Raw genomic sequence first — 72,089 nt, 5'->3', positions numbered from 1 at the left:
TACCACAGGGCTCTGTCCTGGGACCTGTATTGTTCAACATCTTTATCAATGATTTAGATGAAGGAATTGAGGGTAAACAGATTAAATTTGCTGATGACACAAAGCTAGGAGGGATAGCTAATACTAGAGAAGAGCGAGAGAGGATTCAAAAAGACCTAAATAAACTGGAGCAGTGGGCAGTTACTAACAGAATGGTTTTTAACAGGGAAAAATGCAAAATACTACATCTGGGCAATAAAAATAAAAAAAGCATATACAAAATGGGAGGAATAGAGCTAAGCTACAGTACATGTGAAAAAGACTTAGGTATACTAATAGATCATAGATTGAACATGAGTCAACAGTGTGATGCAGCAGCAAAAAAGGCAAATACAATTCTGGGATGCATTAACAGAAGCATACAGTCTAGATCACGTGAAGTCATTATCGGACTTTACTCCTCTTTGGTCAGACCTCATCTGGAATACTGCGTTCAGTTTTGGGCACCACATTTTAAAAAAGACATCGACAAACTGGAGCAAGTTCAGAGAAGAGCGACCAGAATGGTGACTGGTCTGCAAACCATGTACTATGAGGAACGGTTACAGGATTTGGGAATGTTTAGCTTGCAAAAAAGAAGACTGAGAGGAGACTTAATAGCTGTCTACAAATATCTCAAGGGCTGTCACATTGTAGAAGGATCATCTTTATTCTCATTTGCACAAGGAAAGACCAGAAGCAATGGGATGAAACTGAATGGGAGGAGACACAGATTAGATATTAGAAAAAACGTTTTGACAGTTAGGGTGATCAATGAGTGGAACAGGCTGCCACGAGAGGTGGTGAGCTCCCCTTCAATGGACGTCTTCAAACAGAGGCTGGACAGATATCTGTCTGAGATGATTTAGTGAATCCTGCTTTGAGCAGGGGGTTGGACCAGATGACCCAGGAGGTCCCCTCCAACTCTACAATTCTATGATTCTATGAACCTCCTGCTCTGTGGCCTCCCTTCTTACACTCTCACACCCCTCCAATCTATCCTAAACTCTGCTGCCCGGCTAATCCACCTGTCCCCCCGCCTCTCCTCGCTGTCAATCCCTTCACTGCCTCCCCATTGCCCAGAGACTCAAGTTGAAGACCCTAACCTTGACATACAAAGCCATCCACAACCTGTCTCCTCCATACATCTGTGACCTAGTCTCCCGGTACTTACCTGCACGCAACCTCCGATCCTCACAAGATGTCCTTCTCTACCGCCCTCTTATCTCCTCTTCCCACAATCGCATACAAGACTTCTCCCGTGCATCCCCCCTACTCTGGAACTCTCTACCCCAACATATCAGACTCTCGCCTCCCATGGAAACCTTCAAAAGGAACCTGAAAACCCACCTCTTCCGACAAGCGTACAACCTGCAGTAACCACCGCTCCACCATACCGCTGCATGACCAACTCTACCCCCACCTACTGTATCCTCACCCATCCTTTGTAGATTGTGAGCCCTCGTGGGCAGGGTCCTCTCTCCTCCTGTACCAGTGCCTGACTCGTCTTGTTCAAGATTATTGTAAGTGCATTTGCAATGTATACCCCTTTTCACATGTAAAGCGCCATGGAATAAATGGCACTATAATAATAAATAATAATAATAATAAAAGGAAGCTGAAGACCCACTTCTTCTGACAAGTGTACAATCTGCGATAAGCCTCGCTCCACCATATCGCTGCACGAATAGCTGTACCCTGACCTACTGTACCCTCACCCATCCCTTGTAGATTGTTTGTGAGCCCTCGCGGGAAGGGTCATCTATCCTCTTGTACCAGTTGGTGACCATTTTTGACAAGTAAAGCGCCACTGAATAAATGTGGCTGTAATAGTAATAATAATTATAGTACTTGTGCTCTGGGTCAATTGATGGCATTTTCCAAGTGTCTACCTCTAATTTGATGTGTTTTGGCAGCTTTTGGGCCAGTTTGAAAGTGTTGTCTATGCGTTTTTTTTTGTCCCCCATTGAATCCTATGGCGTTCGGTAACGTTCGACGAACATTCGACGAATAAATCGGCGAATATTGCAAATTCGGCGATAGTAATCCGAATCGAATATTTGAAACATTCGCTCATCTCTACTCATCTACTGCAGAATATTATAATATACAGCTCACCTGTTGCAGAATATTATAATATACAGTTCATCTACTGCAGAATATTATAATATTCAGATCATCTACTGCAGAATATTATAATATACAGCTCATCTGCTGCAGAATATTATAATATACAGTTCATCTACTGCAGAATATTATAATATACAGCTCATCTACTGCAGAATATTATAATATACAGCTCATCCGCTGCAGAATATAATATACAGCTCACCTGCTGCAGAATATTATAATATACAGCTCACCTGCTGCAGAATATTATAATATACAGCTCACCTACTGCAGAATATTATAATATACAGCTCACCTACTGCAGAATATTATAATATACAGCTCATCTACTGCAGAATATTATAATATACAGCTCATCTTCTGCAGAATATTATAATATAGAGCTCACCTGCTGCAGAATATTATAATATAGAGCTCACCTGCTGCAGGATATTATAATATACAGCTCACCTGCTGCAGAATATTATAATATACAGCTCACCTGCTGCAGAATATTATAATATACAGCTCACCTACTGCTGAATATTATAATATACACCTCACCTGCTGCAGAATATTATAATATACAGCTCATCTACTGCAGAATATTATAATATACAGCTCATCTGCTGCAGAATATTATAATATACAGCTCACCTGCTGCAGAATATTATAATATACAGCTCACCTACTGCAGAATATTATAATATACAGCTCACCTACTGCAGAATATTATAATATACAGCTCACCTGCTGCAGAATATTATAATATACAGCTCACCTACTGCAGAATATTATAATATACAGCTCACCTATTGCAGATTATTATAATATACAACTCACCTACTGCTGAATATTATAATATACACCTCACCTGCTGCAGAATATTATAATATACAGCTCATCTACTGCAGAATATTATAATATACAGCTCATCTGCTGCAGAATATTATAATATACAGCTCACCAGCTGCAGAATATTATAATATACAGCTCATCTACTGCAGAATATTATAATATACAGCTCATGTACTACAAAATATTATAATTTACAGCTCACCTACTGCAGAATATTATAATATACAGCTCAAATGCTGCAGAATATTATAATATACAGCTGATCTACTGCAGAAAATTATAATATACACCTCACCTGCTGCAGAATATTATAATATACAGTTCATCTACTGCAGAATATTATAATATACAGCTTACCTGCTGCTAAATATTATAATATACAGCTCATTTACTGCAGAATATTGTAATTGACAGCTCATCTACTGCAGAATATTATAATATACAGCTCATCTACTGCAGAATATTATAATTTACAGCTCACCTGCTGCAGAATATTATAATATACAGGTTACCTACTGCAGAATATTGTAGTATACAGCTCATCTATTGCAGAATATTATAATATACAGCTCACCTACTGCAGACAGGGCTGGCTCCAAATTTTTCTGGGCCCCTGGCGAAAGAGTCTCAGTGGGCCCCTTTAACACTTAGCACGATTCATGATGTACAGATACCGCAGAGAAATATATATATAGTACAAGGTTAAAGATTTCACTTCTTACATTACATGAGTGATATCTATTGTAAATTCTACAATAGCTCAGAAACCGGCGAATCGCTCCACACAGTATACTGGCCCCCATATAACGCTCCATACAGGATACTGGCCCTCATATAACGCTTCATACAGGATACTGGCCCCCATATAACGCTCCATACAGGATACTCGCCCCCATATAACGCTCCATGCAGGCTGTTTCCCTCACATAATGCCTCATGCAGGCTGCTCCCCCCTTATAATGCCCCATGCAGGATGTCACCCCCCTCCCTTTTAATGCCCCATGCAGGATGTCACACCCCCCCTCCCTTATAATGCCCCATGCAGGATGTCACCCCCCCTTATAGTGCCCCATGCAGGATATCACACCCCCCTCCCTTATGATGCCCCATGCAGGATGTCACACACCCCCTCGCTTATAATGCCCCATGCAGGATGTCACACTCCCCCACCCCACCATATAATGCCCCATGCCCCATGCCTTCATACAATAAAAAAAAAAAATCAAATACTCACCTCAATTTTCACCTGCTGCCGCTGCTCGGGACCCCTCACCCGCGCCGGCGTCTTCCCGCTCTGCGCTGCCTGTGACCGCTCAGGAGAGAGCACGGTGTAAAAATGTCACCGCACCCTCCGACCTGAGACGTCATAGTGCGGCAGCCGCGGAAGAGACCGGACCTGCAGCGGAGGCACGGGGAGAGGCAAGTATTGCGCCGGGTGTCGGAGCACTGAGCAAGCGTGGGGAGCAGGCGCTGGGCCCGGGCACTTGCCCGGGTGCTGACGCCGGCCCTTACTGTGGAGTATTATAATATACACCTCATCTGCTGCAGAATATTATAATATACAGCTCACCTGCTGCAGGATATTATAATATACAGCTCTTCTAATGCAGAATATTATAATATACAGCTCACCTGCTGCAGAATATTATAATATACAGACCAAGTGCTGCAGAATATTATAATATAAAGCTCACCCGCTGCAGAACATTATAATATACAGCTCACCTGCTGCAGAATATTATAATATACAGCTCATCTACTGCAGAATATTATAATATACAGCTCACATGCTGCAGAATATTATAATATACAGCTCACCTACTGCAGAATATTATAATATACAGCTCACCTGCTGCAGAATATTATAACATACACCTCATCTACTGCAGAATATTATAATATACAGCTCACCTGCTGCAGAATATTATAATATACAGCTTACTTACTGCAGAATATTATAATATACAGCTCACCTGCTGAAGAATATTATAATATACAGCTCATCTACTGCAGAATATTATATTATACAGCTCTTCTGCTGCAGAATATTATAATATAGAGCTCATCTACTGCAGAATATTATAACATACAGCTAACGTACTGCAGAATATTATTATATACAGCTCATGTACTGCAGAATATTATAATATACAGCTCACCTGCTGCAGAATATTATACTATACAGTACAGACCAAGTGCTGCAGAATATTATAATATAAAGCTCACCTGCTGCAGAATATTATAACATACAGCTCATCTACTGCAGAATATTATAATATACAGCTCACCTACTGCAGAATATTATAATATACAGCTCATCTACTGCAGAATATTATTATGTACAGCTCATGTACTGCAGAATATTATAATATACAGCTCACCTGCTGCAGAATATTATACTATACAGACCAAGTGCTGCAGAATATTATAATATAAAGCTCACCTGCTGCAGAACATTATAATATACAGCTCACCTGCTGCAGAATATTATAATATACAGCTCACCTACTGCAGAATATTATAATATACAGCTCACATGCTGCAGAATATTATAATATACAGCTCACCTACTGCAGAATATTATAATATACAGCTCACCTGCTGCAGAATATTATAATATACAGCTTAACTACTGCAGAATATTATAATATACAGCTCATCTACTGCAGAATATTATATTATACAGCTCTTCTGCTGCAGAATATTATTATATACAGCTCATGTACTGCAGAATATTATAATATACAGCTCACCTGCTGCAGAATATTATATTACACAGCTCGTCTGCTGCAGAATATTATAATATAGAGCTCATCTACTGCAGAATATTATAACATACAGCTAACCTATTGCAGAATATTATAATATACAGCTCACCTGCTGCAGAATATTATAATATACATCTCACCTGCTGCAGAATATTATAATATAAAGCTCATCAACTGCAGAATATTATTATATACGGCTCACCTGCTGCAGAATATTATAATAAACAGCTCACCTGCTGCAGAATATTTAAATATACAGCTCACCTGCTGCAGAATATTATAATATACAGCTCACCTGCTGCAGAATGTTATAATATACAGCTCACCCACTGTAGAATATTATAATATACAGCTCACCTGCTGCAGAATATTATAATATACAGCTCACCCGCAGCAGAATATTATAATATACAGCTTACACGCTGCAGAATATTATAATATACAACTCAACTACTATAAATTATTATAATATACAGCTCACCTACTGCAGAATATTATAATATACAGCTCATCTACTGCAGAATATTATAATATACAGCTCACCTGCTGTAGAATATTATAATATACAGCTCACCTGCTGTAGAATATTATAATATACAGCTCACCTGCTGCAGAATATTATAATATACAGCTCACCTGCTGCAGAATATTACTGTATAATATACAGCTCACCTGCTGCCGAATATTATAATATACAGCCCACCTACTGCAGAATATTATAATATACAGCTCATCTACTGCAGAATATTATAATATACAGCTCACCTGCTGTAGAATATTATAATATACAGCTCACCTGCTCCAGAATATTATAATATACAGCCCACCTACTGCAGAATATTATAATATACTGCTCATCTACTGCAGAATATTATAATATACAACTCACCTGCTGTAGAATATTATAATATACAGCTCACCTACTGCAGAATATTATAATATACAACTCACCTGCTGTAGAATATTATAATATACAGCTCATCTACTGCAGAATATTATAATATACGGCTCATCTACTGCAGAATATTATAATATACAGCTCACCCGCTGCAGAATATTATAATATACAGCTCACCTACTGCAGAATATTATAATATAGAATTCACCTGATTTAGAATATTATAATTTACAGCTCATCTACTGCAGAATATTATAATATACATCTCATCTACTGCAGAATAGTATAATATACAGCTCACCTACTGCAGAATATTATAATATACAACTCACCTGATGTAGAATATTATAATTTACAGCTCATCTACTGCAGAATATTATAATATACATCTCATCTACTGCAGAATAGTATAATATACAGCTCACCTGCTGCAGAATATTAAAATATACAGCTCATCTACTGCAGAATATTATAATATACAGCTCACCTGCTTCAGAATATTATAATATACAGCTCACATGCTGCAGAATATTATAATAAACAGCTCAGCTCCTGCTGAATTTTATAATATACAGCTCACCTACTGCAGAATATTATAATATACAGCTCACCTGCTGCAGAATATTATAATATACAGCTCACCTGCTGCAGAATATTAAAAAATACAGCTCACCTGCTGCAGAATATTATATTATACAGCTGATCTACTGCAGAAAATTATAATATACAGCTCATCTACTGCAGAATATTATAATATACAGCTTACCTGCTGCTAAATATTATAATATACAGCTCATTTACTGCAGAATATTGTAATTGACAGCTCATCTACTGCAGAATATTATAATATACAGCTCATCTACTGCAGAATATTATAATTTACAGCTCACCTGCTGCAGAATATTATAATATACAGGTTACCTACTGCAGAATATTGTAGTATACAGCTCATCTATTGCAGAATATTATAATATACAGCTCACCTACTGCAGACAGGGCTGGCTCCAAATTTTTCTGGGCCCCTGGCGAAAGAGTCTCAGTGGGCCCCTTTAACACTTAGCACGATTCATGATGTACAGATACCGCAGAGAAATATATATATAGTACAAGGTTAAAGATTTCACTTCTTACATTACATGAGTGATATCTATTGTAAATTCTACAATAGCTCAGAAACCGGCGAATCGCTCCACACAGTATACTGGCCCCCATATAACGCTCCATACAGGATACTGGCCCCCATATAACGCTTCATACAGGATACTGGCCCCCATATAACGCTCCATACAGGATACTCGCCCCCATATAACGCTCCATGCAGGCTGTTTCCCTCACATAATGCCTCATGCAGGCTGCTCCCCCCACATAATGCCCCACGCAGGCTGTTCCCCCCACATAATGCTCCACGCAGGCTGTTCCCCCCATATAATGCACCATGTAGGATGTCACCCCCCCTTATAATGCCCCATGCAGGATGTCACCCCTCCTCCCTTTTAATGCCCCATGCAGGATGTCACACCCCCCCTCCCTTATAATGCCCCATGCAGGATGTCACCCCCCCCTTATAGTGCCCCATGCAGGATGTCACACCCCCCTCCCTTATGATGCCCCATGCAGGATGTCACACACCCCCTCGCTTATAATGCCCCATGCAGGATGTCACACTCCCCCACCCCACCATATAATGCCCCATGCCCCATGCCTTCATACAATAAAAAAAAAAAATCAAATACTCACCTCAATTTTCACCTGCTGCCGCTGCTCGGGACCCCTCACCCGCGCCGGCGTCTTCCCGCTCTGCGCTGCCTGTGACCGCTCAGGAGAGAGCACGGTGTAAAAATGTCACCGCACTCTCCGACCTGAGACGTCATAGTGCGGCAGCCGCGGAAGAGACCGGACCTGCAGCGGAGGCACGGGGAGAGGCAAGTATTGCGCCGGGTGTCGGAGCACTGAGCAAGCGTGGGGAGCAGGCGCTGGGCCCGGGCACTTGCCCGGGTGCTGACGCCGGCCCTTACTGTGGAGTATTATAATATACACCTCATCTGCTGCAGAATATTATAATATACAGCTCACCTGCTGCAGGATATTATAATATACAGCTCTTCTAATGCAGAATATTATAATATACAGCTCACCTGCTGCAGAATATTATAATATACAGACCAAGTGCTGCAGAATATTATAATATAAAGCTCACCCGCTGCAGAACATTATAATATACAGCTCACCTGCTGCAGAATATTATAATATACAGCTCATCTACTGCAGAATATTATAATATACAGCTCACATGCTGCAGAATATTATAATATACAGCTCACCTACTGCAGAATATTATAATATACAGCTCATCTACTGCAGAATATTATATATACAGCTTATCTACTGCAGAATATTATAATATACAGCTCACCTACTGCAGGATATTATAATATACAGCTCATCTACTGTAGAATATTATATTATACAGCTCTTCTGCTGCAGAATATTATAATATAGAGCTCATCTACTGCAGAATATTATAACATACAAACTGCAGAATATTATTATATACAGCTCATGTACTGCAGAATATTATAATATACAGCTCACCTGCTGCAGAATATTATACTATACAGTACAGACCAAGTGCTGCAGAATATTATAATATAAAGCTCACCTGCTGCAGAATATTATAACATACAGCTAACGTACTGCAGAATATTATTATGTACAGCTCATGTACTGCAGAATATTATAATATACAGCTCACCTGCTGCAGAATATTATACTATACAGACCAAGTGCTGCAGAATATTATAATATAAAGCTCACCTGCTGCAGAACATTATAATATACAGCTCACCTGCTGCAGAATATTATAATATACAGCTCACCTACTGCAGAATATTATAATATACAGCTCACATGCTGCAGAATATTATAATATACAGCTCACCTACTGCAGAATATTATAATATACAGCTCACCTGCTGCAGAATATTATAATATACAGCTTAACTACTGCAGAATATTATAATATACAGCTCATCTACTGCAGAATATTATATTATACAGCTCTTCTGCTGCAGAATATTATTATATACAGCTCATGTACTGCAGAATATTATAATATACAGCTCACCTGCTGCAGAATATTATATTACACAGCTCGTCTGCTGCAGAATATTATAATATAGAGCTCATCTACTGCAGAATATTATAACATACAGCTAACCTATTGCAGAATATTATAATATACAGCTCACCTGCTGCAGAATATTATAATATACATCTCACCTGCTGCAGAATATTATAATATAAAGCTCATCAACTGCAGAATATTATTATATACGGCTCACCTGCTGCAGAATATTATAATAAACAGCTCACCTGCTGCAGAATATTAAAATATACAGCTCACCTGCTGCAGAATATTATAATATACAGCTCACCTGCTGCAGAATGTTATAATATACAGCTCACCCAGTGTAGAATATTATAATATACAGCTCACCTGCTGCAGAATATTATAATATACAGCTCACCCGCAGCAGAATATTATAATATACAGCTTACACGCTGCAGAATATTATAATATACAACTCAACTACTATAAATTATTATAATATACAGCTCACCTACTGCAGAATATTATAATATACAGCTCATCTACTGCAGAATATTATAATATACAGCTCACCTGCTGTAGAATATTATAATATACAACTCACCTGCTGTAGAATATTATAATATACAGCTCACCTGCTGCAGAATATTATAATATACAGCTCACCTGCTGCGGAATATTACTGTATAATATACAGCTCACCTGCTGCCGAATATTATAATATACAGCCCACCTACTGCAGAATATTATAATATACAGCTCATCTACTGCAGAATATTATGATATATAGCTCACCTGCTGTAGAATATTATAATATACAGCTCACCTGCTCCAGAATATTATAATATACAGCCCACCTACTGCAGAATATTATAATATACTGCTCATCTACTGCAGAATATTATAATATACAACTCACCTGCTGTAGAATATTATAATATACAGCTCACCTACTGCAGAATATTATAATATACAACTCACCTGCTGTAGAATATTATAATATACAGCTCATCTACTGCAGAATATTATAATATACGGCTCATCTACTGCAGAATATTATAATATACAGCTCACCCGCTGCAGAATATTATAATATACAGCTCACCTACTGCAGAATATTATAATATACAACTCACCTGATTTAGAATATTATAATTTACAGCTCATCTACTGCAGAATATTATAATATACATCTCATCTACTGCAGAATAGTATAATATACAGCTCACCTACTGCAGAATATTATAATATACAACTCACCTGATGTAGAATATTATAATTTACAGCTCATCTACTGCAGAATATTATAATATACATCTCATCTACTGCAGAATAGTATAATATACAGCTCACCTGCTGCAGAATATTAAAATATACAGCTCATCTACTGCAGAATATTATAATATACAGCTCACCTGCTTCAGAATATTATAATATACAGCTCACATGCTGCAGAATATTATAATAAACAGCTCAGCTCCTGCTGAATTTTATAATATACAGCTCATCTACTGCAGAATATTATAATATACAGCTCACCTGCTGCAGAATATTATAATATACAGCTCACCTGCTGCAGAATATTAAAAAATACAGCTCACCTGCTGCAGAATATTATAATATACAGCCCACCTACTGCAGCATATTATAATATACAGCTCATCTACTGCATAATATAATATACAGCTCACATTCTACAGAATATTATAATATACACCTCACCTGCTGCAGAACATTATAATATACAGCTCACCTGCTGCAGAATATTATAATATACTGCTCATCTACTACAGAATTTTATAATATACAGCTCACCTGCTGCAGAATATTATAATATACAGCTCATCTACTGCAGAATATTATAATATACAGCTCACCTGCTGCAGAATATTATAATATACAGCTCACCTGCTGCAGAATATTATAAAATACAGTTCATCTACTGCAGAATATTATAATATACAGCTCATCTACTGCAGAATATTATAATATACATCTCATCTACTGCAGAATAGTATAATATACAGCTCACCTGCTGCAGAATATTAAAATATACAGCTCATCTACTGCAGAATATTATAATATACAGCTCACCTGCTTCAGAATATTATAATATACAGCTCACATGCTGCAGAATATTACAATAAACAGCTCAGCTCCTGCTGAATTTTATAATATACAGCTCACCTACTGCAGAATATTATAATATACAGCTCACCTGCTGCAGAATATTATAATATACAGCTCACCTGCTGCAGAATATTAAAAAATACAGCTCACCTGCTGCAGAATATTATAATATACAGCCCACCTACTGCAGCATATTATAATATACAGCTCATCTACTGCATAATATAATATACAGCTCACATTCTACAGAATATTATAATATACACCTCACCTGCTGCAGAACATTATAATATACAGCTCACCTGCTGCAGAATATTATAATATACTGCTCATCTACTACAGAATTTTATAATATACAGCTCACCTGCTGCAGAATATTATAATATACAGCTCATCTACTGCAGAATATTATAATATACAGCTCACCTGCTGCAGAATATTATAATATACAGCTCACCTGCTGCAGAATATTATAATATACAGCTCATCTACTGCAGAATATTATAATATACAGCTCACCTGCTGCAGAATATTATAATATACAGCTCATCTACTGCAGAATATTATAATATACAGCTCACCTACTGCAGAATATTATTATATACAGCTCATCTACTGCAGAATATTATAATATACAGCTCACATGCTGCTGAATATTATAATAAACAGCTCAGCTACTGCAGAAAATTATAATACACAGCTCACCTACTGCATAATATTATAATATACCGCTCAACTACTGCAGAATATTATAATATACAGCTCACCTGCTGCAGAATATTTTAATATACAGCTCACCCGCTGCAGAATATTAAAATATACAGCTCACATGCTGCAGAATATTATAATAAACAGTTCTGCTACTGCAGAATATTATAATATACAGCTCACCTACTGCAGAATATTATAATATACCGCTCATCTACTGCAGAATATTATAATATACAGCTCACCTGCAGCAGAATATTATAATATACAGCTCATCCGTTGCAGAATATTATAATATACAGCTCACCTGCTGCAGAATATTGTAATATACAGCTCACCTACTGCAGAATATTATAATATACAGCTCACCCGCTGCAGAATATTATAATATACAGCTCACCTGCTGCAGAATATTATAATATACAGCTCACCCGCTGCAGAATATTATAATATACAGCTCACCCGCTGCAGAATATTATAATATACAGCTCACCTACTGCAGAATATTATAATATACAGCTCACCTGCTGCAGGATATTTTAATATACAGCTCATCTATGGCAGAATATCATAATATACAGCTCATCTACAGCAGAATATTATTATATACACGTCATCTACTGCAGAATATTATAATATACAGCTCATCTACTGCAGAATATTATTATATACAGCTCATCTACTGCAGAATATTATAATATACAGCTCACCTGCTGCAGAATATTATAATATACAGCTCACCTACTGCAGAATATCATAATATACAGCTCACATGCTGCAGAATATTATAATATACAGCTCATCTACTGCAGAATATTATAATATACAGCTCACCTGCTGCAGAATATTTTAATATACAGCTCACATGCTGCAGAATATTATTATAAACAGCTCACCTACTGCAGCATATTATAATATACAACTCATCTACTGCAGAATTTTATAATATACAGCTCACCTACTGCAGAATATTATAATATACAACTCACCTGCTGCTGAATATTATAATATACAGCTCACCTGCTGCAGAATATTAAAAAATACAGCTCACCTGCTGCAGAATATCATAATATACAGCCCACCTACTGCAGAATATTATAATATACAGCTCACCTGCTGCAGAACATTATAATATACAGCTCACCTGCTGCAGAATATTATAATATACTGCTCATCTACTACAGAATTTTATAATATACAGCTCACCTGCTGCAGAATATTATAATATACAGCTCATCTACTGCAGAATATTATAATATACAGCTCACCTGCTGCAGAATATTATAATATACAGCTCATCTACTGCAGAATATTATAATATACAGCTCACCTACTGCAGAATATTATAATATACAGCTCACCTGCTGCAGAATATTATAATATACAGCTCACATGCTGCTGAATATTATAATAAACAGCTCAGCTACTGCAGAATAATATAATATACAGCTCACCTACTGCATAATATTATAATATACCGCTCATCTACTGCAGAATATTATAATATACAGCTCACCCGCTGCAGAATATTATAATATACAGCTCACCTGCTGCAGAATATTTTAATATACAGCTCACCCGCTGCAGAATATTAAAATATACAGTGCGTCTACTGCAGAATATTATAATATACAGCTCACATGCTGCAGAATATTATAATAAACAGTTCTGCTACTGCAGAATATTATAATATACAGCTCACCTACTGCAGAATATTATAATATACAGCTCACCTGCTGCAGAATATTGTAATATACAGCTCACCTGCTGCAGAATATTATAAAATACAGCTCACCCGCTGCAGAATATTATAATATATAGCTCATCTACTGCAGAATATTATAATATACAACGCACCTGCTGTAGAATATGATAATATACAGCTCATCTACTGCAGAAAATTATAATATACAGCTCATCTACTGCAGGATATTATAATATACAGCTCATCTGCTGCAGAATAGTATAATATAGACCTCATCTAGTGCAGAATATTATAATATACAGCTTATCTATTGCAGAATATTATAATATACAGCTCACCTGCTGCAGAATATTATAATATACAGCTCACCTGCTGCAGAATAGTATAATATACAGCTCACCTGCTGCAGAGTTTTATAATATACAGCTCATCTGCTGCAGAATATTATAATATACAGCTCATCTGCTGCAGAATATTACAATATACAGCTCACATACTGCAAAATATTATATTTAGTGTTGAGCGAGCATGCTTGACACTGCTTGGTACTCGCCCGAGCATCACGCTACTCGCGATGTTCGGCGAGCACCGAGCATTTCCGGGTTACTCGGGCGGGAGCTCGGGTCTCCGCCCTACATGTTTCGCGCTCTTTACAGAGCCAATGAACATGCAGGGATTGCCAGCCAGTCACTGTAATGCCGCAGCCATGTTGTTTGTGGGTATTACAGTGATTGGCTGGCCGCAGAGCGTCGCCTCGAGTATTTAAAACCGGGCGCCGCCATCTTGGACACAGACTCTCCGGATCAGACAGTGTAGGGACAGCGCTGCTGAGCTAGGGAGAGATTTTTCCTGCGAAATAGTTAGTGTAGGGTCTGTAAATGCTGCCGGAACAAACAAACAGTCCTTCTCAGGACTAATATCCATCCCAGATATCAGGCAGGCAGGCTGTATAGGAGACGCAGTGGTTATACTAGCAAGCGCTGCATTACTGTCCTGTGTGCTCCTGTTTCTGAAATTGCTGGACTTAGCTGCAGGTCTCGGGGGCCAGTAAAATTCCTTTTTTTTCATCTAAATCCTCTTTTTTTTTTCCTCCTACACACTGTACAAATACCCGTCTTATTAACCTATTGGTGTCCCCCCCCCCCCTCAAAAATAAAGTGTGTCTCTGATTTTTCAGACATAAATATATCTGTTGAAAAGAGTCTGGTATAGGCCACAGAAACAGAAGTGTGGTTTTGCAGTTCCACGGGTAAAATCTCTGTATTACCCAGTTTTGGGCCTTGCTATCTAAAAAAAAACTGTTTGAGTGTGTCGCTCACTGTTCAGCCACAAATCTATATTTTTAAAAAAGTCTGGTATATACACCAGTAATTTAAAACTGTGGTTTTGCTGTTCCACGGTAAAAAAATCTCTATTATCCTGCTTTTCGCATTTTTTTGCAGTAAAAAAACCCAGTAGTGTCTCCTGAGTGTTCTGACACAAAAATATATCAGTTGAAAATAGTCTAGTGTACGCCTGACAAATCCCAGTGTGGTTTTGCAGTTCTACGGGTAAAATCTCTGTAGTATCCAGTTTTGGGCGTTTGGTATCTAAAAAAAAAACAGTTTGAGTGTGTCGCTCACTGTTCAGCCTTAAATCTATATATTTTAAAAAGTGTGGTATACACCAGTAAATTAAAACTGTGGTTTTGCTGTTCCACGGTAAAAAATCTCTATTATCCTGCTTTTCGCATTTTTTGCAGTAAAAAAACGCAGTAGTGTCTCCGGAGTGTTCTGACACAAAAATATATCTGTTGAAAATAGTCTGGTGTACTCCTGACAAATCCCAGTGTGTTTTGCAGTTCTACGGGTAAAATCTCTGTAGTATCCAGTTTTGGGCCTTTGGTATCTAAAAAAAAACAGTTTGAGTGTGTCGCTCACTGTTCAGCCGCAAATCTATATATTTTAAAAAGTGTGGTATACACCAGTAAACAATAACTGTGGTTTTGCCATTCCACGGTAAAAAAATCTCTATTATTCAGGTTTTGGTATTTTTTCCGTAAGGAAAAACAGTAATAGTTTCTCCCTAATTGTTCTGATTGTTTAAAAGAGTTGGGTGTAGGCCAGAGAAATAGAACTGTGGTTTTCCTCTTCCACTGTTCTAATCTACTTTTTATTACCCTTTTTCCATTGACAGGGCGAGTGTAAGCTATTTTACTTCCTTTACAATGGGCAATGCGCGTGGCAAGGGACGTGGAACTGGACGTTCTGGTGATGGTGCGTGCAGAGGACGGGGCCGTGGCCAAGGTGAAAATGTGCCACAACCAACAGCCACATCTTCTCACTCCCACTTCTTGACCGAATTACTATGGAAGCACAGAACAACACCATTATTACTAACTGATCAGTGTGAACAGGTTATTAATTGGATAGCAGATAATACTTCCAGTTACCTGGGCACCACCACCTCCGGTCTGTCTTCCACACGGTCAACTCTTAGTAGCCGTGAGTCTCGACTGCATACTCCTCCTCACCCTGATGCTCCTTCCTCCCACCATGCCGAGTGTCATCAGACAGCAATTGATCCTACACTTGGACACTCTGAAGTGCTGTTCACTGGTCCATTTCCATATTTGTGCCCCTCACCTGCTACGCTTAAAGTGGTGGAAGAGGAGATCCCATGTAGCTATGCCCAAATATTTGAACAGCCACGGCCACAGGAAGTCGACGCTGGCAATTTGTCACAAGAGGTGGACGATGACGAGACACAATTGCCAGGAAGTGAGAAGGAGCATCGTGGTGCGCAAGTGAAAGTGGAGGAGGTGGTGGATGATCTAGTAACTGACCCAACGTGGCAGGAGGACATGCAGAGTGAGGCCAGCAACACACAGGGGGAGGGAGGCAGAGTACCCCAACAGGCAGGAATAAGCAGTGTGGTGGCCGCAGACAGAAGGCGGGCAACCGTTCCCCATAACACCAACACGAGGGACGTTGCCAGTACAAGCGGTAGGTCTTCCAGAGTCTGGAATTTTTTTAAAGACTCTGCTGATAACCCCAAAAAGGCCATTTGTACCACCTGCCATGCCAGCATCAGCAGGGGTGACAAAACTACCAGCCTGACCACCACCAGCATGATCAGGCACATGACAGCAAAGCACCTGACTTTGTGGGGCAAAACCCAGGGTCCACGACCAGTGTCAGCGGGTGTCACCACTGCTTCTTCCGCTGTTGTGCGTGCAATAGAACCCCCTGTTGGGTGTGCATGGCAATCCCCTGTCCATACTGCATGTAAAGATGCTCTCAGTCTTCACTTGTTATGGCAGTTTCTCAAGAAACAGCATCAACATCCACGTCCACATCCCACCGCAGCGTTCAATTGTCCATATCCCAGACCTTTGAACGAAATCGGAAATTCGCAGCTAACGCCTCACAAGCCACAGTCCTAAATTCGCACATTTCATGACTGCTTGCGTTGGAAATGCTGCCTTTTAGGCTGGTGGAGACGGAATCCTTATGCAACCTTATGGCGGTGGCCGTCCCTCGGTACTCGGTCCCCAGCCGACACTATTTTGCCCGGTGTGCCATCCCCGCACTACACAAGCACGTGTCCCAAAACATCAGCCGTGCCCTCAACAACGCAGTTACTGGGAGAGTCCACCTGACAACGGACACGTGGACAAGTGCTTGTGGCCAGGGACGGTACATCTCCCTGACGGCACACTGGGTAAACATAGTGGAAGCCGGGACCCAGTCGGACCTTGGGACGGAACACATCCTCCCCACACCGAGGATTGCTGGCCCTATGTCAGTCAGAGTTGCCCCCACAGTGTACAGCTCCTGTGCATCATCCTCCTCCTCCTCCTCATGTTCAGCCTCCATCTCAGATATCACAACATCAGTTACAAGCTGGAAGCACTGCAGTACTGCCTCCGCCAAGCGGCAACAGGCTGTGCTGAAACTCATAATCTTAGGTGATAAACCTCACACTGCTTGTGAGTTGTGGACAGCTGTGAAAGAGCAGGCAGATCTGTGGCTGAGACCGCTGAACCTACATCCAGGCATGGTCGTGTGTAACAATGGCCGTAACCTGGTGGCGGCTCTGAGGCGAGGCGAGATCACACACGTACCATGCCTGGCTCATGTGCTTAACATCGTGGTTCAGTGGTTTCTTAAATCGTACCCCGAGTTGCCAGATCTGCTCGTGAAAGTTCGTCGCCTGTCAGCTCATTTTCGCAAGTCGGCTACAGCTTCCGCCGCCCTTGCTGTGTTGCAGCAGCATTTGCAGCTTCCGGCACACCGACTGGTGTGTGATGTCCCCACACGTTGGAACTCTACCCTCCACATGTTGCAAAGGATTTGTGAGCAGAAGAGAGCAGTTGTGGAGTACCAGCTGCAACAAGACCGTCGATATTCAGGTCAGACTCCACACATAAGACCTCATGAGTGGAACTGGATGTCTGACATATGTACCATCCTGACAAACTTTGAGGAGGCCACCAAGATGGTGAGTGGCGATAACGCCATCATTAGTGTCAGCATCCCACTTGTCTGTCTTTTGCAACGCTCTCTGCAGAGAATTAAGGAGGAGGCATTGCAGCCAGAGTATGATGAGATGGATCAAGAAGCCGTAGTGGGCGATTACACACAGCCCAGCCTCATCTCATCCCAGCGTGCATTGGGGGACAATGAGGGAGAGGAGGAGGAAGAACAGAAGCTGTTATCATGCGCTGTAGACGGTAGTACCTGTACAAGTGTCATACCGTCGGTTCAGCGTGGGTGGCCTGAGGACAGGGGGGAGGAGGAGGAGAAGGAGGAGAGCATGGTCAGTCGTCATCTTGGTGAGGACACGGAAATCTTGCCCGTTACCAGTCTGGCACGCATGGCTGACTTTATGTTACGCTGCCTTAACCGTGACCCTCACGTTGTCAAAATGTTGGGTGACAGTCATTACTGGTTGGTGACACTTTTAGACCCCCGCTACAAGGAGAACTTTCACTCTCTTATTCCTGAGGTGGAGACGTCTACAAAAATGGGCCAGTGCCAGAAGGCCCTTGCTGCAGAACTTCAGCGGCAGAGGTCACAGTTCGTTGACCAACCAAAGCGTACAAGCGAGAGAGAGGCAACTCCAATCCAGCAGAGGCAGGGGAACACTGTCAACGTTCTGGGACAGTTTTCTCAGACCCTCCCTTCGGACAGACCCTGAGGCACGGGGTACTCTCACAAGGAGTGGAAAGTTTCAAAAGATGGTGAGGGAGTACCTTGCCGACCGTACCAGCATCCTCCGTGATTCCTCTGTGACTTTTAATTATTGGGTATCCAAGCTGGACACTTGGAAAGAACTCGCTCTGTATGCCTTGGAGGTCCTGGCCTGCCCTGCCGCTAGCTTGTTATCGGAGCGTGTTTTTAGTGCCGCTGGGGGAATTATAACTGATAAGCGCACTCGCCTGTCAACTGACAATGCTGACAAGCTGACCCTTATCAAAATGAACAAGGGCTGGATTGGGCCAGACTTCTGATCACCACCAAATGACAGCAGAGTAACATAAAGTCAAATCCACTGTGTTATTTCGGGAGGTGTATTCACATGCACCGCTTCACACCCACACATGGGTATACACTAGTGTTGAGCCACCCCCGTAGTGTTCGGGTTCGGTTCGGTTCGTCGAACACCGGGATGTTCGAGGAACTGTTCGTCAAACTGTTCGTCGAACACCTTAGAACACCGTCGAACACCGTTAAAACCAATGGCAGGCAAACAAAAACACATAGAAACACATAGAAAACACCTGCAAAGGTGTCCAAAAGCTGACAAACTGCTCAGAAGACACTCTCTTTAAAAAAGCCGGCCGGCAAATTCAGCAGCGGCATACACCGGTACCCGACAATTTAGACAAGAAGGAATAGAGCATCACACATAGATTAGATAGATAGAAACATGTCAGTCACACATATAAGAAGCACAGTGACAGTGTTGGTTACTGCACTTGTCATTTAGTGTAAAGGATTTATTAAAAAAAATATTAGTGTTTTCATGCACCGTCTCTTTAAAAAAGCCGGCCGGCAATTCAGCATCTGTACCCGACAATTTAGAACAGAAAGAATAGAGCTTCACACATAGATTAGATAGATAGAAACATGTCAGTCACATATATAATAAGTACAGTGATAGTGTTGCTTACTGTACTTGTCATTTAGTGTAAAGGATTTATTTAAAAAAATAATAGTGTTTTCATGCACTGTCTCTTTAAAAAAGCCGGCCGGCAATTCAGCAGCGGTACCCGACAATTTAGAACAGAAAGATAGAGCATCACACATAGATTAGATAGATAGAAACATGTCAGTCACATATATATGAAGTACAGTGATAGTGTTGGTTACTGTACTTGTCATTTAGTATTAAAATAAAGGATTTATTATTAAAAAAAATTGGCGTGGGGTTCCCCTTAATTTTAGGCTCTAGCGGAGGTTAAGCAGACGGCTGGGGCAGATGTTTGAAGCCTGGGAAGGGGGTAATACCCACGGAGCTTCCCAGGCTACTAATATCAGCCCCCAGCTGAATACATAGCCTTTACTAGCTATTAAAATGGGGGACCCCCCAAAAAAAATGACGTGGGGTCCCCCCTAATTTAATAGCTAGCAAAGGCTAGGCAGACAGCTGGGGGCTGATATTAATAGCCCAGGAAGGGAGCCATGAACATTGGCCCCCTCCCAGGCTAGAAACACCAGCCGTCAGCTGCTAACAAATTGTCGGCTCAAATTGTTAGCGGATATCATGTTGCATTTGGAGAGTCCCTGTGTGCCCAAACTTTGGAGCTCCCCCACAAGTGACCCCATTTTGGAAACTAGACCCCCCAAGGCACCTATCTAGATGCATAGTGAGCACTTGGAACCCCAGGTGCTTCACAAATTGATTCATAAAAATGAAAAAGTGTTTTTTTTTTTCACTTTTTCATTATTACGAATAAATTTGTGAAGCACCTGGGGGTTCCAAGTGCTCACTATGCATCTAGAAAGGTGCCTTGGGGGGTCTAGTTTCCAAAATGGGGTCACTTGTGGGGGAGCTCCAAAGTTTGGGCACAGAGGGGCTCTCCAAACGCAATGTGGCGTCCGCTAACAATTTGAGCCGATTTTCCATTCAATTTGTTAGCGGATACCATGTTGCATTTAGAGAGTCCCTGTGTGCCCAAACATTGGAGCTCCCCCACAAGTGACCCCATTTTGGAAACTAGACCCCCCAAGGCACCTATCTAGATGCATAGTGAGCACTTGGAACCCCTAGGTGCTTCACAAATTGATTCGTAAAAATGAAAAAGTGTTTTTTTTTTCACTTTTTCATTATTACGAATCAATTTGTGAAGCATCTGGGGGTTCCAAGTGCTCACTATGCATCTAGAAAGGTGCCTTGGGGGGTCTAGTTTCCAAAATGGGGTCACTTGTGGGGGAGCTCCAATGTTTGGGCACACAGCAGCTCTCCAAACGCAACATGGTGTCGCTAACAATTTGAGACAATTTTGCGTTAAATTTGTTAGCGGACACCATGTTGCATTTAGAGAGCCGCTGTGTGCCCAAATATTGGAGCTCCCCCACAAGTGACCCCATTTTGGAAACTAGACCACCCAAGGCACCTATCTAGATGCATAGTGAGCACTTGGAACCCTCAGGTGCTTCACAAATTGATTCATACAAATGAAAAAGTGTTTTTTTTTTCACTTTTTCATTGTTACGAATCAATTTGTGAAGCACCTGGGGGTTCCAAGTGCTCACTATGCATCTAGATAGGTGCCTTGGGGGGTCTAGTTTCCAAAATGGGGTCACTTGTGGGGGAGCTCCAATGTTTGGGCACACAGGGACTCTCTAAATGCAACATGGTGTCCTCTAACAAATTTAACGGAAAATCGGCTCAAATTGTTAGCGACACCATGTTGCGTTTGGAGAGCCGCTGTGTGCCCAAACATTGGAGCTCCCCCACAAGTGACCCCATTTTGGAAACTAGACCCCCCAAGGCACCTATCTAGATGCATTGTGAGCACTTGGAACCCTCAGGTGCTTCACAAATTGATTCATAAAAATGAAAAAGTGGTTTTTTTTTTCACTTTTTCATTGTTACGAATCAATTTGTGAAGCACCTGGGGGTTCCAAGTGCTCACTATGCATCTAGAAAGGTGCCTTGGGGGGTCTAGTTTCCAAAATGGGGTCACTTGTGGGGGAGCTCCAAAGTTTGGGCACACATGGGCTCTCCAAACACAACATGGCGTCCGCTAATTATTCAAGCAAATTTTACAATCAAAAAGTCAAATGGCGCTCCTCCCTTCCGAGCCCTGCCGTGCGCCCAAACAGTATTTTTTCCCCAAATATTGGGTATCTGCGTGCCCAGGGGAAATTGCACAACAAATTTTGGGGTCCATTTTTTCTTGTTACCCCTGTGAAAATAAAAAAAATTGGGTCTAAAGTAACATTTTTGTGAAAAAAGTTAAATGTTCATTTTTTTCTTCCACATTCAAAAAATTCCTGTGAAGCACCTGAAGGGTTAATAAAGTTCTTGAATGTGGTTTTGAGCACCATGAGGGGTGCAGTTTTTAGAATGATGTCACTTTTGGGTATTTTCTGTCATAAAGACCTCTCAAAGTGACTTCAAATGTGATGTGGTCCCTAAAAAAATGGTTTTGTAAATTTTGTTGGAAAAATGAGAAATCGCTGGTCAACTTTTAACCCTTATAGCTCCCTAACAAAAAAAAATTTTGGTTCCAAAATTGTGCTGATGTAAAGTAGACATGTGGGAAATGTTATTTATTAACTCTTTTGTGTGACATATCTCTCTGATTTCAGGGCTTAAAAATTCAAATTTTGAAAATTGCAAAATTTTCAAAATTTTCGCCAAATTTCCATTTTTTTCACAAATAAACGCAAGTGATATCGAAGAAATTTTTCCACAATCATGAAGTACAATATGTCACGAAAAAATAATCTCAGAATCAGGGGGATCCCTTGAAGCGTTCCAGAGTAATTACCTCATAAAGTGACAGTGGTCAGAATTGTAAAAATTGGCCCGGTCATTAACGTGCAAACCACCCGCGGGGCTTAAGGGGTTAAATACTTTACTAGAAATTCATGGCGGTCATGTCTAATACTGGCGTGACCCCATGAATTTTGGGCTTGGGGCCAGCTGATAATACCAAGCTGGCCCTAACCCCTTTATTACCCAGTGAGCCACCGCACCAGGGCCCTGGATGAGTTGGGTACAGCGCCAGAAGATGGCGCTTCTATGAACGCGCCATTTTCCGGGGTGGCTGCGGACTGCAATTTGTAGCGGGGGGGGGCCCAGAAAGCTTGGGCCTCCCTGCGCTGCAGATTCCAGCCCCCAGCTGCCTAGTTGTACCTGGCTGGACACAAAAATAGGGCGAAGCCCCACGTACTTTTTTTTTAATTAGGCTTCCCTATATTGTTGTGTCCGGCCAGGTACAAATAGGCAGCTGGTGGATGGGGGCAGCCCGTTCCTGCCTGCTGTACCTGGCTGGACACAAATATAGTGCGAAGCCCCACTTCAATTTTTTTAAATTATTTCAGGAAATTCATGAAATAATTTAAAAAAAATTAAGGGAAGCCCTTTTTTTCTTAATTATTTCATGAAATAATTTAAAGAAAATTGACGTGGGGCTTCGCCCTGTTTTTGTGTCCAGCCAGGTACAACTAGGCAGCTGGGGGCTGGAATCCGCAGCGCAGGGAGGCCCAAGCTTTCTGGGCCACCCCCGCTGCAAATTGCAGTCCGCAGCCACCCCGGAAAATGGCGCGTTCATAGAAGCGCCATCTTCTGGCGCTGTACCCAACTCATCCAGGGCCCTGATGCGGTGGCTCACTGGGTAATAAAGGGGTTAGGGCCAGCTTGGCATTATCAGCTGGCCCTAAGCCCGAAATTCATGGGGTCACGCCAATATTAGACATGACCACCATGAATTTCTAGTAAAGTATTTAAAAAAAACACAACACCCAGAAAAAAGTCCTTTAATTGAAATAAACACACAATTCTTTATTGTTCTAAATTAAACCATACTTACCATCACGCCCATTCCAGCTGAAGCCAACGATCTCCTGAAATAAAAGAAAAATAATAAAGCAACATCATCCTTACCTTTCCATGGTTCCCATGACAGCTTCAGCTCTGCTACATCGAGATGACAGGCTGGACCGCAGCAGAACGCTGCCATCCAGCCTGTCATCCCGCAGACACTGAGAAGCGCAGGCTTGCTTGCGCTCCACAGTGTCTCTCTGTGAGGGCATCCAGATGAGCCGAGTTAATGTCCAATGAACTCGGCTCACCTCATGCACGTCACTGACAGCGTGGGAAAATTCTCCTGCACTCAGCGCTTCAGCGTGTGAGAATTCTCACACTGAAGAGCTGAGTGCAGGAGAATTCTCCCACGCTGTCAGTGACGTGCAGGAGGTGAGCTGAGTTCATTGGACATGAGCTCACCTTATGCACGTCACTGACAGCGTGGGAAAATTCTCCTGCACTCAGCGCTTCAGCGTGGGAGAATTCTCACGCTGAAGCGCTGAGTGCAGGAGAATTCTCCCACGCTGTCAGTGACGTGCAGGAGGTGAGCTGAGTTCATTGGACATGAGCTCACCTTATGCACGTCACTGACAGCGTGGGAGAATTCTCCTGCACTCACCGCTTCAGCGTGAGAATTTTCCCACGCTGTCAGTGACGTGCATGAGGTGAGCCGAGTTCATTGGACATGAACTCGGCTCATCTGGATGTCGTCACAGAGAGACGCTGAGCAGCGCAAGCAAGCCTGCGCTTCTCAGTGTCTGCGGGATGACAGGCTGGATGGCAGCGTTCTGCTGCGGTCCAGCCTGTCATCTCGATGTAGCAGAGCTGAAGCTGTCGTGGGAACCATGGAAAGGTAAGGATGAGGTTGCTTTATTATTTTTCTTTTATTGCAGGAGATCGTTGGCTTCAGCTGGAATGGGCGTGACGGTAAGTATGGTTTAATTTAGAACAATAAAGGATTGTGTCTTTATTTCAATTAAAGGACTTTATTCTGGGTGTTTGTGTTTTTTTTAACTTTGACTATGGGGTTAGTAATGGGGGTGTCTTATAGACGCCTCTCCATTACTAACCTGGGCTTGATGTCAGCTGCCATTATAAGCTGACATCAACCCCAACCCTATTACCCCCTGCCACCGCACCAGGGCAGCGTGGAAGAGCGAGGCTAAGTGCCAGAATTGGCGCATCCTATGAATGCGCCATTTCTGGGGCGGCTTACGGCTGGTGTTTCTAGCCTGGGAGGGGGCCAATATTCATGGCTCCCTTCCTGGGCTATTAATATCAGCCCCCAGCTGTCTGCCTAGCCTTTGCTAGCTATTAAATTAGGGGGGACCCCACGTCATTTTTTTTGGGGGGTCCCCCATTTTAATAGCTAGTAAAGGCTATGTATTCAGCTGGGGGCTGATATTAGTAGCCTGGGAAGCTCCGTGGGTATTACCCCCTTCCCAGGCTTCAAACATCTGCCCCAGCCGTCTGCTTAACCTCCGCTAGAGCCTAAAATTAAGGGGAACCCCACGCCAATTTTTTTAATAATAAATCCTTTATTTTAATACTAAATGACAAGTACAGTAACCAACACTATCACTGTACTTCATATATATGTGACTGACATGTTTCTATCTATCTAATCTATGTGTGAAGCTCTATTCTGTCTGTTATAAATTGTCGGGTACCGCTGCTGAATTGCCGGCCGGCTTTTTTAAAGAGACAGTGCATGAAAACACTATTATTTTTTTTGATAAATCCTTTACGCTAAATGACAAGTACAGTAAGCAACACTGTCACTGTACTTCGTATATATGTGGCTGACATGTTTCTATCTATCTAATCTATGTGTGAAGCTCTATTCTGTCTGTTATAAATTGTCGGGTACCGCTGCTGAATTGCCGGCCGGCTTTTTTAAAGAGACGGTGCACGAAAACACTATTATTTTTTTTGATAAATCCTTTACGCTAAATGACAAGTACAGTAAGCAGCACTTTCACTGTACTTCGTATATATGTGGCTGACATGTTTATATCTATCTAATCTATGTGTGAAGCTCTATTCTTTCGGTTCTAAATTGTCGGGTACAGGTGTATGCCGCTGCTGAATTGCCGGCTTTTCATGTTTCACTGTTGGCACTGTTCCCATCGATTTGGGCAATCACTGTAATGCCACAACCACCATGGCTGTGGCATTACAGTGAGTGGCAGACAATCCCTGCATGATTGGTGCTCTAAATAGCGCCAGACATGCAGGACACGCTTTTGGTGCACGAACAGTTATCGAACATAACCTCGAACAGCCGAATTTTTTGCAAATCGTTCGGGTTCGTCGAACTACTCGAACACCGCCCAAAACAGCTCGAATTTGAGATTGGCGAACAGTTCTAGTCGAACACCGCTCATCTCTAGTATACACTTCCTCATTTCGGCTGTTTTATGTTCTTCTCCTTATCCTCAGCCTCCACCACCACTATACCACCAGGGTGACCGTGGTCCGTGTTGCCACTATTGAAAGTTCCTCCGTCCTTATTTTTGTCAGCTTTTGCTTGGAAGGCATAAGCAAAGACTGTGAGAGACCCACTCCCCAATAATGGGAATAATATTTTTAAGGTGCTGTACTGTATGGCTCTTGTAAGGGGCATTAAAAGCGTCTTGTTATACTACTCTGACCTCCACGTCTCTTGTAAGGGGCATTAAAAGCGTCTTGTTATACCAATCTGACCTCCACGTCTCATGTAAGGGGCATTAAAAGTGTCTTCTTATACCACTGTGACCTCCACGTCTCTTGTAAGGGGCATTAAAAGCGTCTTGTTATACCACTCTGACCTCCACGTCTCTTGTAAGGGGCATTAAAAGCGTCTTGTTATACCACTCTGACTTCCACGTCTCTTGTAAGGGGCATTAAAAGCGTCTTGTTATACCACTCTGACCTCCACGTCTCTTGTAAGGGGCATTAAAAGCGTCTTGTTATACCACTCTGACCTCCACGTCTCTTGTAAGTGGCATTAAAACCATCTTGTTAAGCTACTGGGACCTCCACGATTCTTCGAACGGGCATTGCATTTCCTCCTAATTTTTGGAAGCTTTTGCTTGGAAGTCATAAGCAAATACTATGGGAGACCCACTCCCTAATAATGGGACTTATGTTTGTAATATGCTGTACTGCATGGCTCTTGTAAGGGGCATTGCAAGTTGCTCCGTCCTAATTTTTGGAAGCTTTTGCTTGGAAGGCATAAGCAAATACTATGGGAGACCCACTCCCCAATAATGGGAATAATGTTTGTAATATGCTGTACTGTATGGCTCTTGTAAGGGGCATTGCAAGTTGCTCCGTCCTAATTTTTGGAAGCTTTTGTTTGGAAGGCATAAGCAAATACTATGGGAGACCCACTCCCTAATAATAGGACTTATGTTTGTAATATGCTGTACTGCATGGCTCTTGTAAGGGGCATTGCAAGTTGCTCTGTCCTAATTTTTGGAAGCTTTTGCTTTGAAGGCATAAGCAAATACTATAGGAGACCCACTCCCCAATAATGGGAATAATGTGTGTAATATGCTGTACTGCATGGCTCTTGTAAGGGGCATTGCAAGTTGCTCCATCCTAATTTTTGGAAGCTTTTGCTTGGAAAGCATAAGCAAATACTATGGGAGACCCACTGCCCAATAATGGGACTAATGTTTGTAATATGCTGTACTGCATGGCTCTTGTAAGGGGCATTGCAAGTTGCTCCATTCTAATTTTTGGAAGCTTTTGCTTGGAAGGCATAAGCAAATACTATGGGAGACCCACTCCCCAATAATGGGAATAATATTTATAAGATGCTGTACTGTATGGCTCTTGTAAGGGGCATTAAAACCATCTTGTTATACCACTCTGACCTCCATGTCTCTTGTAAGGGGCATTAATAGCGTCTTATTATACCACTCTGACCTCCACGTCTCTTGTAAGGGGCATTAAAAGCGTCTTGTTATACCACTCTGACCTCCACGTCTCTTGTAAGGGGCATTAAAAGCGTCTTGCTATACCACTCTGACCTCCACGTCTCTTGTAAGGGGCATTAAAACCATCTTGTTAAGCTACTGAGACCTCCACGAGTCTTCAAACGGGCATTGCATTTCCTCCTAATTTTTGGAAGCTTTTGCTTGGAAGGCATAAGCAAATACTATGGGAGACCCACTCCCCAATAATGGGACTTATGTTTGTAATATGCTGTAATGCATGGCTCTTGTAAGTGGCATTGCAAGTTGCTACGTCCTAATTTTTGGAAGCTTTTGCTTGGAAGGCATAAGCAAATACTATGGGAGACCCACTCCCCAATAATGGGAATAGTATTTATAAGATGCTGTACTGTATGACTCTTGTAAGGGGCATTAAAAGCGTCTTGTTAAGCTACTGTGACCTCCACGTCTGTTCCAAGGGGCATTCAAACCGTGTTGTTAAGCTACTGGGACCTCCACGTTGTAACGGGTCTGGGAGGTGGAACCACAGAGCAACTATACAAAGGGGCAGTCCTTGTAAGGAAGCGGGTGACACCCAGGGAAGGCGGGCAGGCAGTCACGGCTAGTGACGTGGACAGTCTCTGGGTAAGAGGGCAGGAGATCACGGCAAGTGACGGGGACAGTCTCTGGGTAAGAGGGCAGGAGGTCACGGCAAGTGACGGGGGCAGTCTCTTGACAGGCGGGTGGTCACGGCAAGTGATGGCTAAGCCTCCAGGTAGGCTAGCAGGCAGGTAGCGGGTGGATGCTCCCAGGTGAGCGGGCGAGAGTCTCTGGACAAGCGGGTGGTCACAGCAAGTGACGGTTGAGCCTCCAGGTAGGCAAGCAGGCAGGTAGCGGGTGGACGCTCCCAGGTGAGCGGGCGAGAGTCTCTGGACAAGCGGGTGGTCACAGCAAGTGACGGCAGAGCCTCCAGGTAGGCTAGTGGGCAGGTAGCCGGTGAGCGCTCCCAGGTGAGCGGGTAAGATTCTCTGGACAGGCAGGTGGTCACAGCACGTGACGGCAGAGCCTCCAGGTAGGCTAGCAGGCAGGTAGCAGGTGAGCGCTCCCAGGTGAGCGAGCAGCCGGATCCATAGACAGACTGGCAGGGCTGGTAGGCAGACTGTCGGACCGCAGGAATAACAGCAGATAGACACGAGTCAGGTAGGTATCAGACAGGAAACTGGCAGGAAACTGGCAGGTAACTGGAGACGGGACCTGAGGGCTGAAGCAGAGTGATGAACTATGCTACAACATTGCTCGGGCACCTCCATTTTGGAGGAGGTGCCTTATATATGGTGAGGTCCTCCGGCCATTGGCCGGGGACTCCTTAGGACGGCGCGCGCGGCCCCTTTAAGAGAGGGGAAGCGCGCGCGCGCCCTAAGCACAGTGGCCGGGAAGCAGCGCGCGCTGCCAGCAGAGCGGGAGGAGGACGCCGGGCACGGAGCGGAGAGGTGAGGGGAACAGCGTCCCTGCCTAGCAGGAGGCAGGGATGCCGACGCTATAGTACCCCCCCCTTTAGGCCCCCCCTATTTTAGGCCAGACAGAAATTTATCAAGGATGAGAGGGACATGGATGTTCTCCCGGGGCTCCCAAGTTCTCTCCTCAGGACCAAACCCCTTCCAATGCACTAGAAAAAAGGTCTTTCCTCTTACCCTTACCTGTAGACTTGGAAAAAGAGTTAAGTACCACGGGTTTGAGGAGAGATACATGGAAGGAGTTAGGGATCCGCAAGTTGGCCGGGAGTTTCAATTTATAGGCCACTGGGTTGATTTGTTTGATAACTTCCAGTGGGCCGATGAACCGAGGCCCTAACTTGTAGGAAGGAATCTTGAGCCGGACATACTTGGACGAGAGCCAGACTTTATCTCCAGGACGGAATTGTGGAGGATCCAGGCGTTTTTTGTCAGTGTGTTTTTTCATCCGCTCGGATGACTGAAGGAGTGCGGATCGGGTACTCTCCCAAATGGAGGAGAATTCGCTAACGAGAGATTCCGCAGCCGGATTGTCCACTGAGGTGGAGACGGGAAATGGGATCCGAGGATGCTGACCGAAGACTACAAAAAACGGGGATTTGGAGGAAGATTCGCTCTCGTGATTATTGTAAGAGAACTCGGCCCATGGTAGGAGATCCACCCAGTCCGAATGGTGGGCATTAACGAAGTGCCGGAGGTAACTGGTCAGAATCTGATTGATCCGCTCCACTTGACCATTGGACTGTGGGTGGTAAGCGGAGGAGAAGTCCAGGGTGACGTCCAGCAGTTTACATGTGGCTCTCCAGAAGCGTGAGGTGAACTGAACCCCACGATCTGACACGATGTGGAGGGGCAGGCCATGGAGACGGAAGATGTGGCGGATAAAGTCTTTAGCCAGCTCGGGTGTAGACGGGAGGCCCGGCAGGGGAATGAAGTGAGCCATCTTGGAAAAGCGGTCAGCGACCACCCAAATGACCGTACAACTGGCAGAGACAGGGAGATCCGTTATAAAGTCCATAGCTATATGCTGCCACGGGGCAGCAGGTACTGGAAGAGGAAGGAGGCGACCGGCTGGCAGATGTCTCGGAACCTTGTTGCGGGCGCAGGACACACAGGCTGAAACAAAGTCTATTACGTCCTTGTGCAGGGTAGGCCACCAGTAATGCTGGGTAATAAGCTGGAGGGTCTTTTTCTGACCGGCGTGGCCAGCTAGCTTAGATGAGTGACCCCAGTGTAGGATCTTCTTCCGATCAGGTACTGTTACGAACGTCTTACCGGGAGGGAGACGATTTAGATTCACGGGGGCCACCTGCATTACTCTGGCGGGATCAATGATGTGCTTAGGCTCCTCCTCTAGATCAGACACCAGGAAGGATCGGGACAAGGCATCAGCTTTGATGTTTTTGTCTGCCGGGCGAAAATGAAGAACGAAATCAAAGCGGGCAAAAAACAAGGACCACCGGGCTTGGCGCGGGTTAAGTCTCTGGGCGCTCTGGAGGTAAGCCAAGTTCTTGTGGTCCGTGTAAATAATTACCGGGTGAAGAGCCCCCTCGAGCAGGTAACGCCACTCCTCCAGTGCCAGCTTAATGGCCAATAACTCTCGGTCTCCTATAGAATAATTGCGCTCAGAAGGGGAGAAGAGTTTGGAGAAGAAGCCGCAAGTTACCATTCTTCCGGAAGACGACTTTTGGCTAAGTACCGCTCCGGCTCCAGAGGAGGAGGCGTCCACTTCCAGGAAGAATTGTTTGTTGCCGTCCGGACGATGCAGCACCGGGGCGGAAGAGAAAGCTTGTTTTAAGGAAAGAAAGGCTTCCTCTGCTTCGGGCGGCCATTCTCTGGGATTAGCGCCCTTACGGGTGAGCGCAGAGATTGGGGCAGTCCGGGAAGAGAAGTGCGGTATGAAGAGGCGGTAGTAGTTGGCGAAGCCCAGGAACCGCTGAATAGCGTTCAACCCCTCTGGTCTGGGCCACTTCTGGATGGCAGACAGTTTCTCAGGATCCATTCGTAGGCCGGTCTGAGAGATTATGTAGCCCAAGAACGGAAGCGAGGTCTGCTCAAAGAGGCACTTCTCATATTTAGCGTAGAGGTGGTTCTGCCTGAGCCTGAGCAGGACCTGACGAACATCCCTCCGGTGAGTGAGAAGATCCGGAGGGAAGACCAAGATGTCGTCCAGGTACACCACTACGCAGGAGTAGAGAAGATCCCGGAAGATGTCATTGACCAACTCTTGAAAGACGGCGGGAGCGTTACAGAGACCGAAGGGCATTACCAGATATTCATAGTGGCCGTCCCGGGTGTTGAATGCCGTCTTCCATTGATCCCCCTGACGGATACGGACCAGGTTATACGCCCCACGGAGGTCCAGCTTGGTGAAGATTCTAGCCCCCCTCAGACGGTCAAATAATTCCGGAATGAGCGGAAGGGGGTATTTATTCTTCACCGTGATCTGGTTAAGGCCTCTATAGTCTATACAGGGACGGAGTGAGCCGTCCTTCTTTTTGACGAAGAAGAAGCCTGCTCCCGCCGGGGAGGTAGATTTCCGGATAAATCCCCGGGCCAGATTCTCCTCAATATATTCAGACATGGACCGGGTCTCAGCAGCGGACAAAGGGTAAATACGCCCACGGGGAGGAGTAGCGCCGGGCATCAGGTCGATTGGGCAGTCGTATGGTTTATGAGGGGGTAATGTCTCTGCCTCCTTTTTATTAAAGACGTCCGCATAAGACCAATAGGGAACAGGAAGACCAGGTAGATTGGCTGGGGTAGGAGAAGGATGGACAGGATGGACGGGAACTAAACAAGTCTTATGGCAGTCCTGTCCCCAGCGAAGGACTTCTCCGGTCTGCCAATCAAGCATGGGTGCATGTTTCTGAAGCCAAGGTAGGCCTAGCAAGAGGGCGTGAGAGAGTCCAGGAAGAACATGAAAGAAGATGCTCTCTGAGTGCAGCATTCCCACCTGCAGGGTTATGGATTCGGTGATGAGTTGGATGGGATGTGGTAAGAGGCCCCCATCTACCGCAGCGACAGACAAGGGTACAGCTAGAGGTTTGGTGGGAATGCGGTATTTCTCTACCAGGGACTGAGAAATCAGATTTCCGGCAGCTCCAGAGTCAAGTGGGCTAGTTCAAAATAACGGTTCTCCCCGCAGATGATAGAGACCGACAGCAACAGAGATGGAGAGGGTTTACTCTTGTCTAGGACGACCTCTCTGAGCGATCCTAGACACAGGCGCTTCCCGACCTCTCCGGGCAGGAACGGATCCGGTGCTCCTTACTGCCACAGTAGAAGCAGCTCCCCTCGGCTCGGCGTAACTCTTGAAGGGTCTTGACCATCTTGGTCTGGTCGACCTGCATAGGCTCGGGTGAGTGCGCCTGGGGAGTAGCGGGAGAAGTGACAGGTTTCTGAAAGGTAGGGGCTAGACGTGGAAACCTCCTCTCACGGGTGACCTCTTTGGCGCGTTCCTGGAACCGGATGTCAATCCGGGTGGCAAGAGTTATTAAGTCGTCGAGAGTGGTAGGTATGTCCCGACCGGCGAGTTCATCTTTAATACGGCCGGACAGACCCTCCCAAAAGACAGACACCAGGGCGTCATTATCCCAGGCCAGCTCCGAAGCAAGGGTACGGAACCGTATGGCATATTGGCCCACGGTGAGATTTCCTTGATGGAGGCGTAGCAGAGATGATGTGGATGAGGTCTTCCGTCCGGGTTCGTCGAAGACTTTCCGGAAAGCCGTGAGAAAGGCTGGCAGGTTGGACACCAGGGGGTCTCCTCTCTCCCATAGAGGATTTAGCCAAGCCAGTGCCTTCCCCGTGAGATGGGACATGATGAAGGCTACTTTAGCCCGGTCGGAAATAAACTGGTGGGACAGGAGTTCAAAGTGCAGGATGCACTGGTTTATGAAGCCCCGAGCTTGAGCGTGGTCGCCTCCGAAGCGAGGAGGTGCAGAAAGGCGGGGTCCGGGGCAGGATGCCATGGTATTGGTGGGCAGCGGCGCTGCCGTGCTGCGAGTCATGACACTAGCGGTGGTTGCTGGTGGAGCAGTCAGAGTGTCCAGGCGAGAATTGACATTCCGCAGATGACTCAGGATGGACTCCTGTTGGGACCTCTGACGGGACAGTTCATGACATAGGTTCCATGGCCCGAGCAAACTGTAACGGGTCTGGGAGGTGGAACCACAGAGCAACTATACAAAGGGGCAGTCCTTGTAAGGAAGCGGGTGACACCCAGGGAAGGCGGGCAGGCAGTCACGGCTAGTGACGGGGACAGTCTCTGGGTAAGAGGGCAGGAGATCACGGCAAGTGACGGGGACAGTCTCTGGGTAAGAGGGCAGGAGGTCACGGCAAGTGACGGGGGCAGTCTCTTGACAGGCGGGTGGTCACGGCAAGTGATGGCTAAGCCTCCAGGTCGGCTAGCAGGCAGGTAGCAGCTGGACGCTCCCAGGTGAGCGGGCGAGAGTCTCTGGACAAGCGGGTGGTCACAACAAGTGACGGCTGAGCCTCCAGGTAGGCAAGCAGGCAGGTAGCGGGTGGATGCTCCCAGGTGAGCGGGCGAGAGTCTCTGGACAAGCGGGTGGTCACAGCAAGTGACGGCTGAGCCTGCAGGTAGGCAAGCAGGCAGGTAGCGGGTGGACGCTCCCAGGTGAGCGGGCTAGAGTCTCTGGACAAGCGGGTGGTCACAGCAAGTGACGGCAGAGCCTCCAGGTAGGCTAGCGGGCAGGTAGCAGGTGAGCGCTCCCAGGTGAGCGGGTAAGATTCTCTGGACAGGCAGGTGGTCACAGCACGTGACGGCAGAGCCTCCAGGTAGGCTAGCAGGCAGGTAGCAGGTGAGCGCTCCCAGGTGAGCGGGTAAGATTCTCTGGACAGGCAGGTGGTCACAGCATGTGACGGCAGAGTCTCCAGGTAGTCTAGCAGGCAGGTAGCAGGTGAGCGCTCCCAGGTGAGCGGGCAGCCGGATCCATAGACTGACTGGCAGGGCTGGTAGGCAGACTGTCGGACCGCAGGAATAACAGCAGATAGACACGAGTCAGGCAGGTATCAGACAGGAAACTGGCAGGAAACTGGCAGGTAACTGGAGACGGGACCTGAGGGCTGAAGCAGAGTGATGAACTATGCTACAACATTGCTCGGGAACCTCCATTTTGGAGGAGGTGCCTTATATATGGTGAAGTCCTCCGGCCATTGGCCGGGGACTCCTTAGGATGGTGCGCGCGGCCCCTTTAAGAGAGGGGGAGCGCGCGCGCGCCCTAAGCACAGTGGCCGGGAAGCAGCGCGCGCTGCCTGCAGAACGGGAGGAGGACGCCGGGCACGGAGCGGAGAGGTGAGGGGAACAGCGTCCCTGCCTAGCAGGAGGCAGGGACGCCGACACTACACACGTCTTTTCCGAGGGGCATTAAAACCGTCTTGCTAAGCTACTGCGACCTCCACCACTTTTCCGAGGGGCATTAAAACGGTCTTGTTAAGCTACTGTGACCTCCACGTCTCTTCCAAGGGGCATTCAAACCGTCTTGTTAAGCTACTGGGACCTCCACGTCTTTTCAGAGGGGCATTAAAACCGTCTTGTTAAGCTACTGCGACCTCCACCACTTTTCCGAGGGGCATTAAAACCATCTTGTTAAGCTACTGTGACCTCCACGTCTCTTCCAAGGGGCATTCAAACCGTCTTGTTAAGCTACTGGGACCTCCACGTCTTTTCCGAGGGGCATTAAAACCATCTTCTTAAGCTTCTGTGACCTCCACGTCTCTTCAAAGGGGCATTAAAAGCGTCTTCATAAGCCACTCTGAACTCCACAGCTCTTCCAAGGGGCATTGAAATGTTGTTTTTAATTACCTCTAACCTCCACGACTCTTCCAACGGGCATTGCATTTCCTCCTAATTTTATTCAGCTTTTGCTTTTCAATGCAAAGGCGAAAACTAAGGGAGAGCCACTCCCCAATAATGGGTAGAAGGTTTTTAGTACGCTGTAATCCACGTCTGTTTCAAGGGGCATTGCAGTTTCTCATAATTTTTGGAAAGCCTTCCATTCACTGCTTAGGCTAACAGTGTACAGGAGACCCAGTTGCTATAAATGGAAAAAACGGTTTAGTTAAGGCCCTCTGACCTCCATGTCATTTCCAAGGGGCATTGGAGTGCCTCAAAATTTTTGGTAGGCATTGCACTCACTGTATGCCCTATAACTGTGTAGCCGAACCGCTCCTTTTGTTACAGAAAGATATCCTACAAGACATATGTGGTTGACTGACCTGATATTGATGTGAATGGTCCCTGTTCCTCCTGCTCTTTCTCCATTGCCACTACCTCATCCATCATTTATCACCTGATGCTTTGTTTTAACGGGAGTCATAGAACTGGAATAGTAGCAGGAAAACATCCAGCTCTCCTCGGAGGAGGTAGGATATGCGCCAAAACGCTGACCACCTCAGGCCTAGCTCCTACTACATACATGCGCTTGCATTCCAAGAAAACAAATCAGATGCTAACTTTTATCATCATCATCATGGTCCTCACCTTGGCACTCTCAACTCCCCTGATGGAGAAGCCAGGGCCCACCGGAGGAGTCTGGTTCTCTGGTGGGCTCGTCCAATGCTGCCCTAAAGCAGGCCGGGCTAAGAAAAGTGTGTGGGAGGATGTTCCAAGGAGAAATAGGGGCGGCTGGGGACAGTTTATGGACACCCGGCTGCCCCCAGGCGGCTGGGGATCGTGTGTGGACACCCCGCCGCGGGGCGGCTGGGGACCGAGTGTGGACACCCGGCCGCCGGGCGGCTGGGGACTGAGTATGGATTCCAGGCCGCCAACACAGCCATGATGTGGGGGCCAGATTCCGCCTCCACATGCCTAAAAGGCCCAATTTCAAGTGCAAGCAAGCAAGCAGTATGGTATTGCAGCCTGGGCATGGGTGGGTGGCAGGCTGCATACTTGCGCTTGCATTGCAAGGAATGGGAGAGGTACAATTGAACACTGCCCTGGGACAAGGACTTGAACTGGGATAGTTGCAAGTCTGCAACGACAGGTGCAGGGTGGGAGGCATCTTCGCATGTACCATGAACAGGGGTTTGGCATGCACACACTACAGCGGAATAGGCTGTCCTTCCCACTAAATGCACTGGGGAGGGCACAGGTAATGTTTTGGTATACGCGCTTAATCTTATGTATAAGGCACACCGGGTCAAATAGGGGCAGCTGGGGACTGAGTATGGATACCTCGCTGCCGAAGCAGCCATGAGGTAGTGGCCAGCTTCTGCCTCCTCCAAACTAAAAGGCCCCATTTCAAGTGCAAGCTAGCAGTATGACATTGCAGCCTGGGGATGGGTGGGTGGCAGGCTGCACACTTATGCTTGCATTAAAAGAAAACAAAGCAGATGCTAACTTCTATCATCATCATCATGCTCCTCACCTTGGCACTCTCAACTCCCCTGATGGAGAAGCCAGGGCCCACCAGAGGAGTCTGGTTCTCTGGTGGTCTCGTCCAATGCTGCCCTAAAGCAGGCCGGGCTAAGAAAAGTGTGTGGGGGGAAGTTGACAGGAGAAATAGGGGCGGCTGGGGACCTTTAATGGACACCCGGCTGCCCCCAGGTGGCTGGGGACCGTGTGTGGACACCCGGCCGTGGGGTGGCTGGGGACCGAGTATGGACACCCGGCCGCCCCCTGGCGGCTGGGGACCGAGTGTGGACACCTGGCCGCCGGGCGGCTGGGGACTGAGTATGGATTCCAGGCCGCCAACGCAGCCATGACGTGGTGGCCAGATTCCGCCTCCACATGCCTAAAAGGCCCAATTTCAAGTGCAAGCAAGCAGTATGGTATTGCAGCCTGGGGGTGGGTGGGTGGTTGGCTGCATATTTGCGCTTGGGGGAGGTACAATTGAACAGTGCCCTGGGCACGGGGATAGTTGCAAGTCTGCATCTTCTGATGCGGCAAGGATGACTTCTGATGGGCACACTTTTAGGCCGTGACCTGGGTGTCGGAGATGCTTCCAGGGGTCTTCCCCATGCTGTTCCCATGTCTTTTCAGCACTGTATGCATGTGTCACACAGCACATAGCCAGATAAGGTTGTAAAATGTTAAAATGACATTTCCCGGTGAATGCATTTGTCACGGTTGAAAGCAATGCAAAAGTGCAAAAACGCATAAAAAATGCTACTTGTGAACATAGCCCAAGGGTTGGAGGAGTATTTTTTTGGGGGCGTTATTTATTTTACCTTATACACAAGTCTTTACCCTGGAAGGGAAGTTCCTTAACATATTTCACAGGAAAGCAGTTTCAGTTTCATTTTTGAACGTTTTATTGTGAGCCCTTAAAAGTGGCTTAATACCTCTGACCATGTTGTTGACAGCAGTGAACTGGGCGTCAGAAATGCTTCCTGGGGCGATGCCCATGCTGTCCCCATGTCATTTGAGCACTGTCACTATCGTTTTGGGCACTTGTTAGGCTTTTAAAAGACTGCCGGGGGTGCCGCGCCAAAAATGCTCGGGTCTCCCATAGACTAACATTGGGCTCGTTGCTCGGGTCGAGCACCCGAGTATCACGGCGAGCTCGGCCCGAGCTTCGAGCACCCGAGCATTTTAGTGCTCGATCAACACTAATTATAATATACAACTCATCTACTGCAGAATATTATAATATACAGCTCACATGCTTCAGAATATTATATTATACAGCTTATTTACTGCAGAATATTATAATATACAGCACACCTGCTACAGAATATTATAATATAAAGCTCATCTACTGCAGAATATTATAATATACACCTCATCTACTGCAGAATATTATAATATATAGCTCACCTACTGCAGAAAATTATAATATACAGCTCACCTACAGTAGAATATTATAATATACAGCTCACCTGCTGCAGAGTTTTATAATATACAGCTCATCTGCTGCAGAATATTATAACATACAGCTCACCTGCTGCAGAATATTATAATATACAGCTCACCTGCTGCAGAATATTATAATATAGAGCTCACCTGCTGCAGAATATTATAAAATACCGCTCATCTACTGCAGAATATTATAATATACAGCTCACCTTCTGCAGAATATTATAATATACTGCTCATCTACTGCAGAATATTATAATATACAGCTCATCTGCTGCAGAATATTATAATATACAGCTCACCTACTGCAGAATATTATAATATACAGATCATCTACTGCAGAATATTATAATATACAGTTCATCTACTGCAGAATATTATGATATACAGCTCACCTGCTGCAGAATATTATAATATACAGCTCATCTACTGAAGAATATTATAATATACCGCTCACGTGCTGCAGAATATTATAATATACAGCTCATCTACTGAAGAATATTATAATATACAGCTCACCTACTGCAAAATATTATAATATACAGCTCACCTGTTGCAGAATATTATAATATACAGCTCATCTACTGAAGAATATTATAATATACAGCTCACCTGCTGCAGAATATTATAATATACAGCTCACCTACTGCAGAATATGATAATATACAGCTCATCTACTGCAGAATATTATAATATGCAGCTCACCTGCTGCAGAATATTATAATATACAGCTCATCTACTGCAGAATATTATAATATGCAGCTCACCTGCTGCAGAATATTATAATGTACAGCTCATCTACTGCAGAATATTATAATAAACAGCTCACCTGCTGCAGAATATTATAATGTACAGCTCACCTGCTGCAGAATACTATAATATACTGCTCACCTGCTACAGAATATTATAATATACAGCTCACCTGCTGCAGAATATTATAATATACAGCTCACCTGCTACAGAATATTATAATATACACCTCATCTACTGCAGAATATTATAATATACAGCTCATCTGCTGCAGAATATTATAATATACAGCTCACCTGCTGCAGAATATTATAATATACTGCTCACCTGCTGTACAATATTATAATATACAGCTTATCTACTGCAGAATATTATAATATACAGCTCATCTACTGCAGAATATTATAATAAACAGCTCACCTGCTGCAGAATATTATAATATACAGCTCACCTGCTGCTGAATATTATTATATACAGCTCATCTACTGCAGAATATTATTATACACAGCTCATCTACTGCAGAATATTCTAATATATAGCTCATCTACTGCAGAATAATATAATATATGACGTGCCCAGAGGGTTGGGGACAGACTACTCTGCGCCCGGGCCTTGCTGTTAGTTTTAGGGGATGTCGCGGTGGCCGGCTCCCGGGCCCATACCCTGGGGTCACTCTTAAATGCAAAGGAATGGGGAAAAGGTGTATGGGATAGGGAAAAGTTTGTGACGCCACCCGTGGTGTCTGGTGAGGATCACCAGCGCTGCTGCAGTCCTCTGAGGCCGGTGGTCAGGCAGTTTGGTTGGCGCGGCTCCCCACAGGTGGAGCGAGGCCTCGGGGCAGCATAGGAGAAGGGATGCAGGACAGAGGGGACCCAGCCGGGTCAGAAGAAGAATAGGCACACTCACAACAGTTCACTTCAGTACCTTTACTGGTGGTGTTTCAGGCACGATCCAGGGCACTGTAGGGTGAAGGGTGCAATTCAGGACTCTCCCCAGTGAGCGGGTGTGGGGCCCCCTGTTTCTCGCCTTTTCCTGATAAGTTTATGACCTGCCTGAAGCTAGGCCTAACTTGGTCTCTGTCTTGCACCGGCTGACCTGGTGGTAGGGCCTTCTGATGGAGATCACACTCCCTGGTCACTTGGGCCTCTGTGATTCCTGACCCTGGGATAACGGTCAGATTCTGGTGTTCCTGGGACATGTAGTTCGCCAAGGGTTCCGGTTGTTTCTGCTGGTCCTAGAGATCCTTGCAGGCACGGACCCGGTGTCCGGTAAATGGTTTTGGGGTGAGCTGGCTAAGCTCCTCTGCCCCCCTATGTAGCTCGCTTACTCCACTTGCCTTCGGCCGCTCGGGGCCCTCACTAGGCTTCACTCTGGCAATAGGCCTCGCTACTTTTCACAGCTCTTATGGCGTCGGCACGCCTTAGGCTCACTAGTCTGAGCTCTATGAGTCTGAACTCTCTCTAGAGGGACTGGAACTACCTCTGTCCCCTGAGGAAACTGTTCTCTAGACTGCTTACAAACTTGACTGACTGACTGCCTAGCTTCACCTTCCCTATTTATATCCCTAATGGGCTCCCTCTGGTGGTCTGAAGTGGAAGGTGGAGGTGTGTGTATGCTGTGAGAGCCTCTTGTGGAGGAATCCGTCCATGCACCCCTCTAGGATCTGTGGCACCAATGCACAGCAGGGTGCCACATTCCCCCCTAGCAAAGCTCAGTACTCCCGGACTAAAGTACTTTTTATAACAACAATACAATAACTCTTCCCTTTATGGAAGGCACTTGGCTTAAACGTTACATATTAAACATCATAAACAATAAATAGATATATACAGTTCAATAAGCAACCTCAGATTTCAAGTCTCTTCCGGTGAGGTTCCCCGACAGGATGTCCATCTCACAGGGTAGAGTACTTGGTAGCTTGAGGGATCTGTCCAAAGCAAACCCTCCACGTAGGCCCTGGGGTGGCTGCAGGGCATGGCGATCCTGAGTTGCACCTTCGTTAGTGCCACACCAGACAGGTTTTTCTTCTGAGGTCACCTAAAGGGGCGCTCCAGGGAGTGCAATTATTTACAAGAAGCAGTTTTTGAGCTGCACACAGTCCTCAGCCACAGAGTTCTTTTATGTACTCTAACGGGAAGTTAGAGGCAAACAAGAAAAGTGTCCATTTCACTTAGATTGTCCATTATAAAGCAAAACACAAGTTAATAAATACATATATGAAAATACACAATATAATACCCCAGGGGCAACTGTTTACACTGTCAGAGTTTCTTTCTTTACTCTCTGTATCTGACAGGGGTCTGACCTCGTGTGTTACGTGTCGACCTACGTGGTATTGGGATGCGTGAGGCACTAGTATTTGCACTACCTCCCATTCTGTCAGCTCTAAGTGTTGGGGAACTGCGGGGTTGCCTTAACCTCTCTACAGGACTGGCAAGTATACCATTGGCTGGGCCTTCTTGCTCTGCTCCAACCGGGGATCCTTCTTCCGGGGATTCTTCTTGAGCAGGCTCTTCTGAAGCACTTGCAGGCTCTACTTGCTGTGGAGGGTCTTCTGGCTGTTGAAAGAAGTGGATCACAGGGATTATCACTGCTCCTCCTACTTGAGGCCAATCTGCCAGGAAATCTCCTAAGTCAGTATGGAGTACTGCTTCTTTAGGCTCCTCCGGTACGGTGAGAGGCACTTCTTCCTGGGGCTTTAGAAGGTCTGGACACAACTTCAGATGGTCTCTAGATACCGTTGCAGTCGTTCTTCCTCCGTCTCTACTAATCACACAGGTCTTCCTATTGTCGAATCTTGAATTTAACACAGTGTAGGGTTCTCTCTCCCACTGGTCATCAAGTTTGTGGTTTCTCCTTTTCCTCTTTAACACCACTTCTCCTGGTGTGAAGGGTTCTGCCGGCGCACTTTTGTTGTAGTGAGCTTCCTGTTTGTCCCTCACCCGAGTGAGACTGTCTTCGACACAGGCCTGTACTCTTCTATACTGCTCCTGTCTGGTCGTGTCACAGTCCTCAGTGGACATATCTGCTTCTGGTTCTACTACACCAAGCTCCAGGTCCATGGGCAACTTCCCGGTTCTTGTTCGCATGAGATATGCTGGAGTACAATTGGTGGAACTCACAGGTATGTGGTTGTACAGATCTACCAGGTCAGGTAGTAGGTCTGGCCACTGATTTCTCTCCTCTAGTGGTAAGGTCTTCAGCAGGTCGATGACGATGTTATTCATCTTTTCACAGAGACCGTTGATTTGGGGGTGGTACGGTGTAGTCTTGATCTTTTTACTCCAGTACAGATGGCAGAACTCTTTGAACAATTCGGCCTCAAAGGCTGAGCCTTGATCTGTCAGCACCTGCTTCGGGTATCCGTGGGGCCTGCAGAAGTACGCCTGAAATGTCTTCACCCCAGTTTCTGCCATCAGGTCCTTGACGGGGGCGACCACCAGGAACCAGGAGTAGTGATCCACCATGGTCAGGGCATAGGAATATCCTGACCTGCTGGGTGACAGCTTGACATGATCCAGGGCCGCGATCTCCAGGGGATGAGTCATCTTGATGGGTTGCAGGGGTGCCTTCTGGCTGCTGTAGTCTTTTCTTCTGAGGCTACAGGGTCCACAATTCCGGCACCACCTCTCGATGGAACTGCGCATTCCTACCCAATAAAACCGACACTTCAGCAGGGTTTCTAGTTTTTTTCCAGCCAAAGTGCCCCGCCTGATTGTGGTAAGCCTCCAACACCATCTGGATGTCTGTCTTGGGCACCACTATCTGCCTTACCATCTCCTGGGTTTTGGGGTTGACGTTCCTCCGGCACAGCTTCTCTCTATAGATGAACAGCCGGCTCTTCTCACTCCTCAGCTGCTTGGCTTGGAGAGACGCTTCCTTCTCCAGGGAGGAACCTTCCTGGGTTATCAGTTCTTTGATACGACTGACAACCGGGTGGCTGTCCTGGGTCTCCTTCCAGCTGTGGTGAGGCAGGGGGTTTAACGTCTTACCACGTTGCCTCCTGGAGGCTCATTGCTCGAGGACCATTCCATTCCGATGAAAGGCAGGTAGCTCAATCTCCTCCAGGTCATCCACTTCTTCTTCAGTGTCCGACTGGTGAGGCATCCTGGACAGGGCATCGGCGTTGGTGTTCTTGCGGCCCACCCGGTACTTAATAGTGAATTGGTAGTTTGACAGCCGAGCCATCCACCGTTGCTCCATGTCTCTTAACTTGGCTGTTTCTAGAATGGTCAAGGGGTTGTTATCAGTGAAGGCAGTGAATTTTCTGGAGGCCAGGTAGTGCTTGAACCGCTCGGTGATGGCCCAGACGAGGGCCAGGAACTCTAACTTAAAGCTGCTATAGTTCTCCAGGTTCCTCTCGGTCGGGCGGAGCTTCCTGCTTGCATAGGCGATCACCTTCTCTTGGCCATTCTGCTTCTGACTCAATACAGCTCCTAATCCGTCAGGGTAGGCTAGGATCTCTTCGCCGGTCAGGATCTCCTTCATCACATTAAAGGATTCAGCCTGCTCCTTACCCCACTGGAACGGGGGATTTCTGCCTCTGGGGGACTGTCCTACCAGGAGGTCTTGCAGAGGCGCCACTTTCTTAGTATAGTCCTTCACAAACCTCCGGTAATACCCGACTAGTCCGAGGAACTGATGTACCTCCTTGAGGCTCTTCGGCTCTGGCCATTTCTGGATGGCAGTGACCTCCGGGTCTGGTGCTACTCCCTCTGGACTAACGATGTGCCCCAGGTACTGTACCTTTTGCTTGAGCAGGTGGCACTTTGAGGGCTTCAGCTTCATCCCATACCGGGACAGCGACTCAAATACCTCCGCCTGGTGCTTCAAGTGGTCCTCATACGTTTTGGAGTACACTATCACGTCGTCCAGGTATAGTAGTACAGTCTCAAAGTTGCGGTGTCCCAGGCAGCACTCCATCAATCTCTGGAACGTTCCGGGGGCATTGCAGAGTCCAAACGGCATACTATTGAACTCTCAGAGTCTCATCGGGGTGGTGAAGGCCGTCTTCTCCCGATCCTCCTCAGCAACAGCTACTTGCCAGTACCCTCTAGTGAGGTCAAGGGTGGAGAAGTAATTTGCAGACTTTAAGGCAGCCAGGGATTCCTCTATATGTGGTAAAGGGTATGCATCTTTATGTGTAATGCGATTTACTTGTCTGTAAACTACACACATTCTCATGCTTCCGTCCTTTTTCCTGACTAGAACTAGGGGAGCTGCCCAGGGACTACAACTATCCCTTACTACCCTTGCCTTCTTCATGTCGTGCAACATCTCCTTCGCATTACGGTAGTGTGCTGGTGGTATAGGCCTGTAACGTTCTTTGATGGGTGGATGGTCACCTGTGGGGATATGGTGTTGAACCCCTTTAATCCTCCCAAAGTCAAGTGGGTGCTTACTGAATACCTGCTCGTATTCCTGAACCACCCGGTGTACACCCTGCTTCTGATGGGCAGCAGTGGTGTCTGTCCCAACATGGAACTGTTGACACCAATCCTCCACCTGGGTTGCCGGGTCATTATCCTCCACTTCGTCTGGTGAGGTTAAGGGCTCCGCCGTGTGTATGGAGTTGTTATTTACTGTGTACAGTTTGGCAACAGTGGCGTAGCGTGGTAATCTAACCTCGTCCTCCCCATAGCTTAGGAGGCATACGGGCACCCTCCCATTGCGTACATCCACTACCCCTCTGGCAGTCAAGAGTGTAGGCCTATGTTCCGAGCTAAGGGGCTCTACTACCACCTGGTAGCTCCGTCCTTTGAGACCTATTGCTGCTCTACACCAAATCAGCATTTCACTCATTGGGGGAATCACAATGGGTACCGGGTCTGTCACCCGTACATTACCAATTTCACCGCCTGTTAGCTTTACCTGTTGCTGGTACATAAGGGCTCGGATTTCTTTCTGCAGCGCCCTTCTCTGCCTGGTCTGGCAGTGTCAGCTATCTGTTGGAGCAAGAACAACACTTCTCCCAAACAGTTACTAACAATATTAGTGTCAAGTACCATATACAAGTCTGTATCATCAGGATTAGTCTCTACTACAATTAGTCCCTGGTCCTTCAGTTCCACCCTTCCCACCTTTACTGCCACATCCTTAACCCCGACTAGGTTAAGGGGGAGGCCGTTTGAGGCATACATGGAAAGATTTGGATCTGGTGGGTGAAGTTCGTCTATGGACCAGAACCTTTTGTAGAGGACATCAGGCAAGATGGTTACCTGAGATCCTGTGTCCAGCAGAGCAGGTGTCGCGAGGCCATCCGGAACGATGGACAGAAGAGGTCTTCCTCCCACGAACCTGCGGTACCAGTTTGATGGGCCTGAGGGGTCTACTCCTGGGTGTCGGCCCTCGGCCCCAGGGTTTGCTCGTTTAAAGGACAGCTCCGGACGGCGTGACCTGTCTTGTGGCAGCAGTGACAGACAGGGTCTTTCGGCAGGCGACGTTGGTCGCTGGTCCTCCCAGGGGGCGGCGTTATCCTTCTCATCCAGGGGACATCCTCAGGGCTGTCGACTAGCAGGATCCTCCCTTCCTCCTTTGGCTCCGTCCTCAGCTGCAGGGCACTCAGTACAGTGGTCAGGGTTTTGCTCAACTGACGCTGTCCAGCTCACTAGGGGACGTTGCTTGCACCTTGGCTTCAGCAGCCACCGGGGAAAAGGTGGACGCTGCGGGCACTGGGGTGGCCCCACCCTGGTAACATTGGATAGCAGTTGTTTCCAGGGGCTGCAGTCCTTTTATAGCCATGTCCTTAAGGGTGTCAAAGGTGGCATCTGGATGTTCCAGGGACCACCAACGCACAGTTCTGCTCTCCTCTTGAGACCTCAGTCCCCGGATAAACTGCTCCTTCAGCATTTTATTTTCATCATTGATGCTGGTTGGACTAACCTGTTTCAGAGCTCGCACGGCCCCTTGAAAACGCCAGGCATAGTCCCGAACACTATCCTCTGGTTTCTGAGAGCAGTTGTAGAACCTCATCCGGAGGTCTGTCTCAGTACGATTCTCAAAGACAGTCTGTAACTTTTTAAAGATTGCGGACACTGACTCCTGGTCTGCGGCCAACCAGGTTTCTACTTATCGCTCCGCAGCACCAGTCAATTGTCCCAATACAACAGTGGCTCTTTGCTTGCCTGTCATAGAGTACATGTCCAGTATACCGCATATTTTCCTTTTGAATCCAGACAGGGTATCTGGTTTGCCGCTGTACTGGGGGAGCCACTTCGCTCCAGGGATGTACAGTAGGGCCATGGGTATGACAGGGGTTACAGGCCCTGCTGGTGGAGCTGCTGCTTCGGCCTGCTCGGCGTCGAGCTCGGGTTGAACATCAGGGCGGTTAACCGGTACTCCAGCGTTGTGCTGTTCTTTGGACATTCTGGCGACCCCCTAGCTAACAGTGGCCTACCTTCTTTTCTTTTCTTCCGGTAGGCCGTAGCTCCGCAGGTGACGGTCTTCCTTCAGGACCTTGCGTCGCTTGCGTCCTACGTCAGAGCGCTCACCGAGGCTCCTTCCAGGACCTGGCGCTTCCTGGTTTGACATTGAGGTGTTGGGCATGTCCGGGGCTTTGCGCGCTTCAGCAGGTACGCCTCTCAGTTTCCCGCGGTTACGCCCTTCTTCCCGCTCGGTGGCACAACAATGGCGGCAATCTTCGCCACAGTTTAATACACAGTTTTTGATTAAAGGCGCACAGTACCCGGTGGCAACGGGCATAACACTCCGTCGTTGCAGCGGGCACGGAATCCTGTTTGTGACGCCAGCAAGAGATGACACGCCCAGGTTGTTGGGGACAGACTACTCGGCGCCCGGGCCTTGCTGCTAGTTTTGGGGGATGTCGCGGTGGCCGGCTCGCGGGTCCATACCCTGGGGTCACTCTTAAAAGCAAAGGAATGGGGAAAAGGTGTATGGGATAGGGGAAAGTTCGTGACTCTACCCGTGGTGTCTGGTGAGGATCACCAGCACTGCTGCGGTCCTCTGAGGCCGGTGGTCAGGCAGCTTGGTTGGCGCGGCTCCCCACAGGTGGAGCGAGGCCTCAGGGCAGCATAGGAGAAGGGATGCAGGACAGAGGGGACCCAGCCGGGTCAGAAGAAGAATAGGCACACTCACAACAGTTCACTTCAGTACCTTTACTGGTGGTGTTTCAGGCACGATCCAGGGCACTGTAGGGTGAAGGGTGCAGTTCAGGAATCTCCCCAGTGAGCGGGTGTGGGGCCTGCTGTTTCTCGCCTTTTCCTGATAAGTTTATGACCTGCTTGAAGCTAGGCCTAACTTGGTCTCTGTCTTGCACCGGCTGACCTGGTGGTAGGAACATCTGATGGAGATCACACTCCCTGGTTACTTGGGCCTCTGTGATTCCTGACCCTGGGATAACGGTCAGTTTCTGGTGTTCCTGGGACATGTAGTTCGCCAAGGGTTCCGGTTGTTTCTGCTGGTCCTAGAGATGCTTGCAGGCACGGACCCGGTGTCCGGTAAATGGTTTTGGGGTGAGCTGGCTAAGCTCCTCTGCACCCTATGTAGCTCGCTTACTCGACTTGCCTTCGGCCGCTCGGGGCTCTCACTAGGCTTCACTTTGGCAGTAGGCCTCGCTACTCTTCACCTCTCTTATGGCGTCGGCACGCCTTAGGCTCACTAGTCTGAGCTCTATGAGTCTGAACTCTCTCTAGAGGGACTGGAACTACCTCTGTCCCCTGAGGAAACTGTTCTCTAGACTGCTTACAGACTTGACTGACTGACTAACTCCACCTTCTCTATTTATATCCCTAACGGGCTCCCTCTGGTGGTCTGAGGTGGAAGGTGGAGGTGTGTGTATGCTGTGAGGGCCTCTTGTGGAGGAATCCGTCCATGCACCCCTCTAGGTTCTGTGGCACCAATGCACAGCAGGGCGCCACATATACAGCTCATCTACTGCAGAATATTATAATATACAGCTCATCTACTGCAGAATATTATAATATACAGCTCATCTACTGCAGAATATTGTCATATACAGCTCACCTGCTGCAGAATATTATAATATACAGCTCACCTGCTGCAGAATATTATAATAAACAGCTCACCTGCTGCAGAATATTATAATATACACCTCATCTACTGCAGAATATTATAATATACAGCTCATCTGCTGCAGAATATTATAATATACAGCTCACCTGCTGCCGAATATTATAATATACACGTCATCTACTGCAGAATATTATAATATACAGCTCATCTACTGCAGAATATTATAATATACAGCTCACCTGCTGCAGAATATTATAATATACAGCTCATCTACTGCAGAATATTATAATATACAGCTCACCTGCTGCAGAATATTATAATATACAGCTCACCTACTGCAGAATATTATAATATACAGGTCATCTACTGCAGAATATTATAATATACAGCTCTTCTGCTGCAGAATATTATAATATACAGCTCACCTGCTGCAGAATATTATAATATACAGCTCACCTGCTGCAGAATATTATAATATACATCTCACCTGCTGCAGAATATTATAATATACAGCTCATCTACTGCAGAATATTATAATATAGAGCTCACCTGCTGCAGAATATTATAATATACAGGTCATCTACTGCAGAATATTATAATATAAAGCTCACCTGCTGCAGAATATTATAATATACATCTCATCTACTGCAGAATATTATAATATACAGCTCACCTGCTACACAATATTATTCTATACAGCTCCCCTGCTGCAGAATATTATAATATACAACTCACCTGCTGCAGAATATTATAATATATAGCTCCCCTGCTGCAGAATATTATAATATACACCTCATCTACTGCAGAATATTACAATATACAACTCCCCTACTGCAGAATATTATAATATACAGCTCAGCTGCTGCAGAATATTATAATATACAACTCACCTACTGCAGAATATTATAATATACACCTAATCTACTGCAGAATATTATAATATACACCTAATCTACTGCAGAATATTATAATATACAGCTCACCTGCTGCACAATATTATATTATACAGCTCACTTGCTGCAGAATATTATATTATACAGCTCATCTGCTGCAGAATATTATAATATACAGCTCATCTACTGCAGAATATTGTAATATACTGCTCACCTGCTGAAGAATATTATAATATACAGGTCATCTACTGCAGAATATTATAATATAAAGCTCACCTGCAGCAGAATATTATAATAAACAGCTCACCTGCTCCAGAATATTCTAATATACAGCTCATCTACTGCAGAATAATATAATATACAGCTCACCTACTACAGAATATTATAATATACAGCTCACCTGCTGCAGAATAATATAATATACAGCTCACCTGCTGCAGAATATTATAATATACAGCTCACCTGCTGCAGAATATTATAATAAACAGCTCACCTGCTGCAGAATATTATAATATACAGCTCATCTACTGCAGAATAATATAATATACAGCTCATCTACTGCAGAATATTATAATATACAGCTCATCTACTGCAGAATATTATAATATACAGCTCACCTGCTACAGAATATTATAATATACACCTCATCTACTGCAGAATATTATAATATACAGCTCATCTGCTGCAGAATATTATAATATACAGTTCACCTACTGCAGAATATTATAATACACAGCTCACCTGCTGCAGAATATTATAAAATACAGCTCATTTACTGCAGAATATTAGAATATACATCTCATCTACTTCAGAATATTATAATATGCAGCTCACCTGCTGCAGAATATTATAATATACAGCTCACCTGCTGCACAATATTATATTATACAGCTCCCTTGCTGCAGAATATTATATTATACAGCTCATCTGCTGCAGAATATTATTATATACAGCTCATCTACTGCAGAATATTATAATATACAGCTTAACTGCTGCAGAATATTATAATATACACCTCATCTACTGCAGACTATTATAATATACAGCTCACCTGCTGCAGAATATTATAATATACAGCTCACCTGCTGCAGAATATTATAAAATACAGCTCATTTACTGCAGAATATTATAATATACAGCTCACCTGCTGCACAATATTGTATTATACAGCTCACTTGCTGCAGAATATTATATTATACAGCTCATTTGCTGCAGAATATTATTATATACAGCTCATCTGCTGCAGAATATTATTAAAATACAGCTCATCTACTGCAGAATATTATAATATACACCTCATCTACTGCAGAATATTATAATTTACAGCTCAACTACTGCAGAATATTATAATATACACCTCATCTACTGTAGAATATTATAATATACAGCTCATCTGCTGCAGAATATTATAATATACAGCTCACCTGCTGCAGAATATTATTAAAATACAGCTCATCTACTGCAGAATATTATAATATACAGCTTAACTGCTGCAGAATATTATAATATACAGCTCACCTGCTGCAGAATATTATAATATACAGCTCACCTGCTGCAGAATATTATAATATACAGCTCATCTACTGCAGAATATTATAATATACAGCTCATCTACTGCAGAATATTATAATTTACAGCTCACCAGCTACAGAATATTATAATATATAGCTCATCTACTGCAGAATATTATAATATACAGTTCATCTACTGCAGAATATTATAATATACAGCTCACCTGCTGCAGAATATTATGATATACACCTCATCTACTGCAGAATATTATAATATACAGCTCACCAGCTACAGAATATTATAATATATAGCTCATCTACTGCAGAATATTATAATATACAGCTCATCTACTGCAGAATATTATAATATACAGCTCAACTGCTGCAGAATATTATAATATACAGCTCACCTACTGCAGAATATTATAATATACAGCTCACCTACTGCAAAATATTATAATATAGAGCTCATCTACTGCAGAATATTATAATATACAGCTCACCTACTGCAGAATTTTATAATATACAGCTCACCTGCTGCAGAATATTATAATATACAACTCATCTACTGCAGAATATTATAATATACAGCTCACCTGCTGCAGAATATTATAATATACAGCTCATCTACTGCAGAATATTATAATATATAGCTCACCTGCTACAAAAAATTATAATATACAGCACATCTAATGCAGAATATTATAATATACAGCTCATCTGCTGCAGAATATTATAATATACAGCTTACCTGCTGCATAATATTATAATATACACCTCATCTACTGCAGAATATTATAATATACAGCTCACCTGCTACAAAAAATTATAATATACAGCTCATCTACTGCAGAATATTATAATATACAGCTCATCTACTACAGAATATTATAATATACAGCTCACCTCCTGCAGAATAATTTAATATACAGCTCATCTACTGCTGAATATTATAATATACTGCTCATCTTCTGCAGAATATTATAATATACAGCTCACCTGCTGCAGAAAATTATAATATACACCTCATCTACTGCCGAATATTATAATATACAGCTCATCTACTGCAGAATATTATAATATACAGCTCATCTACTGCAGAATATTATAATATACAGCTCACCTGCTGCAGAATATTTTAATATACAGCTCATCTACTGCTGAATATTATAATATACAGCACATCTAATGCAGAATATTATAATATACAGCTCACCTGCTGCAGAATATTATAATATACAGCTCACCTGCTGCAGAATATTATAATATACAGCTCATCTGCTACAGAATATTATAATATACACCGAATCTACTGCTGAATATTATAATATACACCTAATCTACTGCTGAATATTATAATATACTGCTCATCTACTGCAGAATATTATAATATACAGCTCATCTACTACAGAATATTATAATATACAGCTCATCTACTGCAGAATATTATAATATACAGCTCTCCTGCTGCTGAATATTATAATATACAACTCATCTACTGCAGAATATTATAATATACAGCTCACCTGCTACAGAATATTATAATATACAGCTCATCTACTGCAGAATATTATAATATACAGCTTACCTGCTGTAGAAGATTATAATATACAGCTCACCTTCTGTAGAATATTATAATATACAGCTCATCTACTGCAGAATATTATAATACACAGCTCATTTACTGCAGAATATTATAATATATAGCTCATCTGCTGCAGAATATTATAATATACAGCTCACCTGCTGCAGAATATTATAATATACAGCTCTCCTGCTGCAGAATATTATAATATACTGCTCACCTGCTGCACAATATTGTAATATACCGCTCGTCTACTGCAGAATATTATAATATACAGCTCATCTACTACAGAATATTATAATATATAGCTCACCTGCTGCAGAATATTATAATATACAGCTCATCTACTGCGGAATATCATAACATACAAGCTCACCTGCTGCAGAATGTGGTAATATACCGCTCACTTGCTGAAGAATATTATAATATACAGCTCACCTGCTGCAGAATATTATAATATACAGCTCACCTACTGCAGAATGTTGTATTATACAGCTCACCTACTGCAGAATATTATAATATACAGCTCATCTACTGCAGAATATTATAATATACAGCTCACCTGCTGCAGAATATTATAATAAACAGCTCATCTACTGTAGAATATTATAATATACAGCTCATCTACTGCAGAATATTATAATATACAGCTCATCTACTGCAGAATAATATAATATACAGCTCTCCTGCTGCAGAACATTATAATATACAGCTTACCTGCTGCAGAATATTATAATATACAGCTCATCTGCTGCAGAATACTATAATATACAGCTCACTCGCTGCAGAATATTATAATATACAGCTCACCTGCTGCAGAATATTATAATATACAGCTCACCTACTGCAGAATATTAAAATATACAGCTCATCTACCGCAGAATATTATAATATACAGCTCACCTACTGCAGAATATTATAATATAAAGCTCACCTGCTACAGAATATTATAAAATACAGCTCACCTGCTGCAGAATATTATTATATACAGCTCACCTGCTGTAGAATATTATAATATACAGCTCACCTGCTGCAGAATATTATAATATACAGCTCACCTCCTGCAGAATATTATAATATACAGCTCACCTGCTGCAGAATATCATAATATACAGTTCACCTGCAGCAGAATATTATAATATACAGCTCATCTACTGCAGAATATTATAATATACAGCTTATCTACTGCAGAATATTATAATATGCAGCTCACGTGCTGCAGAATATTATAATATACACTTCATCATTGTACACTCATCAGCTGCTGCAGACCCTCTTTATAGAAAACTGACTTAAAAATGGGTTTATTTTACATCAACCAATGTACGTCCCATTTAATCTTTAAAAAGAGGTTTTGCAGTAGCTGCAGTTTTTATACAGTCCTCTGCCCCAAGTTTGGCAGAACCTCACATTACAAACCTCAGATACCTGAAATATGTTTTTTTTTTTATGATGAATGAGTTTCATATAATATATAAATCCGACCTCTATGTTTTGGAGGCACATAAAGTAAACTGGGCCTCGATGGAATGTCAATGTATGACATCACAATGGGATTGAATTCTATGCATGACATCACAATGGGGTCCACTTCTTTATGAGTCTCAGCGCTGACGTCTCTCCTCTCATTCCTGCAGCAGCTCCACACAGAGGACATTGGATGTACAGGACTTCAGGAAGAACACGACTCAGACCAGGAGTAGACGCCATCATGAGATGTCATAGGTGTCACAATCATCATAAGCAGCTGCCGGTCTTCACCTTATCAGCCTCCATTTCTTCTATCCGGACTGATGAAGTTTGTTGAAAAGTGCAGAACAGGATTAGGAATTCTACCTTCCAGGACAGGACATCAACCATAATGACACAGGTCAGTGGCTCAGAAGAGAAATAAGAGCATTGGGGGATTTATGAAGATCGACATGTTATACACTAGTCATAAACCAAAGCCCTGCTGGCGTGAGGTGGGCAAGACTAATTTGGCCCATCTGTAGGCTGTCTATGCGCCATCATGTATAACTCTTCCAGTCTAGATTTCACCTACAATGGATATCAGTTATGTGGGAAACTTATTTAAAAACAAGTGGTCAGGAAAATACTTATACTTCTTAGTTCAAAGAACACAGCGGTCCAAAAGGCGAAGACCACATCAACGTGAGCTTTCTTAAAGGGGAACTATACTTTTAGGTAACTTTTTAGAATAAACTGCTTTGTGTGTAGGAGAAATAATAGTATTTCTGGTCACTATATAACCTGGATCCTGCACTGGTTCCCCAGTTTTCCCCTCTGGAGGGTTTGTAATCTTTAATTTACAATTGACTCTAAGCTTCCAGGAGAAGACTAGCCGATATCATGTCTGCAATGCATTAAACACACAGAGAAAGGATTTCCTGCTCTATTTCCATTTCATAGCACATAGACTTAAAGGGAAACTGTCATATTAAAAATGGCGAGCAGAATAGTATAATATACAGCTCATCTACTGCAGAATATTATAATATACAGCTCACCTACTGCAGAATATTATAATATACAGCTCATCTACTGCGGAATATCATAACATACAAGCTCACCTGCTGCAGAATATTATAATATACAGTTCATCTACTGCAGAATATTATAATATACAGCTCATTTACTGCAGAATATTATAATATACAGCTCATCTGCTGCAGAATAGTATAATATACACCTTATCTGCTGCAGAATAGTATAATATACAACTCGCCTGCTGCAGAAAATTATAATATACAGCTCACCTGCTACAGAATATTATAATATAAAGCTCATCTGCTGCAGAATATTATAATATACAGCTTAACTACTGCAGAATATTATAATATACAGCTCATCTACTGCAGAATATTATAATATACAGCTCATCTGCTGCAGAATATTATAATATACAGCTTATCTACTGCAGAATATTATAATATACAGCTCATCTACTGCAGAATAGTATAATATACAGCTCACCTACTGCAGAATATTATAATATACAGCTCATCTGCTGCAAAATATTATAATATACAGCTGATCTGCTGCAGAATATTATAAAATACAGCTCATCTACTGCAGAATATTATAATATACAGCTCATCTACTGCAGAATATTATAAAATACAGCTCATCTACTGCAGAATATTATAATATACAGCTCATTTACTGCAGAATATTATAATATACAGCTCATCTACTGCAGAATATTATAATATACAGCTCATCTGCTGCAGAATATTATAATATACAGCTCATCTACTGCAGAATATTATAATATACAGCTCACCTGCTGCTGATTTTTTTTAATATACAGCTTATCTGCTGCCAAATATTAGAATATACAGCTCACCTGCTGCAGAATATTATAATATACAGCTCATCTACTGCAGAATATTGTAATATACACCTCATCTACTGCAGAATATTATAATATACAGCTTATCTACTGCAGAATATTATAATTAACAGCTGATCTGCTGCAGAATATTATAATATACAGCTCATCTGCTGCAGAATATTATAATATACAGCTCACCTGCTGCTGAATTTTATAATATACAGCTCACCTGCTGCAAAATATTATAATATACAGCTCAACTGCTGCAGAATATTATAATATACACTTCATCATTGTACACTCATCAGCTGCTGCAGAACCTCATTATAGAAAACAAACATAAAAATGGGTCTATTTTACATCAACCAATGTACGTCCCATTTAATCTTTAAAAAGAGGTTTTGCAGTAGCTGCAGTTTTTATACAGTCCTCTGCCCCAAGTTTGGCAGAACCTCACATTACAAACCTCAGATACCTGAAATATGTTTTTTTTTTTTATGATGAATGAGTTTCATATAATATATAAATCCGACCTCTATGTTTTGGAGCCACATAAAGCAAACTGGGCCTCGGATGGAATGTCAATGTATGACATCACAATGGGATAGAATTCTATGCATGACATCACAATGGGGTCCACTTCTTTATGAGTCTCAGCGCTGACGTCTCTCCTCTCATTCCTGCAGCAGCTCCACACAGAGGACATTGGATGTACAGGACTTCAGGGAGAACACGACTCAGACCAGGAGTAGACGCCATCATGAGATGTCATAGGTGTCACAATCATCATAAGCAGCTGCCGGTCTTCACCTTATCAGCCTCCATTTCTTCTATCCGGACTGAGGAAGTTTGTTGAAAAGTGCAGAACAGAATTAGGAATTCTACCTTCCAGGACAGGACATCAACCATAATGACACAGGTCAGTGGCTCAGAAGAGAAATAAGAGCATTGGGGGATTTATGAAGAGCGACATGTTATACACTAGTCATAAACCAAAGCCCTGCTGGCGTGAGGTGGGCAAGACTAATTTGGCCCATCTGTAGGCTGTCTATGCGCCATCATGTATAACTTTCCCAGCTGGTCTAGATTTCGCCTACAATGGATATCAAATATGAAAGTTTTTGATATTGCAGATTTTTTGCACCATTTCTGCTCCTGTTAAATTAGGTTACTTTGGTTTTTCCATTGCGTTTTTGAGTGCGATTTGTTTACATGATATTTTTACGCATTTTTGACGCTGCGTTTTTTGTCTCTTTTTGGTGTGTCATGCTTTAAATAAAGCTGCTCTGTTTTTGGTGCTTTCTATTATTTGGCTTTGACAAATCTTTATTGATACAGTCATGTGCAGATTACATGCTGTTTTGATGCGTTTCAGCCATGGAAACACACTAAAAATGTATGTGCGTTTTTATTTGTGGATTTTCTGCATCTAATGCAAGTCAAGGGGGAAAATCTGCACATAAAACTCAGCGTACCCGCAAGATAAATTGACATGTTGCGGGTTTACACTTAGTTAAAAAGCAAAAAATATAATTCCATTCACTTTGCTAGAACAGTAAAATGATGCATTTTGGGGCAGTAAAAATATGCAGCATCAACAATTCACCAAAAACTCATCGTGTGCACACAGCCTAATACTACCAAGTTCAAAGAACACAGCGATCAAAAAGGCAATTACCACGTCCATGTGAGCCTTCTTACAGGGGAACTATACTTTTAAGTAACTTGTTAGAATAAACTGATTTGTGTGTATGAGCGGAGTCACACATTACACCACTGCTCCCATAGAAGAGGACAGAGCGGGGTCACACATTACACCACTACTCCCATAGAAGAGGACAGAGTGTGGTCACACATTACACCATTGCTCCCATAGAAGTGGACAGAGCAGGGTCACACATTACACCATTGCTCCCATAGAAGAGGACAGAGTGTGGTCACACATTACACCACTGCTCCCATAGAAGAGGACAGAGTGTGGTCACACATTACACCACTGCTCCCATAGAAGGGGGATGGAGCGGGGTCACGCATTACACCACTGCTCCCATAGAAGGGGACGGAGCAGGGTCACACATTACACAACTGCTCCCATAGAAGAGGACAGAGTGTGGTCACACATTACACCATTGCTCCCATAGAATTGGACAAAGTGAGGTCAAGCATTACACTACTGCTCCCATAGAAGGGGATGGAGCGGGGTCACACATTACACCACTGCTCCCATAGAATTGGACAGAGCAGGGTCACACATTACACCACTGCTCCCATAGAAGTGAGCAGAGTGTGGTCACACATTACACCACTTCTCCCATAGAAGAGGACAGAGTGTGGTCACACATTACACCATTGCTCCCATAGAAGTGGACAGAGCAGGGTCACACATTACACCATTGCTCACATAGAAGTGGACAGAGCAGGGTCACACATTACACCACTGCTCCCATAGAAGAGGACAGAGTGTGGTCACACAGTACACCACTGCTCCCATAGAAGGGGATGGAGCGGGGTCACGCATTACACCACTGCTCCTATAGAAGGGGACAGAGCAAGGTCACACATTACACAACTGCTCCCATAGAAGAGGACAGAGTGTGGTCACACATTACACCATTGCTCCCACAGAATTGGACGAAGTGAGGCCACGCATTACACTACTGCTCCCATAGAAGGGGATGGAGCGGGGTCACACATTACACCACTGCTCCCATAGAAGTGAGCAGAGCGGGGTCACACATTACACCACTGCTCCCATAGAAGAGGACAGATTGTGGTCACACATTACACCATTGCTCCCATAGAAGTGGACAGAGCAGGGTCACACATTACACCATTGATCACATAGAAGTGGACAGAGCAGGGTCACACATTACGCCACTGCTTCCATAGAAGAGGACAGAATGTGGTCACACATTACACCATTGCTCCCATAGAAGTGGACAGAGCAGGGTCACACATTACACCACTGCTCCCATAGAAGTGGACAGAGCAGGGTCACACATTACACCATTGCTCCAATAGAATTGGACAAAGTGAGGTCATGCATTACACTACTGCTCCCATAGAAGGGGATGGAGCGGGGTCACACATTACACCACTGCTCCCATAGAAGTGGACAGAGCGGGGTCACATATTACACCACTGCGTCCATCCACTTGTATGGGTGCAGGGGTGTAATGTGTGACCCCACTCCATCGACTTCTGAGGGAGCAGTGGTGTAATGTGTGATCCTGCTCCGTACACTTCTATGAGAGCAGTGGTGTAATGTGTGACCCTGCTGTGACCACTTCTATGGGAGCAGTGGTGTAATGTGTGACCCCATTCTGTCCACTTCTATGGGAGCAGTGGTGTAATGTGTTACCCCACTCCATCCACTTCTATGGGAGCAGTGGTGTAATGTGTTACCCCCACTCCATTCACTTCTATGGGAGCAGTGGTGTAATGTGTGTCCCTGCTCCATCCACTTTTATGGGAGCAGTAGTGTAATGTGTGACCTTGCTCCATCCACTACATTACTACTCCAATAGAAGTGATCAGAGCAGGGTCACACATTAATAAATTAGTCACCATGATTGGTATTACATACACAGCTCTGCTATATCAGTTTACAGTGATATAGCAGAGCTGAGTCATTGTGTTGAGAGCACAGCAGTGTGATGATGTCTCTACTGTGCTCTGAATGTGGCAGTGAGAGGTAATCTGCAGCCTTGTACTGTACTACTGATGTTAGGGTGCAATCACCGTTCCCCACTGCCGATACTCACCTCATCCCTGACCTCCGCTCCCCTGCACCTTCTCTTCCCGGCAGCTGATGATATAGTTAAACGATATATTCATCAATAAAATTCCAGAACATTACAAGGAAGATATGCCAGGGGGGGAGGGGGAATGGGATGGGGAAGGGGGTAAGGGAAGAAGGGGGGGTGGGGGTAAGGAAGTAAGGAAAAGACATGGGAGAAGGAGAGGAGAGAGTGAGGACATGTTGCAACAAAAAAAAAAATCAATAGAAACACATATACAGAACTACAAATCATGTACAAAAAACATTGTAGGAGAGGTACCATAGAACAAAAGCAAAGAACCCTTACTTTTTTCTGATTTACATAAAGTTTTAGTTGTGCTTGGTAGTAGTAGAGTTTTAGTAATGCTTGGAAGCAGTAGGAGGACCACTGGGGTGACTATGAGACAAATTTATTTTTATCCAAAAAAAAATTTGTAGTTCTGTATATATGTATATATTGATTTTACTATTTTTTAAATGAAATCTTACATCTTCACATTCTAGAGAGTGCGATGAATTAACTTTATAGCGTAAGTCACAGTTGAAGGCAGCCACAATGCAGGAGCTGCGGTGCGACCACAGACTACTATATACAGGGGCTACCATATTTGAGGTATGTAAGTGGCGTTACACACCAGCAAATGGCAGCCCCCAGTACACTAAAAACTGTGAATTTAATTTTGCATTAAAAATAATTGATGAAATAATCAATAATAGTAAAATAAAAATTGCGGTACCTTCCCTTTGATTTGCAATTGACGCTAAGCTTCTAGGAGAAAACTAGTTAATGTCTTCCATACACTAAACACACAGAAAAAAGGATTTCCTGCTTTATTTCCATTTGGTAGTACATAGACTTAAAGGGGACCTGTCATCTTGGAAATGGTACCTGATCTGCAGACAGGATGATATAGAGCAGAAGGAGTTGATCAAAATGATGTACATTTTTGTGGGAAAAGTTTCAGTGAAACTTGCATTTTATTAATTGAAATCCCAGCAAGTCCAGCTGGTGGTCATATTCATTGATTGACAGTCTTCCCTGTATGACTGTGCATGCAGAGATAGCTGTCAATTACTAAGTAGGACCAAACACTGGATTCATATTCATACAAACAGCAGGGATTTCAATGAGTAAAATACAAGTTATATTGATCTTTTTCCAACAAATATATATATAATTTTGCTCAGCTTCTCTTCTATACCATCATATCCACAGATCACACTGAATATAGAATGTGACAGGTTCCTTTAAAGAGTAACTGTCATTTCAGGAGAACTTTCAGCAGAACGTCTATGTCTGCCTCTAGCACCTCCCTCTTCTCTGCTCCATAGACTCTTATAAGCAGCAACTGGTATTTCTTATTATTATTACTATTATTCATTTCTAAAGGACCATTGATTCCATTGTGCTGTACATGGGAAAAAGGTTTACATCCAAAATACAGATATAAATTACAATATGCAAACTAATTATGACAGACGGATACAGAGGGGAAGAGGACACTGGTCTCGTGGGCTTACAATATTCAGGGTCAAGAGGATAGAGAAAGTATTTTGGGGGGGCTGCAGCTGCTAGATTGGTACTGATGTAGCAGCAGGACATTGCAGGCTGTAGACTTTCCTGAAGAGATGAGTTTTCAGGTTATGTCTAAAGTTTTCCATTGTGGGAGACAATCAGAGGTGCTAAGGCATTGAATACCTGAGGATGGGGGATAATCAAGCGAAATATTTGAGGTGTGAAGAACATATGAGAGCGGTGGAGAATATAAGGTCTTGTGAGGGCCGGAGATGATGTGTGGGAAGGTATTAGGAAAATAGTTGTTAGATGTATGGAGGAGTCAAAATATGGATGGACATGCAAATCATTGTTAGTAGTTTAATTTGTTTTGATTTGTTGGGAATTGTAAGCCAGAGGAGGAATTTGTAGAGGGTGGAAGCGGAGCATAAGTGAGGGAAGAAATTGAATAATCAAACAGCAGAGATAAAAAGGATTTTTACTAAACTTTTCTTGTTGACCTTTTTGCACAATGTAATAGAGGTAGAAAGAGCAGATTAAAAGAGTATTTTTTAATTTCGACTCTTCGTTGAGGAGATATTAGCAATGAATGTATTTGACATCTAATGAGTTAACATTTTTCTTTATTACTTCAAGTGGGTGTTAAGAGCAAGCAGCAACACTCACAGGTAAGAAGAACACGTCCCCACCATAACTTAGGTTTCTCAGTGTGTAAAGTAAAGATACAGCTCTGATCTCTTGCTCTAACCTCCTGCATGAGTCAGTTTTGAAAAATTTTGGAAAAACTCTTTAAAAATTAGAGGTCTAATATAAACTCATAATACTACTCAGTTCGAAGGCTAAAAGAGTCCTAAGGGCAAAGAATACAAATAATAGGAGATTTCTTAAATTATGAGCAAACACATTAACTTTTTGTTTCTTTGCCTAAGGTGGCAGAAAACACACTACTCTTGGTGATGGAAAGGACAGCTAGAGGGGTTATGGAGGAGGCTGATGTTTTTTAGATGTTTTTGCTGAGTGTGCCTGATCTATTTGCTCATAATTTAGGAAAAGTAGCTGAGAAGTAAATGTAATTCATTTTTATAAAGCAGAGTAATGAGTAAAAATAAAGATTTATAATTTTATGAATTTATTTATTTAGACTTTAAGACCGAATTATCAAAAGTGACATTGTCATTTTTGATGTGGTAAAATAATAGGGTATTAAAAATTATTCCTCAATGTAGTATACGTAACCCTTTTTAAGCTTCTAAATCTGTTATAGGACTAAATGTTCTAATCATGTATATCTAAAGCTGATTTGTTACCATATTTTTTACTCATACATTGGAATTGTGTTATTGAATGAGATATGCCTGACCATTTTTAAGTGGCCTGCAGTGATGATGTCCTGTGCATGAATTATAGGTACATTTTAAGTTGTATAGGATTTTTAACTAAATGGACACACAGGAGAGAATACTCAAAATTATTACTTGCCTTGTAAATCTTCTTGTAATTTCCAGTGCCGCGTGTGCATTTGTCCTGCTAGTCCTTGTTAGAGTAGCCTGCGGCAATTAGATCCCAACAGTATCATCGGGACAGATATGACTTGTCAATGGCCAATGCATTTATGCATTATAGTATCATCACTAGTGTAGCCAGCGATTGGCTGTAGCTGTAACCTGTGTATGGTCAGCTCAAAAGTCATGCAAAACAGTTTTCAAAGACCAGCGGGACCATTATATCAACAATCTGCTAGCGGACGGAAATTTTAGGTAAATTCTACCTATTTGTGAGTTTGACTCATTCCCTGCTTTGTGGCCAGTATTGAAAAATTTTGAACAAATTATAGGTTTAACATATACCCATATTACAAAACAGTTCAAAACCTCGAGGAGTACATTAGGTGAATATTAAACTAATATGAGATTTCCTAAATTATAAGCAATTGGATTAACCTTTTTGTTTTGCCTAAGGTGGCAGAAAACACACTACTCTTGGTGATGGAAAGGACAGCTAGAGGGGTTATGGAGGAGGCTGATGTTTTTTAGATATTTTTGCTGAGTGTGGCCGATCGATTTGCTCATAATTTAGGAAAAGTAGCTGAGAATTAAATGTAAATCAATTCTTTTTTATAAAGCAGAGTAATGATTGAAAATAAAGATTTAGAATTTTAATTTTTTAAGTTTTAAGACCGAATTATCAAAAAAAGTGACATTGTCATTTTTGATGAGGTAAAGTAGTAGAGTTTTAAAGATTATTCCTCAAGGTAGTGTAAGTAACCCTTTTTTAAGCCTCTAAATCTGTTATAGGTCTATAATATGTTCTAATCATGTATATCTAAAGCTGATTTGTTACCATATTTTTTACTCATACATTGGTATTGTGTTATTGAATGCGATGTGCATGACCATTTTTCTGTACATAAGTTATAGGTCCATTTTTTAAGTAGTTTTCCAGGATTTGTAAAAAATTAATGTTCAAAGAGTATTGAAGAACCAAAAATTATTACTAATCTTATAAATCATCCATGCTTCTAATCCCGCCACTCCGGTGATGCCATCAGCCTTTGTTAAGTGGTCTGCAGTGATGATGTTCTGTGCATGAATTATAGGTACATTTTAAGTTGTATAGGATTTTTAAGAAATGGACACTGAGAAGGGAATACTCAAAATTATTACTTGCCTTCTAAATCTTCACGTAATTTCCAGTGCCGCGTGCCCATTTGTCCTGCTGGTCCTTGTTAGAGTAGCCTGCGGCAATTAGATCCCAACAGTACCATCGGGACAGATATGACTTGTCAATGGCCAATGCATTTATGCAGCATAGTATCATCACTGGTGAAGCCAGGGATTGGCCGTAGCTGTAACCTGTGTATGGTCAGCTCAAAAGTCATGCAAAACAGTTTTCAAAGGCCAGCGGGACCATTTTATCAACAATCTGCTAGCGGATGGAAATTTTAGGTAAATTCTACCTATTTGTGAGTTTGACACATTCCCTGCTTTGTGGCCAGTATTGAAAAATTTTGAACAAATTATAGGTTTAACATATACCCATATTACAAAACAGTTCAAAACCTCGAGGAGTACATTAGGTGAATATTAAACTAATATGAGATTTCCTAAATTATAAGCAAATGGATTAACCTTTTTGTTTTGCCTAAGGTGGCAGAAAACACACTACTCTTGGTGATGGAAAGGACAGCTAGAGGGGTTATGGAGGAGGCTGTTGTTTTTAAGATGTTTTTGCTGAGTGTGGCCATTCTATTTGCTCATAATTTAGGAAAAGTAGCTGAGAATTAAATGTAAATCATGTCTTTTTTATAAAGCAGAGTAATGATTGAAAATAAAGATTTAGAATTTTATTTTTTTAAGTTTTAAGACCGAATTATCAAAAAAAGTGACATTGTCATTTTTGATGAGGTAAATTAATAGAGTTTTAAAGATTATTCCTCAAGGTAGTATAAGTAACCCTTTTTTAAGCCTCTAAATCTGTTATATGTCTATTATATGTTCTAATCATGTATATTTAAAGCTAATTTGTTAACATATTTTTCACTCATACATTGGTATTGTGTTATTGAATGAGATATGCCTGACCATTTTTCTCTACATAAGTTATAGGTCCCTTTTTTAAGTAGTTTTCCAGAACTTGTAAAAGATTAATGTTCAAAGAGTATTGAAGAACCAAAAATTGTTACTTACCTTATAAATCATCCATGCTTCTACTCCCGCCACTCCGGTAATGCCATCAGCCTTTGTTAAGTGGTCTGCAGAGATGATATTCTGTGCATGAATTATAGGTACATTTTAAGTTGTATAGGATTTTTAAGAAATGGACACAGAGGAGGGAATACTCAAAATTATTACTTGCCTTGTAAATCTTCACGTAATTTCCAGTGCCGCGTGCCCATTTGTCCTGCTGGTCCTTGTTAGAGTAGCCTGCGGCAATAGACAATTAGATCCTAACAGTACCATCGGGACAGATATGACTTGTCAATGGCCAATGCATTTATGCAGCATAGTATCATCACTGGTGAAACCAGGGATTGACCATAGCTGTAACCTGTGTATGGTCTGCTCAAAAGTCATGCAAAACAGTTTTCAAAGACCAGCGGGACCATTATATCAACAATCTGCTAGTGGACGGAAATTTTAGGTAAATTCAACCTATTTGTGAGTTTGACACATTCCCTGCTTTGTGGCCAGTATTGAAAAATTTTGAACAAATTATAGGTTTAACATATACCCATATTACAAAACAGTTAAAAACCTCGACGAGTACATTAGGTGAATATTAAATTAATATGAGATTTCCTAAATTATAAGCAAATGGATTAACCTTTTTGTTTTGTCTAAGGTGGCAGAAAACACACTACTCTTGGTGATGGAACGGACAGCTAGAGGGGTTATGGAGGAGGCTGATGTTTTTGCTGAGTGTGGCCTATCTATTTGCTCATAATTTAGGAAAAGTTGCTGAGAATTAAATGTAAATCAAGTCTTTTTTATAAAGCAGAGTAATAATTGAAAATAAAGAATTAGAATTTTAATTTTTTAAGTTTTAAGACCGAATTATCAAAAAAAGTGACTGTCATTTTTGATGAGGTAAATTAATAGCGTTTTAAAGATTATTCCTCAAGGTAGTATAAGTAACCCTTTTTAAGCCTCTAAATCTGTTAGAGGTCTATAATATGTTCTAATCATGTATATCTAAAGCTGATTTTTTAACATATTTTTTACTCATACATTGGTATTGTGTTATTGAATGAGATATGCCTGACCATTTTACTGTACATAAGTTATAGGTCCATTTTTTAAGTAGTTTTCCAGGACTTGTAAAAAATTAATGTTCAAAGAGTATTGAAAAAGCAAAAATTATTACTTATCTTATAAATCATCCATGCTTCTAATCCCGCCACTCCGGTAATGCCATCAGCCTTTGTTAAGTGGTCTGCAGTGATGTTGTTCTGTGCATGAATTATAGGTACATTTTAAGTTGTATAGGATTTTTAAGAAATGGACACAGAGGAGGGAATACTCAAAATTATTACTTGCCTTGTAAATCTTCATGTAATTTCCAGTGCCGCGTGCCCATTTGTCCTGCTGGTCCTTGTTAGAGTAGCCTGCGGCAACTAGATCCCAACAGTACCATCGGGACAGATATGACTTGTCAATGGCCAATGCATTTATGCAGCATAGTATCATCACTGGTGAAGCCAGGGATTGGCCGTAGCTGTAACCTGCGTATGGTCAGCTCAAAAGTTATGCAAAACAGTTTTCAAAGACCAGCGGGACCATTATATCAACAATCTGCTAGTGGATGGAAATTTTAGGTAAATTCTACCTATTTGTGAGTTTAACACATTCCCTTCTTTGTGGCCCGTATTGAAAAATTTTGAACAAATTATAGGTTTAACATATACCCATATTACAAAACAGTTCAAAACCTCGAGGAGTACATTAGGTGAATATTAAATTAATATGAGATTTCCTAAATTATAAGCAAATGGATTAACCTTTTTGTTTTGCCTAAGGTGGCAGAAAACACACTACTCTTGGTGATGGAAAGGACAGCTAGAGGGGTTATGGAGGAGGCTGATGTTTTTTAGATGTTTTTTCTGAGTGTGGCCGATCTATTTTCTCATAATTTAGGAAAAGTAGCTGAGAATTATATGTAAATAATGTCTTTTTTTATAAAGCAGAGTAATGATTGAAAATAAAGATTTAGAATTTAAATTTTTTACGTTTTAAGACCGAATTATCAAAAAAAGTGACATTGTCATTTTTGATGAGGCAAATTAATAGAGTTTTAAAGATTATTCCTCAAGGTAGTATAAGTAACCCTTTTTTAAGCCTCTAAATCTGTTATAGGTCTATAGTATGTTCTAATCATGTACAGTACAGACCAAAAGTTGGGACACACCTTCTCATTTAAAGATTTTTCTGTATTTTCATGACTATGAAAATTGTACATTCACACTGAAGGCATCAAAACTATGAATTAACACATGTGGAATTATATACTTAACAAAAAAGTGTGAAACAACTGAAAATATGTCTTATATTCTAGGTTCTTCAAAGTAGCCACTTTTTGCTTTGATGACTGCTTTGCACACTCTTGGCATTCTCTTGATAAGCTTCAAGAGGTAGTCACTGGAAATAGTTTTCACTTCACAGGTGTGCCCTATCAGGTTTAATAAGTGGGATTTCTTGCCTTATAAATGGGGTTGGGACCATCAGCTGTGTTGTGCAGAAGTCTGGTGGATACACAGCTGATAGTCCTACTGAATAGACTGTTAGAATTTGTATTAGGGCAAGAAAAAAGCAGCTAAGTAAAGAAAAACAAGTGGCCATCATTACTTAAGAAATAAATTTCAGTCAGTCTGAAAAATTGGGCAAACTTTGAAAGAGTCCCCAAGTGCAGTTGCAAAAACCATCAAGCGCTACAAAGAAACTGGCTCACATGAGGACCACCCCAGGAAAGGAAGACCAAGAGTCACCTCTGCTTCTGAGGATAAGTTTATCCGAGTCACCAGCCTCAGAAATCGCAGGTTAACAGCAGCTCAGATTAGAGACCAGGTCAATGCCACACAGAGTTCTAGCAGCAGACACATCTCTTCATCAACTGTTAAGAGGAGACTTTGTGCAGAAGGCCTTCATGGTAAAATAGCTGCTAGGAAACCACTGCTAAGGACAGGTAACAAGCAGAAGAGACTTGTTTGGGCTAAAGAACACAAGGAATGGACATTAGACCAGTGGAAATCTGTGCTTTGGTCTGATGAATCCAAATTTGAGATCTTTGGTTCCAACCACCGTGTCTTTGTGCAACGCAGAAAATGTGAACGGATGGACTCTACATGCCTGGTTCCCACCGTGAAGAATGGAGGAGGAGGTGTGATTGTGTGGGGGTGCTTTGCTGGTGACTCTGTTGGGGATTTATTCAAAATTGAAGGCATACTGAACCAGCATGGCTACCACAGCATCTTGCAGCGGCATGCTATAGCATCCGGTTTGCGTTTAGTTGGACCATCATTTATTTTTCAACAGGACAATGACCCCAAACACACCTCCAGGCTGTGTAAGGGCTATTTGACCAAGAAGGAGAGTGACGGGGTGCTACGCCAGATGACCTGGCCTCCACAGTCATCAGACCTGAACCCAATCGAGATGGTTTGGGGTGAGCTGGACTGCAGAGTGAAAGCAAAAGGGCCAACAAGTGCTAAGCATCTCTGGGAACTCCTTCAAGATTGTTGGAAGACCATTTCCGGTGACTACCTCTTGAAGCTCATCAAGAGAATGCCAGGAGTGTGCAAAGCAGTCATCAAAGCAAAAGGTGGCTTCTTTGAAGAACCTAGAATATAAGACATATTTTCACTTGTTTCACACTTTTTGTTAAGTATATAATTCCACATGTGCTAATTCATAGTTTTGATGCCTTCAGTGTGAATGTACAATTTTCAGAGTCATGAAAATACAGAAAAATCTTTAAATGAGAAGGTGTGTCAAAACTTTTGGTCTGTACTGTATATCTAAAGCTGATTTGTTACCATATTTTTTACTCATAGATTGGTATTGTGTTATTGAATGAGAAATGCCTGACCATTTTTCTGTACATAAGTTATAGGTCCATTTTTTAAGTAGTTTTCGGAAATTTTAAGTAAATTCTACCTATTTGTGAGTTTGACACATTCCCTGCTTTGTGGACAGTATTGAAAAATTTTTAAAAAATTATAGGTTTAACATATACCCATAATACAAAACAGTTCAAAACCTCGAGGAGTACATTAGGTGAATATTAAATTAATATGAGATTTCCTAAATTATAAGCAAATGGATTAACCTTTTTGTTTTGCCTAAGGTGGCAGAAAACACACTACTCTTGGTGATGGAAAGGACAGCCAGAGGGGTTATGGAGGAGGCTGATGTTTTCTAGATGTTTTTGCTGAGTGTGGCCGATCTATTTGCTCATAATTTAGGAAAAGTAGCTGAGAATTAAATGTAAATCATGTCTTTTTTATAAAGCAGAGTAATGATTGAAAATAAGGATTTAGAGTTTTAATTTTTTAAGTTTTAAGACCGAATTATCAAAAAAAGTGACTGACATTTTTGATGAGGTAAATTAATAGAGTTTTAAAGATTATTCCTCAAGGTAGTATAAGTAACCATTTTTAAGCCTCTAAATCTGTAATAGGTCTATAATATGTTCTAATCATGTATATCTAAAGCTGATTTGTTACCATATTTTTTACTCATATATTGGTATTGTGTTATTGAATGAGATATGCCTGACCAATTTTCTGCACAAAAGTTATAGGTCCATTTTTTAAGTAGTTTTCTAGGACTTGTAAAAAATTAATGTTCAAAGAGTATTGAAGAACCAAAAATTATTACTTATCTTATAAATCATCCATGCTTCTAATCCCGCCACTCCGGTAATGCCATCAGCCTTTGTTAAGTGGTCTGCAGTGATGATGTTCTGTGCATGAATTATAGGTACATTTTAAGTTGTATAGGATTTTTAAGAAATGGACACTGAGGAGGTAATACTCAAAATTATTACTTGCCTTGTAAATCTTCACGTAATTTCCAGTGCCGCGTGCCCATTTGTCCTGCTGGTCCTTGTTAGAGTAGCCTGCGGCAATTAGATCCCAACAGTACCATCGGGACAGATATGACTTGTCAATGGCCAATGCATTTATGCAGCATAGTATCATCACTGGTGAAGCCAGGGATTGGCCGTAGCGGTAACCTGTGTATTGTCAGCTCAAAAGTCATGCAAAACAGTTTTCAAAGACCAGCGGGACTATTACATCAACAATCTGCTAGCGGACTGAAATTTTAGGTAAATTCTACCTATTTGTGAGTTTGACACATTCCCTGCTTTGTGGCCAGTATTGAAAAATTTTGAACAAATTATAGGTTTAACATATACCCATATTACAAAACAGTGCAAAACCTCGAGGAGTACATTAGGTGAATATTAAATTAATATGAGATTTCCTAAATTATAAGCAAATGGATTAACCTTTTTGTTTTACCTAAGGTGGCAGAAAACACACTACTCTTGGTGATGGAAAGGACAGCTAGAGGGGTTATGGAGGAGGCTGATGTTTTTTAGATGTTTTTGCTGAGTGTGGCCGATCTATTTGCTCATAATTTAGGAAAAGTAGCTGAGAATTAAATGTAAATCATGTCTTTTTTAATAAAGCAGAGTAATGATTGAAAATAAAGATTTAGAATTTTAATTTTTTAAGTTTTAAGAACGAATTATCAAAAAAAGTGACATTGTCATTTTTGATGAGGTAAATTAATAGAGTTTTAAAGATTGTTTCTCAAGGTAGTATAAGCAACCCTTTTTTAAGCCTCTAAATCTGTTATAGGTCTATAATATGTTCTAGTCATGTATATCTAAAGCTGATTTGTTACCATAGTTTTTACTCATACATTGGTATTGTGTTATTGAACGAGACATGCCTGACCATTTTTCTGTACATATGTAATAGGACCATTTTTTAAGTAGTTTTCCAGGACTTGTAAAAAATTAATGTTCAAAGAGTATTGAAGAACCAAAAATTATTACTTATCTTATAAATCATCCATGCTTCTAATCCCGCCACTCCGGTAATGCCATCAGCCTTTGTTAAGTGGTCTGCAGTGATGATGTTCTGTGCATGAATTATAAGTACATTTTAAGTTGTATAGGATTTTTAAGAAATGGACACAGAGGAGGGAACACTCAAAATTATTGCTTGCCTCGTAAATCTTCACGTAATTTCCAATGCCGCGTGCCCATTTGTCCTGCTGGTCCTTGTTAGAGTAGCCTGTGGCAATTATATCCCAACAGTACCATCGGGACAGATATGACTTGTCAATGTCCAATGCATTTATGCAGCATAGTATCATCACTGGTGAAGCCAGGGATTGGCCGTAGCTGTAACCTGTGTATGATCGGCTCAAAAGTCATGCAAAACAGTTTTCAAAGACCAGCGGGACCATTATATCAACAATCTGCTAGCGGACGGAAATTTTAGGTAAATTCTACCTATTTGTGAGTTTGACACATTCCCTGCTTTGTGGCCAGTATTGAAAAATTTTGAACAAATTATACGTTTAACATATACCCATATTACAAACAGTTCAAAACCTCGAGGAGTACATCAGGTGAATATTAAATTAATATGAGATTTCCTAAATTATAAGCAAATGGATTAACCTTTTTGTTTTGCCTAAGGTGGCAGAAAACGCACTACTCTTGGTGATGGAAAGGACAGCTAGAGGGGTTATGGAGGAGGCTGATGTTTTTTAGATGTTTTTGCTGAGTGTGGCCGATTTATTTGCTCATAATTAAGGAAAAGTAGCTGAGAATTAAATGTAAATCATGTCTTTTTTATATCGCAGAGTAATGATTGAAAATAAAGATTTAGAATTTTAATTTTTTAAGTTTTAAGACCGAATTATCAAAAAAAGTGACATTGTCATTTTTGATAAAGTAAATTAATAGAGTTTTAAAGATTATTCCTCAAGGTAGTATAAGTAACCCTTTTTTAAGCCTCTAAATCTGTTATAGGTCTATAATATGTTCTAATCATGTATATCTAAAGCTGATTTGTTACCATATTTTTTCCTCATACATTGGTATTGTGTTATTGAATGAGATATGCCTGACCATTTTTCTGTACATAAGTAATATGTCCATTTTTTAAGTAGTTTTCCAGGACTTGTAAAAAATTAATGTTGAAAGAGTATTGAAGAACCAAAAATTATTACTTATCTTATAAATCATCCATGCTTCTAATCCCACCACTCCGGTAATGCCATCAGCCTTTGTTAAGTGGTCTGCAGTGATGATGTTCTGTGCATGAATTATAGGTACATTTTAAGTTGTATAGGATTTTTAAGAAATGGACACAGAGGAGGGAATACTCAAAATTATTGCTTGACTTGTACATCTTCATGTAATTTCCAGTGCCGCGTGCCCATTTGTCCTGCTGGTCCTTGTTAGAGTAGCCTGTGGCAATTAGATCCCCACAGTACCATCGGGACAGATATGACTTGTCAATGGCCAATGCATTTATGCAGCATAGTATCATCACTGGTGAAGCCAGGGATTGGCCGTAGCTGTAACCTGTGTATGATCGGCTCAAAAGTCATGCAAAACAG

The sequence above is a fragment of the Phyllobates terribilis genome, unplaced genomic scaffold (assembly GCF_046119375.1).
Source record: "Phyllobates terribilis strain yellow unplaced genomic scaffold, ASM4611937v1 Scaffold_1__5_contigs__length_1240528914, whole genome shotgun sequence".
In the NCBI taxonomy this organism is placed as follows: domain Eukaryota; kingdom Metazoa; phylum Chordata; class Amphibia; order Anura; family Dendrobatidae; genus Phyllobates; species Phyllobates terribilis.
This window is presented reverse-complemented; position numbering follows the sequence as displayed.